This window comes from Osmerus mordax, chromosome 25, assembly GCF_038355195.1.
Source record: "Osmerus mordax isolate fOsmMor3 chromosome 25, fOsmMor3.pri, whole genome shotgun sequence".
Classification (NCBI taxonomy): Eukaryota; Metazoa; Chordata; class Actinopteri; order Osmeriformes; family Osmeridae; genus Osmerus; species Osmerus mordax.
The window spans coordinates 6012415-6084503 of NC_090074.1; the positions used below are offsets into that span (position 1 = coordinate 6012415).

At 46.9% G+C, this 72089-nt stretch overlaps 2 protein-coding genes across 2 annotated transcripts; both read right to left on the minus strand.

Moving 5' to 3' along the window:
* Positions 1–3570: 3570 nt before the first annotated feature.
* LOC136933675 (GTPase IMAP family member 9-like) lies at positions 3571–5436 on the minus strand. The gene is made up of 2 exons (XM_067229155.1): positions 5385–5436; positions 3571–5023 (listed from the first exon to the last, which is right to left on the minus strand). The coding sequence occupies exons 1-2, from the start codon at positions 5401–5403 to the stop codon at positions 3774–3776; spliced, it is 1269 nt and encodes a 422-aa protein (XP_067085256.1). The 5' UTR covers positions 5404–5436; the 3' UTR covers positions 3571–3773.
* A 4964-nt stretch (positions 5437–10400) lies between these two features.
* On the minus strand, positions 10401–10931 carry LOC136933335 (uncharacterized). Its single transcript, XM_067228651.1, has one exon. The coding sequence runs from the start codon at positions 10929–10931 to the stop codon at positions 10401–10403; it is 531 nt and encodes a 176-aa protein (XP_067084752.1).
* Between the last annotated feature and the right edge of the window lie 61158 nt (positions 10932–72089).

The following is a 72089-nucleotide window of genomic DNA, read 5'->3' on the forward strand; positions in this document are numbered from 1 at the left end:
TTGTTTGAAGTACTGGGGCAGTAGTTAGAATGAATGCCTTTAGAGTCATTGCATATAACAACGAAATTAAATTGCACTTCTCCTGGTGGTGACACATAGTACGACAGGACAGTATAGTAAAACATGAATTAAGACATAAAAAAGAGACCTAAGCAATATGTAAATAAATAAGTACAAATAAGTAAATGAATAAATAAGTAAATCCATTCTAAAAATGTATAAGTAGCTAAAAGAAGACATAGTCTATAAAGTGCAGTGCGGTCCCTATGGGTCATGAGTTCAGGTGTTTTATGGCACTTGGATAAAAAATATTCAAAAGCTTGGAAGTGCGACCCCAGGAAAGGTCTGTAACGCCTTCCAGATGGCAGCAGAGTGAAGAGGTTGTGACCTGGTTGGGAACAATCCTTAATTATATGTTTTGCCCGCTGCAGGCATCTGGTGTCATATATATCAGTAAGTGAGGGGAGATTTGTGTGAATTATGTATTGTGCTGATTTCCTGACTCTGTCCAGCGCCTTTTTGTCATCAGCGGTGCAGCAGCTAAACCAGAATGTCGTGCAAAATGATACTTTGGACAGAACAGTTGTAAAAGGATAAAAGCAGCTTCTGGGGGAGGTTGGTTTTGTTGAGTGACCTGAGAAAGTACAGCCGCTGCTGTGCTTTCTTCACAAGGGCTGTGGTGTTGGTTGTCCAGGTGATGTCCTGTGGTGTTGGTTGCCCAGGTGATGTCCTGTGGTGTTGGTTGCCCAGGTGATGTCCTGTGAGATGTGTGTCCCCAGGAATCTGAAGTCCTTAACCCTCTCCGCAGTGTCCCCATTGATGTAGACCTGGGCAAGGTCAGTCCTCTTCCTACGGAAGTCTACCACCACTTCTTTGGTCTTAAAAGTGAGAGACAGGTTGTTGGTGGAGCACCAGGTGGAGAGTTTGGGGATTTCATCCCTGTAGGCGGACTCATCATTGTTGTGAATAAGTCCTACCACAGTGGTGTCATCCGCAAACTTGATCCAAATATTGGACATGAACTGGGGTGCAGTCGTGAGAGTATAAGGTGTATAACAGGGGACTCAACACACAACCCTGGGGGGCCCCAGTGCTGAGTGTGAGGACAGAGGAAAGTTGGGAGCCCAGCCCAACTGACTGGGGACGGTTTGTTAAGAAGTCGTGGATCCATCTGCAGATGTTAGTGCTGATGCCCAGGCTGTGTAGCTTGGACACCAGTCTTTCGGGGATGATGCAGTTGAATGCAGAGCGCAAGTCCCCAAACGACAGTCTTGCGTAGGTGCCAGGATGTTCAAGGTGGGTCAGCACACAGTGCAGGGCTGAGTTGATGCCATCCGAGGTTGACCTGTTTGCTTTATAGGCGAACTGGTGCTGATCCAGTGTGGAGGGGAGGGAGGCTTTTATGTGATTTAGCAGCAGTCTTTCAAAGCACTTCATAACCGTGGAAGTGAGGGCCACTGGTCTATAGTCATTGAGGCTACTTACAGCGGATTGTTTTGGAATGGGCACAATGGTGGCTGATATGAGGCTCTTGGGGATGGAGCAAGTAGACAGAGAGAGGTTGAAGATGAAGGTAAATACCTCAGCCAGCTGGTCGGCACAGTCCCTCAACACTCTCTCAGGGCCGGCAGCCTTCCTGGGGTTCACATCCCAGAAATGCCCTCCTGGCCTTCTCTGTGTTCAGAGAGAATGTCAGGGCATCTGTGGGCAAGAGTGGTAATGGTGTGGCTGATGTTAACTCAGTCCTGGTCCCGTTTGCCTCAAAGCGCGCAAAGAAATGGTCGAGCGTTGAAGTGTCCCTCAATCTTCCTCCTCTACGCCGCTTTTGCTTCCTTGATGCCTGTCTTTAAGTTGGATCTGGCAGTGCTGTATACTTCCATGTCCCAGACCTGAAGGCTTTATCACGGTTTTTCAGCAGCAGCTTGACCGCTCTGTTCATCCATGGTTTGTTGTTGTGATAGCGTTTGACCTGTCTCTCAGCAGTGACATTGTCAATGCAGGTCTTAATGTAATGCAGAACAGTGCAAGTGTAGCCCTCAAGACTCTGCTGTGAAAAAAGGGCCCAGACAGTGCGTTTAAAACAGTCTTGCAGTTGTGGAATCGCAGTAGCACGCCACAGTTTTATTAGTTTCACTGTGTGCACAGATCTCTTAAACGCGGGTCTGTACGCTGGTGCGAGAAAGAGGGTCAGATGGTCAGACTGCCCTAGATGGGGGTAAGCAGTACTGGGGCAGGTGTAAGCAGTACTGGGGCAGGTGTTAGAAGCACTGGGGCAGGTGTAAGCAGTACTGGGGCAGGTGTAAGCAGTACTGGGGCAGGTGTTAGAAGCACTGGGGCAGGTGTTAGCAATACTGGGGCAGGTGTTAGCAGCAGTGGGGCAGGTGTTAGTAGCACTGGGGCAGGTGTTAGCAGTACTGGGGCAGGTGTTAGCAGCACTGGGGCAGGTGTTAGCAGCAGTGGGGCAGGTGTTAGCAGTACTGGGGCAGGTGTTAGCAGTACTGGGGCAGGTGTTAGCAGCACTGGGGCAGGTGTTAGCAGCAGTGGGGCAGGTGTTAGCAGTACTGGGGCAGGTGTTAGCAGCACTGGGGCAGGTGTTAGCAGCAGTGGGGCAGGTGTTAGCAGCACTGGGGCAGGTGTTAGCAGCAGTGGGGCAGGTGTTAGCAGTACTGGGGCAGGTGTTAGCAGTACTGGGGCAGGTGTTAGCAGCACTGGGGCAGGTGTTAGCAGTACTGGGGCAGGTGTTAGCAGTACTGGGGCAGGTGTTAGCAGCAGTGGGGCAGGTGTTAGCAGTACTGGGGCAGGTGATAGCAGTACTGGGGCAGGTGTTAGCAGTACTGGGGCAGGTGATAGCGGTACTGGGGCAGGTGTTAGCAGTACTGGGGCAGGTGATAGCAGCACTGGGGCAGGTGTTAGCAGTACTGGGGCAGGTGTTAGCAGTACTGGGGCAGGTGTTAGCAGTACTGGGGCAGGTGATAGCAGCACTGGGGCAGGTGTTAGCAGTACTGGGGCAGGTGTTAGTAGTACTGGGGCAGGTGATAGCAGTACTGGGGCAGGTGTTAGCAGTACTGAGGCAGGTGATAGCAGTACTGGGGCAGGTGTTAGCAGTAGTGTGAGGTTCAGGGTCCTTGGTGCTCCGTGGGGCCTGGTCTCCTGTCAGGTCAGAGACCCTGAAGCCCCCTATACGTCTGTCTGCACAGAGCCAAGCTTCACTGTCACCACCCATCTACAGTGGAGGAATCATCTGTGTGTCTGGATCCTGTCTGACGTACTTCCTGTACGTCTCATTAAATAAGGGTTTAATACATGAATGTACATAATATGTTAACAATATAGACAACTCTTGTTTAATTATGCTCTAGTTCCCTCTAGTGTTCAGAAGAGGAAACTACAGGACTAACGCTCTTTATGACTTGTTCTCCCCCAGAACATTAACCACCTTATTCTCCTCCGAAAACACTGTTCAACAAAAAGGACAAGAAATATTCCGTGGATCTTTTGTATTTATTTAATAGATTAGTATAAAATATAAATGCTTAATTTTTATTTATTTTCAGAATTCCCAAAGGACCATTTCTCCAGGATCTTAACAAGTTTAACAGCAGATACACAGAGTAAAAGGATATTTACAGACATCAACACAGTATGAATCAAGCTCAGCTCTCTGGCTATGTCAGTTGTTCAATCCCCCCTCTATAGAAAGGAGTTGTATCAGTAGCTTCTTCCTCCTCTTCCACTTCCTCCACCCCCTCCTCTGGTCCTAGGTAAGAGTTGTTCTATGCACTGACTTCATGGACTTCATCTAAAAACTTAGTACTGAGATCTATTATTTTATGCTGAAGTCTATTTATCTCTCTATTCTTCTCCTGCATCTCTCTATTCATCTCCTGCATCTGTCTGCTGAAGTCTCTCTGCATCTTAGTGTGTGAGATCATGATGCTCCTCTGTAGCTCAGGTAGGACCACCTTCATCAGGTTTCTCTCTGCTTCAACTCTGGCCTCTCCTTCATAGTTCTCCCTGAACTCCTCCATCTCCTGCCTGTGTCTCTCCTCCCTCTCCCTCCTCTCATTCTCTCCCTCCTCTCTAAATCTCTCCAGCTTTCTCTCCATCTCCTCTCTCCGGTCAGTCTCTCTCTTCAGCTCCCTCTCCAGCTCTCTCTTCTTCTCCTCATCCCTCTCTTCCTTCACCTGTCTCTCCAGTTCAGATGTTCGATGGCTGAGTGTTCTGATGTCTCCCTCGTGCTCCTGGATCACTCCCTCTATCTTCTTCAGAGAGTTCTGCAGCTCTGTCTCAAACTTCTCTTTCCTCTCTGTCTCCTCCCTCTGTATCTTCTCCTCTCTCTCCCTCTGAATCTTTCCCTCCATCTCTCTGACCTGGGCCTCTGCCTCCTGGTAGGTCTGACTGCTGTAGAAGCTCTCTCTGTTTCCTGCCACCATCTCCTCTACCTGGTGCAGCAGCTCTGGGACCTGAGTGCCATGGGCCCTGTCCTTCATGTTGAGGACGTGGTACCTGTTCCCACATTTCTCTACAAGCTGCTGGAGGTCCTGACTTCCTGTTTGGAGAAACTCCTCCATGCTCTGCTCTCTCAGACTGTCATCATGGGTGAACAGAATGACAGTGTGTCCCCAACAACCCTCTCCAAACATGTCCTCCATTCTCTCCATGGCTCCTCTCTCCTCCCCCTCAGAGGGCTCCACTGGTACGACCAGGAGGAAGGCGTGGGGTCCCGGGGCGGACAGACGGACACACAGCCCCACATCCTGTCTCATCTCCTCCAGAGAGAGTCCAGGGCAGAACCAGTCTGGAGTGTCCACCAGCACCAGCCGTCTCCCACACACGTCCCCCTCTCTCCTCCTGCTCCTCTGGGTGACTGCAGAGGGGCTGTCCTGGGCCCCAAACTCCTCTCTGCCCAGGATGGTGTTTCCTGCTGCCCTCATCCCAGCCCCAGTCCTCCCCAGCAGCACCAGTCTCAGCTCAGACACACTGGGAGACACTGGAGGGTCTGGACTGCTGCTCTCTCCCCCCACTGCAACACAACACGGGACATGGTCACACCACTGGTCTAGATGGTTTCTAGTTGAAGAGGAAAGTACATCTAGGCTGATATTAACTACTCAATTAGCTATGTTTTAAAACTGTGATTATTGTCTGAAAAAAAATAACATGAATAGAAATTTGTAATAATGAACATCTCTATCAGAATAAATCATAATAAAAGTTCCTCACTGCAGAGCAGTATACATAGCAGTATCAGGACGTTTGAGATTATAAACCTGAACTCTATAATCACTATGAAACACACAGTAGGATAGAAGATGTAAGGACAGTAGAGGATGGGTTAGAGGTTCAGGTGTTTGTAGGTGTCTGTAACAGAGTTGATGACTCACTGTGTGGAGGGTAATCCATGCTGCGTCTCCTCCTGACTACAGGGACCACAGTAGAACCTTCATCCTGTGGTAGTGGTGGGTCTGTATCTGGGATCTCTCCTCCCACTGCAACACAACACAGGACACAGCTCAAACTACTGACGGGAGGGTCACCCTGGACATTCATACCAGATGTTCACCTCAACAGAGTCATCTGACTATGATTCTGAACACAGCGTTAGACAGGTTCCTGTAGGTGCATGACCAGTGTATAGAGAATGGACTGGGTCAGATATTCAGGTGTTTTAACAGTGTTGAAGACTCACTCTTTGGAGGTAAATCCATGCTGCGGCTCCTCCTGATTGGTAGTTTGGGGCCTGCTTCTGAGATCTCTCCTCTCTCTAACACACAAGATGAAACAACCATTCAGTGGGCATCATATTTAGAGGGAAATATTCAAACTAAAACTTCACATTATAACACTCACCAGTGGTTTTAACCGATAACTCATTTCTCTGTCTCTGTACCTCAGTGTTTAGGTCACATATCTGCTGTGCTGAAATAATTGAAAATAAAAACCATAAACATACCATTTCCAAATACAAAACACTTCAAATGTATCACAGAAATGATATGAAATGCAAGTTACTCCATGAAATCTTACCAAGTTTAATGTTTTCATTTTTGACATCTTCCACATGTCTGTCTCTCTCCTTCAGCCGTTCATCTCTCTCTCTTAGTTGTTTGTCCTTCTCTTCCAGTCTCTTCTGTGTCTCTTTACCTTCACTCTCTAGTCTCTCCAGTCGTTGGTCTCTCTCTTCTAGTTGTTTGTTTGTCTCTCCCAGTTCCTCCTGCCTCCTCTTTAGTTCATCATCTCTCTCCTTCAGCTGCTTGTCTTTCTCATCACACACTTTATCTCTCTCCTTCAGCAGTTCATCTCTCTCTTCTAGTTGTTTGTCCTTCCCTTCCAGTCTCTTCTGTGTCTCTTTACCTTCACTCTCTAGTCTCTCCAGTCGTTGGTCTCTCTCTTCTAATTCTCCCTCCTTCTCTCTCAGTCTCTGGTTCCTCTCCTCCAGTTCAGAGTCTTTCTCCTGCACTTGGACTGTGAGCTTCTCTACTTGGATGTTCTTGTCCTGCAGGTCTTTTCTAAGCTCCTCCTGTTGTCTCTCCTTCTCTCTCACCTGCTGGCTCATGTCATCCAGTTGTGTCTCTTTCTCCTGAAGGTGTTGGTTCTTCTCCTTCAGTTGTGTTGTGGTTTCCTCCAGTCTGCTCTCTGTGTCCTCTAGTTGTTTATTCCTCTCCTCCAGGAGTGAATCCTTCTCTTCTATCCTCTTTTCACTCTCCCTCAGTGTCTTGCTCACCTCCTCCAGGTGTCGGTCCTTTTCCTCCAGCTTCTGGTTCCTGTCCTCTAGAAGTTCATCTCTCTCTCTTAGCTGTTTGTCCTTCTCTTGCAGTCTCTTCTGTGTCTCTTTACCTTCACTCTCTAGTATCTCCAGTCGTTGGTCTCTCTCTCCTAGTTGTTTGTTTTTCTCGTCTACTAGTTTACTGTACATCTGATTCTCTAGAGGGGATGAGAAGACTTTAGTAGTAGAGCAGTAGATCTACACATCACTGACTTAGCAGGCTGATCATTTGTAGACATTTTAAATTCAGCAATACTGTAAGTCTGACTACCTGACACATTAAACACAGTTCACAAAATGCCTGTTTTGATCAAATTAAACTTTAAATGTAAATTAATCTGTATTAAGAACATAAATATACTTGATAATGTATTTTCACTATAGAAATTGAAATCCTTTTTATACATTTTTCTATTATTGTAGTTTTATACTCACCAAGTAACCGGGCAGATTCCTCTCTTCTCCTCTTGTTCTCTGGACTCTCACTTTGTAAATACTCTTTAGCTGAAACAATGATGGAGAACTGACAGCTTAGATCTGCATGTATTACACTACAGGTGCACATTCTACACTACATGGATGAAAGTATTGGGACACCTGACCGTCACACCTACAGTGGGTTCCAACATTACTGGCACCCATTGGCAAAGATGAGTGAAAAGTGTTTTCACCTTTTTGTAATTCAACTTAATGTCACATTGGAAACAATTTGAACAATTCAACCTTCAATTGAAGTAAATTTATTTAGGTGCAAATACAGACGCAAATGGTTAACTGAACACAAAAACAGTCTTCTGCCATAGTCATCTCAGTCCCCTGATCTGAACCTCCTTTAAAACCTGTGGGCTGAGCTGAAGAGAAGAGTGCACAAGGGAGGACCTCGGACCCTGGATGATCTGGAGAGATTCTGTAAAGAGGAATGTTCTCAGACTCCTAGCTGTGTATTCTCCAACCTTAATAGACGTTAAGTGCTGTTTTATTGACGAAGAGAGGTTGTACAAAGCATTAAATGTCGGGGTGTCAATAATTGTGTCACACATGGTTTCACCAAAAATCATTATTTCTTGATGTCAGATTTTCTTTCTCTCAAAATGAATCTACTTCAATTAAAGGTTGGATTGCTTGCATTTCCCAATGTGAAATTAAGCTGTCACTTAAAAAAAAAACACCTACTGTACTGGAGTGTGGTCCAGAGACAGACATCTAAATCCTCCCTATTGGTCTGGTTTCTCTTAGAAAAGGACCAGTGAAGATCTCTCTCTGCTTGTACAATCCCACAACAAGGCCTCCACCGTCAGTCTTGTAATACCCTGAGCCCTCAGACTCACCTTTAACCTCTCCCTTTCCCTCCGTCCATATCAGGGCCTCAGCCTCTGCCTTACTGATAGACACCATCACCTCACCCCCCTCCTCCCTGAGGGCCTGCTTAGCCAGACTGTCTGCACTCTGGAACCCACATCAGTTTTACCCACACCCCCATCCTCCTCACACCATTGTGACCTCGGAGCACCTCATCCAGCAGGTCCTGTCTACTGTGGGATGTGAAGGACTGTACACTCATCAGAACTGCACTAGAGTCTGAGCATATAACCACTCCAACCTCCTCCATCCACTGTAAGGCCAGTCAAATCACCAACAGCTCCACTGTAAATACAGCCAGGTGATCTTAGAAGCACTTTCAGACCAGGACCTCCCTATCAGGTACAACAAAAGCTGCCCTGTTCAACCAGACTGTGGATCCTTAGACCCACCTGTGAATATTTGTAGCCATCCATTGTACACAGAAAGCACCCGACTACAGAACATCTCAACCAAGTTGGCTCCCACCCTGTCCTCATACTGCCCCACTGCACAGTGTTGGGACCTGGGCTTGCACTGTGTCTAGCTTGGTCAGAGCAGAGCTGCTGCTACATAGCTGCTGCACCAATAATATATTACTGCTCTAACCAGAACCACATACATCTTCATGGAGGCCCTGGTGGGTCCTCTGTCCACACCTTCCTGGAAACACACATCACTGATCACCTTCTTGCACGTGACAACCACTTAGACTCCAGAAACCTGAATGTCTGCTCCTTTTCCAAACCATCCCCATACAACATCAGGCAGACCTCCTCTCCTACCTTCCTCCTTGTGAAGAACACAGTCTTTACCTTTTCAACTGAGAACTCTGAACCTTGACTAATTAAAACTACGTGTTTGGGGGATATTTAAACAATGGCACCATGAAATATAAAAGAAAACAGGAGCAGTGTCATCTTTGAAGTCTAAAACAAACATGTTATATGACATGAAACAAGGAAAATTACTCACCTCCTAATCGAGCTGTGTTGAAGGATAGAGAATAAAAAGTTAAAACATCATCACAACAGAACATGGCAGTAAAGTATCAGTGTGTGTTGTTGTTAATCAATGATGATGAATAACATGATGATGTCAGTAACCAGATGGACAGAGAGTAAGGATATAATGCTGCTCTATGATCCAATTCGATTGGCCAACGCTAGCGTTTTCACGCTCCTCATTTACATAAAGTTGAGAAGATCCAACTTGCAACGCTCCGCTCGGCTTCCCACAATGCCCTACGCGAGCGTAAACGCCTGGTTTCTTTGAAAATGAATTGGAAGCCGACGCCCCGGCCGCTCCCCGAGCGGTGCTGCTCCGGGCTCCTCAGCTCCAGGGGCTCTCTGCTGCCTCCCCGCACCTGCCCCTGCGTGCTCCGGCCACGCCTAGTACGGGCCGCGCCCCCCTAACCTTGTCCTGTGCTTTTTTCCCTGAAGGTGGCTCCACTCCGGACGTCCCCCTGTCAGGCCCCTGCCCGCCCCTGCGTTCACGCTGGCCCCGGCGCCTCCCCGTCTGCCCCATGGCCCCCTCTGCTTCCGGGCCTTCCCCCGTGTCTCCCTCCCTCTGGGCCGCTTCCTGCTGGCCGGCTCCGCTCCGGACTTCACGCCCGTTCCGGCTGCTGCCCTTCTCATCGGCGACCTGCCCGCTCCTGCCTCCGCCTCCTGCTCCTGCCCTGCCTCTCCTGCTGTCAGGCGCTGGGCCGCGCCTGGCGGGTTCTTGCCTATTTCACACCCGCCCCCCGATCCCCTGCCTCCCGCCCTTCCTGCCCCTGCTCCGGCTCTTGTCCTCGCCGGCCTTCCTGCCCTGTTTGTGGCGTTCGTCGCCTCCGTGGGCTCTCCGCCGCCCCTCTGCTCTGCGCATGGCCCTGCCCCTGCTTGGCCTGGCCCTGCCCCTGCTTGGCCTGGCCCTGCCCCCTCCGGGCTGTGCCCCTCCCTCCGTCGGCGTCCTGCCCAATCCTGTCTCCGCTTCCCCCCCCCCCCTCTACTGCTGCCGGGCGCTGAGCCGCACCCTGCGGGTTCCCACACCCTGCCTCGCCCGCCTCCTCCTGCCCCGGCTTTGGCTCCTGCCCTCGCTGACCTTCCTGGCCTTTTCACTGCATCCTTCGCCTCCTTGGTAACTCCCTGCCCCGTCCCTGCCCCACCCCTGCGTGCTCTGTCCTGCCCTCGCCTGCTCTGGGCCACGCACCCCTGACCGTGTACTGCAGGTGGCTCCGCTCCAGATGATCCCCCCGCCCTGGCTGCTGCCCTTCTCATCGGGTCCCTGCCCCCTCCTGACTCCACCTTCATGCTGGCTACAGCGCCTCCCCCTGCCCGCTCCTGCCTCCTGGCCTTCCACTGTCTCTCTCCCTCCGGGCCGCTGTCCCCCTGGGTGTCCCCGCTCTGGCCATCCTGCCCGCCCCGGCTGCTGCCTTCCCTGTTGGGGCCCTGTCGCCCCTGCTTTCGCTCTGCCCACAGCACCTCCCGTTGCCCCCTCTGTGGCCCCCTCTGCCTCCGGGCCTCCCCCCCGTGTCTGCCTCCCTCCGGGCGGCCGTCCCCCGGGTCATTACGTGGACCTGGCCGTCCTTCTCCTCCCGTCCCGGGTTGCTGCCCCCCGCACCGTTGTCGTGGCCCTGTCCTCCTCTGTTGTCGGGTTTCGCTGTCCGCCCTGCCCGGTCCTGGGGTGTCCGGTCCTGGCTTCCACCTGGCCCCCTTTCGCCTCCTCCGGCCCTCCTTTCCCTGCCCCTCCCTGCAGCCCCTCCCGTCCGGCCCCCCGACCCTGGTGGTCCGTAACGATTTCGATGGCTGCTCCTTGTCTCTCCTTGCCTGCCGGAGCCTCCATGCATGCTCCTTCTGCGGCAGGACCCGCTCTCGCTCCCTCGACCCGGCCGGCCTGCGGGCCTTGGGACCGCGTTCGAGGCCCTCCCGTCCGCCCGCCTTGCTGGGTTTCCTTGGGGTTCACTGGCAGCACTCAAACTGCTTGCCGTCTGCCTGGCATTGGATGCAAAAGCAGACCGTGCATCTTCGACCGTTTCTTGAAGCACTCCGCTTGATCCTCCTCAACGAGTCCAGAAGTCCCCTCCTCCTTCATCTCCTGGACGACTTCCTCACTATGAGCCCCCCTTCATCTCCACTGGCGCAAGGCCCCCACACCGCATCAGGCTTGGCTCTGCTACCAGCCTCCACAAACCACAACAGGCTTGGCTCTGCTACCAGCCTCTACCACACTGCATCGGGCTTGGCTCTGCTACCAGCCTCTACCACACTGATTCCTGTACCATCTTCCCACGACGGCACCCCTCCACAACCTTCACTCCACACCCAGAGGCCATCCTCCAAGCTTCATTCCACGCACACATACACCTCTCCATCCGCACTTCCACTATCCTTGTGTACCTCAGTGGCATCAACTTCTTCTGCAAGTTGCTCTCCCTCTGCACGGCTCCCCCTCACTGCCGACCTGCTAGCCGCCTGCATACACACACTGCGCACTGGCTACTCCTCCCCTTCCACCGATTCCACCTTAGAGGCCATGTTCCTCCTGGCCTTCAGCTTCCTTAGGTGCTCACAATTGACTTCCACCTCCTCCACCTTTGACCCCTCTGTTCACCTCGCATCTCTCGTGCATTTGGGTCCTACCACACCTCTCAGCGTGACACTGGTCCCTTCCTGTCCATCTACCTGGCTGTCCTGTCATACTGTGCCAATCCCACACCCCCAGCCATGTGGCTACCATTGCTTAAACTGACATGCGCCAATTCAGAGAACTGTTGAACCCTGGATATGTGTTTCAACATCCATTTGCACATTTGTATTCTCTACTCCTAATGTATGACTGTTTAGCCTGAGGTCTGCACCTCTGTGTCATTGACCGTCTTTGGAGGAGGGAATCCCTCACTGAATTGCTCCTGCCAAGGTTTTTCTCAATGAGTTTTACTGGGAGTTTTTCCTTGCCTTCCTTGAAGGTTGGTTGAAGGGCATTGCTATGGGCATCTGTTAAGCCCTCTGTGACATTGCTTGTAAAAGGGACTACACAAATGAAATTGGATTTAGATTCGATGTTCCAGAGCAAAGGTTAAGGTGGACCTCAGGATCAATGCTTTTTATAGGATACAATCTGAATCATCCCATGGGTGTATCTCTGCTCTCAGGTTTGACCAATCAGGGAGGTATTAGAAGTGTTTTGTGGAAGAGGGTGGAGCTACACAAATTAAGTTATCAGATTTGTTTACAATCAGTATAACATAATTAAATATAAAGAAGTAAGACTTTATTTATATAGCACATTTCATACAAGAATTGTAGCTCAAGGTGCTTTACATAAAATCAATAAAAACAATAATACAAGTGATAAAAAATTCAAACAAAAATAAAAATCCCAATAAGATCTCTGTTCAAGAGAGAAAACAACTTTAAAAGTAGGAAAACCCTTTTGAGATCAAATTACTTAAATGCTTCGGTAAAAAGGTAGGTTTTAAGCTGTCTTTCAAAAATGTCTAGAGTGTTTGCTTCCCTAATATTTATGGGTAATTTGTTCCATAGTTTTGGGGCGTAATTGACAAAGGCCGAATCACCAATCTTCTTATGACTGCTTCTGGTGACCTCTAATAGGCCTGCATTTGATGATCGCAGTGTTCTAGCTGGTGTGTAGTTTATAAAGGAGTTAGCAATGTAGCTAGGTCCTTGTCCGTGTAGAGCTTTGTATGTGAGGAAAAGGACCTTAAAGTCAATTCTGAAGGTAACAGGGAGCCAGTGTAAAGTAGCTAGGACAGGGCTAATGTGTTCTCTCCTTTTAGTTTTGGTTAATAATCTAGCTGCAGAATTTTGAATGAGCTGTAGTCTTTCAGTGGTTTTCTTGGGAAGACCAGTGAAAAGTGCGTTACAGTAGTCCAGCCGGCTGGATATAAAAGCATGAATTAACTTCTCTGCATCATTTTGGTTTATGAATGGTCGTACCTTTGCTATATTCCTCAGGTGAAAGAAAGCTGTTTTGGTCACTTTATTAATGTGAGAGAAAAATTCTTATTAAGATTCTTAATAAGCATCTCTCTTTTGGATTTGGGGCCACATAGTAGGACTTCGGTTTTGTCTTCATTTAATTTAAGAAAGTTATCATTCATCCATTTGTTTATTGCCAACAGGCAGTTGGTAATGGAATTGATGGCCGTTGCATCGTTGGGTTCAGTGGATATATATAGTTGTGTGTCAAGAAAAACAACACATCCTAGACCACATCTCATCTCTCATGTCTGTGTTGTGAACTCGGGTTCACTCTGAACTTGAGACAACAGAAACATACTTTGGTGTAATGTTTACTATCTAAAACATAATGTAGTCCTGATATTTTGTTATGAAGAATAAGTTAGAAATTACTCACCCCATTCCTCTGTTTAAAAAGAAATGAAAAAGATCATTAAAACACCAATCATTTTATATATTACAAACACGTTATTAACAAATGTTTGTGAGTCAACATAATTAATGTTAACGAGCCTATGAAATGAATACATCATTATTATCATAAGCAGATGAACTAAGAGCAAGGATAAATGCTGCTCTATATCAGTAGTCCTACATCAACATACATCAGTGTAATCTATGGAGCTCCTGTGTTCTGTGTTCAGGCTCTTTCATGAAGAGGATGACTGTTTGGTAGTGTAGAAGAAATTGGGATTTCCTGTGTGCTTACATTATTCACTAATCAATAGAACTAGTCATTGGATACTAGTTAGTATGTTCTCATGTAAGCTTGCTATTAATAAGAGTAGATTGTGTCTATGTGTCAGGGTTAATAGATGTTCGGGGTCAGGAGAAAGTACTGGCTAAAAGTTCCTTGTCATGACTACAAGGAAAGCTCCAACTATGAACTCTCTAGTCTGAGTGGTCATGTGTTGGGAGCAGTGAATCTCTTTCTCTGAGACTGTTGTAACGTCATTACTGCATGACTGTCACAATCTATGTTTACATTCTTGTGGCCTATAAAAGATGGTCCTCCAGCTTTCAGAGCAGGGAGAGACATGATTGAGACCTAAGCCTGGTGTTGTGTTGTCATTTATTGTCAGAGGTCGGGTTTTCTCTCCCAATCTGCAGATTGATAAATACTCATTAAAATCCAGAACTCAACTTAATCACTCCGTTTATGAAGAGACGGACAAAACACTTTCTTCATCAGTAGCTACACATATAGACATTTATATTTTACTGAGAGAATATAAAAACTCCAGTAACAAAATCCAGTAAGAAAATGTAATTATTATATGAAGACTATAATTGTATCTGTGCAGACAGAGAGTCTGTGTCGTCATAGTTCATGTAGAGATGTTCATAGTCATGTTCTTTACTTTAAGAACTATGACCCTCCCTGGACCACAAACCCACACATAGATGACCTGACAAATGTCCCCTCCTCTATCTGACCTCCTGTAGTCTCTCAGCCTCAGAGACAAGTTGCCTCTCTCCAGCTCCTGGGTGACCAGACTCACTCTGCCCTCATAGCCCCTCCCCTCTATCACCTGGCCATTCTTATACAGGTTAATACACTCCGTTCATCAAACTACAGCTATATCAAAGTTCCCTCTAAACTGATCAGAACATGATTGTATGTGTTAATGGAGTTAGATTAACTGAAGTTCGGGAGGAAGATAGCGCACCAAGACTCCTCCTTCACTCCAATCAACTGATACGCATCAGCCCAGTTAAAGCACGGAGGAATGCGACCGAACCCAACTCCCCGTTTTCAATGACGAGTTCTGCATGAAGTCTTCTCCGTTCCTCTGGTCCTTGTGCTAGCATGTTATTGTTTGGCATGCGTACATCTCGCTGCCTCGCTGTCTTCGCTGCTGCGTGTTTGTGTGTCTGCTGCTCCCGTTGCTGTTTCAACTCGTCGGCTCTTCGCCTCGTCTCCTGGCTCCCGCAGATCGCCTCCCGGCCCTGACGTCTACGGAGGAATGGACGTTCTGGACCTGTTCCCGTCGGACGACGAGTTCCCCTCCCAGCTGGAAAGGCGGTCCCGTCCCCGGCGTTCTGGCTGCGTCCCCGAGACCCCCGGTCGCTCCCCGTGTGGTGCTGCTCCGGGCTCCTCCGCCTCCCTGGGTCCCACGGCTCCGCTTCCTGTTCCCGGGCGTCGGTTCTGCCGTCCTCCGAGGTCTCCGCCTCCGGGGCCTTCCGCTCGGGATCGCTCCTGGGCTCGGCGCTTGCTTCTTGCCCCCCATTATTCCCCTCCCTCCCTCCCTGCTCCTCCTGCCCTGGCTTCGGCTCCTGCCCTCGCCGACCTTCCTGCTCTGGCCGCAGCGTTCATCGCCTCCATGGGCTCTCCGACGGCTCTCTGCCCAGCGCCTGGCGCTGCCCCTGCTTGCTCTGGTCTGGCCCTGCCTCCTCCGGGCTGTGCCCCTCTAACCTTGCCTGTCCTGCTCTCCCCGTCTCCCGGCTCAGGCTGTTCGCTTCCCGGCCTCGTCTTCCACGGTGGGGATGGACCTCCTGGACCTCCGCCCGTCCCACGACGACTTCCCTTCCCGGCTGGAGAGGCGGTCCCGCCCGTGGCGTTCTGGCCGCGTCCTCGGGCCCCCGGCCGCTCCTCGAGCGGTGCTGCTCCGGGCTCCTCTGCTTCCCTGGGTCCGACGGCTCCGCCCTCCGGTCCCGTGCGTCGGCCTGGCCGTCCCCCGCAGTCTCCGCCCCCCGGGCCTTCTACCTGGGATCGCTCTGGGCATCGCTCCCGGGCTCGGCGGCCATCTGTGCTGGCCCCGGATTCTGCTCCTCGCCCCTGGCGGCCGCGGCCTCCATGGGCTCTCTGCTGCCTCCCTGCCCCGCACCTGCCCCTGCGTGCTCCGGCCCCGCCTAGTACGGGCTGCGCCCCCCTAACCTTGTCCTGTGCTTTTTCCCCTGAAGGTGGCTCCACTCCGGACGTCCCCCTGTCAGGTCCCTGCCCGCCCCTGCCTTAACGCTGGCACCCGGCGCCTCCCCCTGTCGGCCCCGTGGCCCTTTCTGCTTCCGGGCCTTTCCCCGTGTCTCCCTCCCTCTGGACCGCTTCCTGCTGGCCGGCTCCGCTCCGGACTTCCCGCCCCCTCCTGTCTCCACCTTCATGCTGGCTACGGCGGCTCCCCCTGCTCTCTCCTGCGTCCTGGCCTTCCACTGTCTCTCTCCCTCCGGGCCGCTGTCCTCCTGGGTGGCTCTGGTCCGGTCCGCCCGCCCGTTCTGGCTGCTGCCCTTTCCGTTGGTGCCCTGCCTGCTCCTGCCCCGCCTCCCGCTGCCGGGCACTGGGCCGCGCCTGGCGGGTTCCTGCCTCTTGCTTTGCCCACGCCCCCCGTTCTCCTGCCCCGGCTGCTGCCTTCGCCGACCTTCCTGCCGTTGGCGGCGTTCGTCGCCTTCAGCTCCGCCCCCGGCCCTGTTCCTGCCCCTGCTCGCTCCGGTCTGCCCCTGCCCCTCTGACCCTGCCCTGTGCCTCCTTCCTGCTGGCGGCTCTGGGCCGTCCGCCCGCTCCGGCTGCGCCCCGCCTCCGGCTCCCGCCCTGGGTGCTGGGCCATGCCTGGTGGATTGCTGCCTCGCCCCTGTTCCCCTGGTCCGGCTCTTGCCCTTGTTGACCTTCCTGCCCTGTTCACGGCGTTCATCGCCTCCATGGGCTCGCCGCCGCCCTGCGCCTGGCCCCGCCCCACTGCCTGGACCCTCCCTGTCGCCTGGTCCTGCCCCTGCTTGCTCTGGACTGGCCCTGCCTCCTCCGGGCTGCGCCCCTCTAACCTTGCCCTGTGCCTTCCCTCTGGCGGGTGTCCCCGCTCTGGCCATCCTGCCCGCCCCGGCTGCTACCTTCCCTGTTGGGGCCCTGTCGCCCCTGCTCCCGCCTGGCCTCCTCCGGCCCTCCTTTCCCTGCTGCCCCTCCCGTCCGGCCCCGGGTCATCCAGCTCCTGGGTCGCTGGTCCTCCCAGGCATACCGCTCGTACGTCAGGACCAACCTCCCTGACCTTCACCACACTCAGGCTGGCATCAGCCTCGCTGCAGCCTGCTAGGTGAGTCTGTTCCTTTTGGGGATCTGCTTGAGCTGCTGCTCGGCCGTGACCCACTAGGACTCTCTGCCACACCCCGAGTTCAATGCCTGGTAACTATGCATGCACCCTTCACATTCATCGTCATCATCATCATCATCATTCATTCTGCACATCCCAGTGAACCCTCTCGTCCTCTCAGGACCCCAGGCTTGGCTCTGCTACCAGCCTCCACCAACCTGCATCAGGCTCGGCTCCTCTACCAGCCTCCACCACAAATCGGGTATGTCTCTGCTACCATCCCTACTTCAATAAAAGCATGTCATTATTCAATCGCTGGTGATTTACTGAACTTGTGAAAAGAAAATTAACCCAACCAGATACAGATCAAAATATGGTAGCAGCACTTCAATGGATCAACTTCGAACACGACACCACGTGAATCCAAAAGTCTGCTCACAGTTATATTCCTTCGGCACCACAACGCACAACGTCGCCTACCGCGTGATGAAGAAAGTGTTTGTCCGTCTCTTCATAAACGGAGTGACTAAGTTCAGTTGAGTTCTGGATTTTAATACGTATTTATCAATCTGCAGATTGGGAGAGAAAACCAGTCTTCTGACCATAAATGACAACACAACACCAAGCTTAGGTCTCAACCAGGTCTCTCTCCGCTCCGAAAGCCGGAGGACCATCTTTTATAGGGCACAAGAATGTAAACATAGATTGTGACAGTCAGGCAGGAATGACGTTACAACAGTCTCAGAGAAAAAGATTCACTGCTCCCAACACATGACAACTCTCACACTAGAGAGTTCATAGTTGGAGCTCTCCTTGTAGTCATGACAAGGACCGTTTAGCCAGTACTTTCTCCTGACCCCGAACATCTATTAACCTGACACATAGACACAATATACTGTTATTAATAGCAAGCTTACATGATAAACGTACTAACTAGTATCCAATGACTAGTTCTATTGATTAGTGATTAATGTAAGCTCACAGGAAATCCCAATTTCTTCCACACGCGCCACATTCAGGGACTCGCCGATCTAACTTCCTGCTAGGAACTTACGTCTCTGCCTACATGACTCATTTAAAAGAGACAACAGCATTAACCGCTCTCCCTAACTACTTCCCCAGATCCACCTGGTAACACTCTCCCCTCCTTAAGTCACTGTCCTCAGATACTGCAAGAGAGTTCTTCATCTCTTTCAAAACCTCTCAAAGAAAACTGTCCCTAAACTGGCTAGTATTTGAGAAACTGCCGCTGGACTAATTGACACTGCATCCAAATCAGACCTAGGCTCATGATAAGGATTTGAATGTTGCCCTGCATGTCACCTGGTACTCCTGCATGGAGCAGGGACAGGCCTTGGACTCGGTTCATCCACTGGTTCAGGCTCAAGATCGTCAGGATCATATTCCGTTACAATTGACACAGGAACCTCACCAATAGGAACTGCTACTGTTTCATTGTCTGAGGTTTGACTGGGCCTAGGAGTAATCTCCTCCAACAACACTTCATCTTCTGAATCCTCAACATCTGACTCTGAATCCTGTGATGTTACTGACACTGAAACAGAGCCTTTGCTTCTCCTCCGTGGAGTAGGAACAGGGAGACTCACACAAGGTCTAATATCAACTCTGTTTACGTTCTGGACAGGTCCTCCATCTACAGGTTCCACTGTATATGTTGTACCCTGTATCTCAATCACTCGCTCAGGAGTCGACACCCAAGCATCTTGGATTTTATTTCTTCCCATTGGTCTGTTTTTGTGATACAAGATGATACACATTCTGGCCTTTCTCAATTGGTTGGATACTTCAACAGAGCATCCAAGGGGAGATACGGCTCACTGGAGAATGTCCTGTTTTTTTGTGTGTGGTGTCACATTGTACGCATGTACCAACTCAGGCAAATGTTCTGGCCATCTGTGTTTCTTGTCTGGAGGGAGGGTGCATAGCAGCTCATGTAGGGTTCTGGTGAACCTTTCACACTGGGCATTTCCAGTTGGGTGGTAGGGCGTAGTGCAGCTTTTCTTGAACCCATATATTTTGCATAGTTCTGCTATGACACCACTCTCAAAATGTCGACCTTGATCTGAATGTAACCGTTCTGGCACACCATATTTCATAAACCGCTCCCTGATGAGGAACTTTGCCGTAGTGTCTGCAGGGCCTCAGCGGCCGCATTATGTCCACCTGGCCGATACTGGACATCCACATCAAACACAGCCAACTGTGCCACCCATCTGTGTTCAATGGCTCCTAGTTTGGCAGTGTTGAGATGACACAAAGGGTTGTTGTTTGTAATTACTGTACATTTTGAACCAAGCAAGTATCCACGAAACGTCTCTACTATTGCCCGTTTTAGTGCAAGGAGTTCTAATTTCATACTACTCTAGTTCTTATCATTCTTGTCCACATTTCTCTTTCTCATGAAATCACTCTTTTTGTCACCTTGTTGCTGATAAAGAATAGCTCCCAAACCATGACTGCTGGCATCGGTCTCCACATTAAAGGGTTTAGTGAAATCAGTAAATCCTAGAATGGGTGCACTGGTAAGCTTATACTTTAAGGCATCGAAAGAGACCTGACATTCCCCACAAACTACTTAGCATCTGATTTGCTTTGGAATGTGCAGCACTTAGACAAGAAAAGATCTGAGTTATTTTACTGTGGACGGGACTGGCTATGGTGTGACAGTTGAGATCTTGTAAGCATCAGTAGCTATGCCATTTGCTGAAACGGTGTGCCCCAGGAACTTGACTTCTTTCTGTAAGAAATTTAACTTTGAGACCTGTCTCTTGTAGGCGTTCAAGCATTGTGTCCAACTGCTGTACGTGATATCCACCATGATATCACATGATATCCACCATGATATCATCCAAATACATTAACATTATCTAGAAAATGAGATCACTCATGGTAGCTTGCATCAACCTTTAAAAGGTTGCAGGTCCATTACAGACACCCATTATCATCCACAGATGTTCATATAGCTCAAACAGAGTGGTGAATGATGCTTTAAGCCGGTCCCACTTCTCTACAAGGGAGTCAGGTGGCTGAGCGGTGAGGGAATCGGGCTAGTAATCCGAAGGTTGCCAGTTCGATTCCCGGTCAAGCCAACTGACGTTCTGTCCTTGGGCAAGGCACTTCACCCTACTTGCCTCGGGGGAATGTCCCTGTACTCACTGTAAGTCGCTCTGGATAAGAGCGTCTGCTAAAAATGACTAAATGTACTGCTGCCTGTATACCCGAGGTCTTCATCCTCAAGGGCAAAAACATTTGTATATTTTGCTAAGACTGCACTTAACTCCACCTGCTGATCTTTAATACTAACAATGTCTAGCCGGTCTAAGATAAACTGAAAGTTATGTGGGTCCTGTACATCCTTTACATCAATGATAACTTGTTCAATACTCACAGAAATACGTTAAAAATTTACTTGACAGGACCGCTATGAATTCTGGTACTCCACTACAGACAAGACACCTAGTCAGGTTCTGGGATGGAGCCACATATCCTCCTGTGACAAATGTGCTACTTGTATGGAAAACCCATGACAGTGAGGGTCAACAAGCATAGGGAGAACTATGAGCCCATCAGGTAGAGAGGTATTAACAGATTATACCAACATCTGTGCCCCTTGCTTTGCACCTTTGACATGCCCCTGGGCCCTCACTGTTACCACGGACGCTGCATTTATGTATACTTTCTCTTTACCAGCTAATCTAGCCATGGCCTTCTTGTCAACTTTAAATGTTTGCACTTGCTGGATAACATTTCTCCAATCCATATCTTACTCCCCTCCTAAAGTAGTCTAAAATTCGGCATGTACTAACTATCGGCACCTGTTGATAATGTTCATACCTATAATTCCAGGCACTGACATCTGGAGACTCTGAGGATCTTTCACCACCATGAACCCACAGTCTGGAACTGTCATGCCCATTGTCTCAACCACTAACTCTAGACACCCCAGATAGGGTATGTCTAAACCGTTGGCTGCTGTTAACTTGAGCCAACCAGATGTAGAGAGCATATCTCCATCCTCCCTGCCCAAAAGAAGAACCCTTCTGAAATAATGCTTACTTGACTGCCTGTATCCAATAGACAAGATGCTACAACCCCCCCAATCTTGATGTCCACTACAGGACATGTTCCCACAGCACGCTCTAATAACTGGTCATGAGATGGGCTGACTTTAGATGAGTCTGAGGTGCACCCCCAAACTGCTCGACTCAACACAACCGGGGGTCTCGTTTCCCTGCACACCAGGACACAGTGCTATCTTTTCCGGTTACATTTCGCTTTGTGGGGCAACTCCTAGTGATATGTCCCTCTGACTAACACTGAAACATATGGGTATGCCATCCTCTGTGAATTGTGGTTGTGTCTGCAGGTTACTGCTAGTCCTTCTACTAGTGCCTACCTCAGGAGTAACGAGATTCTTTACAGCCTGTGTTAACTCACTCATGGCTTTACCTTGCTCTGCAACTACCCTCAAAACATCCTCCAAAGTAACTGACTTCTGCTCCCAGCCTGTCCACAACATTCACCATCACTCCTCAACTCCTACCATCATCTACAAGAAACCTTCCTAGACCTCACCTCATCTCCCATGTCTGTGTTGTGAACTCGGGTTCACTCTGAACTTTCGACAACACTAACATACTTTAGTGTAATGTTTACTATCTAACAGATAAAGGTTTTTTTTTTACTTTGTGTTGTAATAATGCAGAAGTTAGAAATTACTCACGCCATTGCTCTGTTTAAAAATAAATGAAAAAGATCATTAAAACATCAATCATATTACAATATAGTACCAACATGTTATTTACAAATTTGTGAGTCAACAGAATTAACGTTAACGAGCCTATGAAATGAATACATCATTATTATCATAAGCAGATGAACTAAGAGCAAGGATAAAATGCTGCTCTATGTGATACCGCTGCTCTATGTCAGTAGTCCTACATCAACATACATCAGTGTAATCTATGGAGCTCCTGTGTTCTGTGTTCAGGCTCTTTCATGAAGAGGATGACTGTTCTTCATCTCCACATATAGACTACAGCATTTCATGTTTTACTGAGAGAATATAACATCTCAGAATAATCATCTTCAATCCAGTAAGATAATTAAATGTTGTCATGTGCATTGTTTGTTCAACATATTCTTCACTAATTTGCATCACTACTAAGTGATTTGAGCCTGTCTCTTCCAATACTGTACATCTCTACAAGCTTAGAGTATAGAGGGGTTAGAATGGGCAGCATTACCAGATAAGTCAGAACACCTCTAATGCTCTAACTCATACTTACATGGGAAAGTATAATTGTATATGTACAGACAGAGAGACTGTGTTGTCATAGTTCATGTAGAGATGTTCATAATCATGTTCTTTAGCTGTAGAACACTTACCCCTGTCCAATAGATACACAGCCTCCTCCTCCTTCTGTCCTCCATAGGTGACCTGACAGATGTACACTCCATCATCTGACTCCTTGTAGTCTCTCAGCCTCAGAGACACGTTGCCTCTCTCCAGCTCCTGGGTGACCAGACTCACTCTGCCCTCATAGCCCCTCCCCTCTATCACCTGGCCATTCTTATACAGGTAAATACACTCTGTCCCCTTAAACCACCTGATTGTCATGGCAACAGCGCTGGTCTCAGGAGAGAGGTGACATGAGAGGGTAACATCCTTTCCCCTATCAGCCACCACAGCCCTCTCTGGTACCATGAGTTTAAACTCATCTGTTGGGGAGAAGAGAAACAGTACTGACATCTCTGCAGGTGCATGACAAGTATACAGTCTGCATCTATGAAGTAACAATCACACACAGACTCTATATGCTCTATACACACTCAACCTAGAGAGACATGTAGGAAGAATCTAAACTCACATCACTAGCAAACATGAAGGACAGCATGGATGATAATGTAACCAGTAAGGAGAGGTTATATACAACACAGCAGCATGGATGGTTGTAGAGAGGGTTACACACAACACAGCAGAATGATAGCATACAAACAAACATAATGTTGGTATACTGCATATGTTCATTTAGTATTGAATCTAGTTACATATTAACTATGTTCTCCTTCTTCTGAGGCTGGCTGGAGGCAGCAGTCAGAAAGTCAACCCCTGCAGGAGAGGTTGAGGCCAGCAGAGAGCAGCACAGTTCTACTGAGGAAGTTCTAGAAGGAGCAGAAGTTGTCATGAGACCAGTGACTCTGGGAGGTCAAACAAAGGAGGAACAGTCACTGCTGTCTGTTACTGAATCATGGTATTAATGAAGAAAGTGTTTTGTACGTCTCTTCATTAACGGAGTGACTCAGTTCAGTTGAGTTCTGGATTTTGTAAGCATTTTCAATCTGCAGATTGGGAGAGAAAACCAGACCGCTGACAATAAATGACAACACAACACCAGGCTTAGGTCTCAATCATGTCTTTCTCCGCTCTGAAGGCCGGAGGACCATCTTCTATAGGGCACAAGAAAGTAAACATAAGATAGTGACAATCAGTCAGTAATGGTGTTACAACAGTCACAGAGAAAGAGATTCCCAGCTCCCAGCTCATGACCACTCTCAGGGCAGAGAGAGATCATAGGTGGAGCCCGTCGTCATCACAAGGGACGTTTACCCAGTACTTTCTCCTGACCCTGAACATCTATTTAACCTGACAAATAGACACAATCCACTCTCATCATAGCAAACTCACATGAAAACATATTAAGTACTATTCAATGACTAGTTCTATTGATTAGTGAAGAACATAAGTACACTGGAAATCCAATGTTCCTCCACAGTATCAAGTTCAGAGAGGTGATTGGTCAACAGCAGAGCTGTGAAGTAGAAGCAGAAAGACACCATCAACATTTGGCTCAGTTGTGCCACACATGACAGAACATTAAATACTGTTGGTAATGGAGGCTGTGATCAAATAATGAACTCTGACAGTGTCCACTACAGTAAGTATACCAGCACCTCTTCTGGTGGTATGCCAACTCCTCTGCTCCATAACGCCTCTTCTCCCCTCTCTTCTATTCTTCCAATCTACTTCCTCCACACACACACACACGCACACAGACACACACACACGCACGCACACAGACACACACACACACACACACACAGACTTTCTCCAAGCAGGACGAGTGCTTGATCCCTGACCGAGGACCCATACAGACACGTATGAAATGTTGTGGAGACATCTCCCTTTTATTCTGTAACAACCTTCCCCTCCTGCCTGTCCTGTAGCCCTCTCCTCTTGGCCCTGCTCTTGAACCTGTGTCTCTTTGTCAAACATCTACATAGAGAAATGGACAGAGCGGTACTATTGGTTCATGAAGTCAAGCATGTGATGTTGTGAAGATAGTTTGATCTACATACACACAGGCCTTCCCAAATCGATCACCACGGCTTGAAAACGTGGCCAAGGATCAACAGGGTTAAAGTGGTGCATAACAGAATCCCATCTAAAAACAGGAGAGGAGGGGAGAGGACTAGAAGGGAGGTAAAGGAAAGGAGAGATGGAGAGGAGAGGAGGCATCCTCACAGTATTGAGTGAGCTGCTGCTGCAGAGATAAACCGTCACAGATGCAGTCCCCAAACACACCACCAGGGGGAACACTCTTCACTGCTGCTCACAGGAATGTAGACCAGCACTGTCCAGAGAGAGATTAGATAGAGGGAGGGACGGATGGCAACAGAGGAAACTCACCCAACATCCCCCCTGGCCTCCCCCCAACCTCACCCAACCTCCTCTTAACCTCAACCCAGGCTCCCCAACCCCCTGCCTCCCCCCAACCTCATTTAGCCTCCCACCTCCCCCTGCCTCCCCCTGCCTCCTCCTGCCTCCACCTGCCTCCAGGGTAGAATGGGGAGACAGCAGCTGTCTGGTGATGGAGGATCTGGATGAAATATTGAAACACAGACAGTTCTGTTTGCTCATCTATACTACCCCTCATTCCTCTCTCTTTCTCTGTGTCTCTTCCCCCATCCTTTTCTTTCTGCCCTGCCCTCTCTCTTTCTCCATACTTCTATGAGTATAGCAGATGAGTGTTCACTGGGAGCAGCAGTAGCAGTGTGGACAATACATGAAGGAGACCCCAGACTCATACACATTGTGGCAGGGAGAACAATAAGGATGTTGCACAGGTGGTTGGTAAGCCCCCAAAGGACGTTTGTTTAAGGTTTTGCGGGGAAAAGACAAGGAATGGCGGTTTTGATTGTTTCTCCCGTTGGCCTGGCTGCAGCCTTCAGGTCCTGACTGGAACAGGATTGGTCAGGTGGTCAGATGGTCAGGTCGTGGGTTTGTACGTAGCTGCAGGCTGTGGTAGGTAGAGCACGTGTGTTACCTTCCTACTCCTTGGCTTACCTCTCCTCTGCCAGTATCTCCAGCCTCTCTCATCATGGCCCTGGTCGAGCGACCCAGCTGGGGAGCTCGTTGGAGGCTGATTGGGGAAGGAGCTGGGAGTGCTTGTGCTGGAATGCAGCAGGGCTGCACTGTGAGGTGCCGCAGACTGGGCGCTGACAGCCTGACCGGCCCCGCCCGGCCACAACTCCCTCCCCCAAGCGCCAAGCTGCAGCCCGTAGGAGGCGTTGTGACATGGAGGGGAGCCCCCCTGAGGGAGAGCATCCTGGAGAGCCCATCCACGTTACCGTGCTGAGGCCCGGACGGGTGATGGAGCTCAAAAGAGAAATCCTGGAGAGCGAGGAACCATCGAGTGACACGGGTCTTGCTGTCCTTGGCCTTCACCACTGCAGAGGCGAGTGGTTGGTGACCAAAGTGAAGTGGGGGCCCAGTAATTAGTACCTGAGGTCCTGGACCGCCCACCTGACCTCCAGGGCTTCCCTCTCCACCACGGCGTAGCGACTCTCGGCAGGGGTCATCTTCTTTCTGATGAAGACCACTGGATGCTCCTCTCCCCACGACCTCCTGGGAGAGGACCTCCGAGGCCTGTCTGGAGGATGAAGGGTTGGGAGAAGTCAGGATTCAGCAAGACCGGCTCTCTGGTCAGGACTCTCTTCAGCTCTCAGGAGGCATGGTCGGCCTCAGGAGTCCACAGACCCCCCTCCTGCTAACTGGCGCTAGTATCCAGCCAAGCTGAGGAAGGCACATACCTGAGTCCTGGTGGTGGGTTGTGGGGAAGCCTGTACTGCCTCCACCTTCTACTTTTGGGGCTTTAGTCCGCCTCGTCCATTTTGGTAGCCCAGGTAACGGCTAGCACCCTCCGGAGTCTGCACTGGTGGTCCTCCCAGGTCTCAGTGTGGATGAGCACATCATCAAGGTAGGCAGCAGCATACTCACATCCATGAGGAGCAGCCTCAGAGACACGTTGCCTCTCTCCAGCTCCTGGGTGACCAGACTCACTCTGCCCTCATAGCCCCTCCCCTCTATCACCTGGCCATTCTTATACAGGTAAATACACTCTGGGCCTCATGTACGCTTTTGCGCCCATTTCAGGCGTATTTGTTTCGCAATTTGCGCGTAAAAGCATGGCGAGGTATGTACAAACATGCCGCACTGAGGTAAAAGCGCAGACTGCCTGTCGCGGGAACTGAAAATGGCAAATTGCGCTTTTCCGTGTCATGCATATGCATTCATGGGAGGGTCAAGGGGAAAGTGGGAGTTTCCCATAAAGAGATGGGAGGGGATGCGTAAAGTGCGCCTAATTATGTATTCCGCGGTATGTACAAAAACCGCCTGTGAAAGCGCACCTCTATTTTGCGGTGAAAAAACGCCTGATAAAAGCAGGCGTAAACCAGGATGCGCATATGCCTCCTGTTGAAATGGCAACCGTAACCCGAGCAAGACGAAGGAGACGTTAAGTAGACATGAAGTATTTTTTGCCACAAGGATTACACTTTTTGAGTTGAGTGAACAATAAATCATTACGCGTTACAGATTAAGCAGCCATGCAATATTACAGTTACTGGAAGAAATCAAAGATTACATCGAATCTCCGACTCAGCGTTCACATTCCATTCTAGCAGTTGTTTAACTCCTCACTCACTCCATTACAAATATTGGCATCGGGATAATTTCAAACAGTCATCGCTGTTTTGACTTTGGTGGCTGATCCATGATAGAAAGAGAGAAGAGGGCCCATTCAATTGCGCGTTTAAATGCTCGCAATGTACGGTATAGTGGGCGGAGAAAGGCGCTGATTACCCGATGACCTGCAGGTTTCGTAAATACGCCGTAAACTGAAGTATCACAGCGTGCGCATCTGCGGGTTGGCCATGGCGCTAATAACGCTACGTTTGCGAATGTACGTAAATGAGGCCCTCTGTCTGCTTAAACCACCTGATTGTCATGGTAACAGTGCTGGTCTCAGGAGAGAGGCGACATGAGAGGGTGATGTCCTCTCCCCCATCAGACCACACAGCCCGCTCTGGTACCCTGAGTTTAAACTCACCTGTTGAGGAGAAGAGAAACAGTATTGACCATTCCACCCTCTGTCGTGGCCCAGTTTGACTTCTAATGTTTTTCCCTGCCCAATGTTTGACTCTAAACTGACTCTACAGTCAAACTGTTTCTTACAGAGGCAATGATTACTAGACCCTGCAGTTTCATACAAATCAACAACAATCTCAAGTATATATGGACACCTATGGATGAATTGAGGGATAGTCATAACAGTAATCAGAAGGTGAAGACGTACTGTGAACTGCAGACTCAAGTCAAGAAACGTGTGGGCTGGGTGACACCACTGTCCCCACCTCTCATGCTAAAGACTGGAGTTACTGGACCGAGTCTCTTGATGGGTCTCACACCTCATTGTGTGACCTACTGTTGCATTGCTGATCATATGTTGATAAGTAAGAGTCAAAATGTGGCCTGATTTCTTCTTACATGCTCTAGTCTTCATGCCCACCACTCCTCAGAACTACTAATTACATGTTGTCTTGTTTCTTCAAAACCTCACATAATTTATAAAACAAACTCCAGTAACACTATAACAACTTGATGCAGAGGCAGAGCCACTTCCATGTTCTGGAGGAGTTCACCTGTATCTCTCCTTCAGACTCCCTCTCTCTCTCCACTCCTTTAAGGGCAGAGTTCACCTGTATCTCTCCTTCAGACTCCCTCTTTCTCTCTCCACTCCTTTAAGGGCAGAGTTCACCTGTATCTCTCCTTCAGACTCCCTCTCTCTCTCTCCACTCCTTTAAGGGCAGAGTTCACCTGTATCTCTCCTTCAGACTCCCTCTCTCTCTCTCCACTCCTTTAAGGGCAGAGTTCACCTGTATCTCTCCTTCAGACTCCCTCTCTCTCTCTCCACTCCTTTAAGGGCATTAACATCATCAGAAGTAGTTACATATTAACTATGTTCTCCTTCTTCTGAGGCTGGCTGGAGGCAGCAGTCAGAAAGTCAACCCCTGCAGGAGAGGTTGAGGCCAGCATAGAGCAGCACAGTTCTACTGAGGAAGTTCTAGAAGGAGCAGAAGTTCTCATGAGACCAGTGACACTGGGAGGCAAACTCAGGAAGAACAGTCACTGCTGTCTGTTACTGAATCATGGTATCAAGATCAGTGATTGGTGATTGGTCAATAAAAGTGCATTCTCGTTCGCTATCCCTCCATTCCTCCTCCTACACCTCTCCTTTCTACCCAAACCCTCCATTTCTCAACCTCCTCACCTCCCCTATCCCCTCATTAACATAACACCTCCTCTGTCCACCCTCATCCCTCCATCTAATCTCATCATAATGGCAGAATCTCTGTCTGAGGGACTGTGGCACAATTATTTCGAGAATCAGGCACTTAGAAATAAATATAGGCTATTTATGTAGGCGTTTTAACAGAGTTGATGAACTCACTGTCTGGTGGTGCGTCCTTGCTGTCTCTCCTCCTGCCTGGGAAGCCTGCATGTATTTACTGGAGTTAACATGAGAGCATTTAGACACATCTTAAACTGTGACGCCTTCAAATACAATATATAACATATGTTTATAACAGTGATGACTAGACAGATGACATATCGGCTCTGTGCAGAGGAAAAGTGAGATCAGAATGCTCAACCGTTATATTCACTTCATTGATCCAGATGGAAATCTAAGTCTTCAATTAACAGAATGAGAGGCGAGGCGCATGTTCCTGAGGGGGCACCAAGCCGTCCTTGGCCTGTGAGGAGACGAGACACGTGAACAATGTCCGGGACGTCCCCTGCCACTTCCAAGACGGCCCTGTGCCCCGCCCCCTTTTTTATACTCCCTCATCGACAACGTAGCTGCAGAGTGGAGTTCCACAGGAGAGAGGGCTCTTCCCTGGGGAGAGCACAAACAGAAACACCTGATAGGGTCTGAAGAGGAGTCCCCATAAGGGGCCAGCCCGAGGTGACACACCCACTCCACCGCTCCACCAGCTGTGCTGAGGACAGAGTGACCAAAGGAGGAAGAGGACACATCCATCAGACAGTCTGGTATAAAGGGTGAGGGGGACCACCCAGACTCCGCCTCCCAGATCCCCTCCACTCCCACGCCACGGAGGATGGCCACTTTGGTAGGTGGAATGAGCCGGAATTCCAGGAGGAACGGGACATCCCATTGACTTAGACTGATACTGAAAGCGCCCAAGAGCCAGTGAGAGAGTCTTTGTGTAGACAAAGGCATCCCAGTTCCTCATCCACCATAGCTTCCCAACAACTGGGGGGGGAGAGCTGATAGATGCCGTTCATATCAAGTAGCATGAGAGAGAGCCTACTGGAACATGAGCAATGCAAACGCTTTTCTTGGTCTCTGCTGTGGGGAGGGAGGAAGAAGGATCTCAGCTCACAGCTCTGTGCCCTGAACATCCCACTGGTGACCTTGGGCCCAAAAGCAGGGTTAGGGTGCAACGCCGCTCGTCTGGTCACCTGAGATGATCACACAATCCGCATTGGTGGACAAGGTGCACGAGTCACTCGCTCTCTTAGCCGTAGTCAGAGTGAGGAGTGAGCTTGTCTTGAGAGAAACAAAGCACAGGGGTTTGCTGTCAATGTGCTCAAACGGAGGCTTCCATAGAGTCTCCAGCACCATGGACAGGTCCCACCTGGATGCTGATGCTCTCTGACGGGGTCTGAGTCTACATGTACCAGAGTCGTTCTATAGCAAAACCTTCATGACAAGCCCAGACGACTGCTCCATATACCTTACAGTATCAGTGTCGGTCTCTTGTCAAACTGTTTTTATAAACAAATATTTAAAAAAAAACGTTTCTACCCGGCACAAGACCGGGTCAATGTTTTGTCCTTCACACCACTGAAAGAAAGTTTGCCAGCGCATCGTGTATCTGTGTCCTTGTCCATATTGTGGTAACCAGGGGAACTCACTTGGGCTTTGACCTCGTATGACCCAAGAATAGCACAACCAGGGACAGGTGCAGCCCAGGTTGGGCATTTATTCAGCAAAAAAAACACCAAACCAAAGTTGAAACCAAACCAGATCCTGTCTTGGTGGAGGGAAAGGTCCACAGCCAGGCCCAGTCTGGCTGGTGTCTCTCTAGGCCTGATGAAAGAAGAGAAGGTGGGTTAGTCGTCCACTGCAGCTCTCACCATGGTTACTCTCCCCTCTGCTCCCCTGTACCAGCATGTGAATCTGGGAACCTTCCCCTGGATCACCTGACCCCGAGCTCCAGGGTTGCCACGGTATCCATAGCTCTGGGAACCACGGGGATCCAGGGTGGTCAGGATCCATCAGAATCAATTACAGTCCCTCCTATCTCACCCGGGCCAGTAGTGGGTGGATGACAGTTAAAGAGGGCAGGCATGAAGCAGGACCCTCGGCCAAGGGTTATGCACAAACGCATCGACCCCCAACGGTGGTTTGTCCCGTGCACTCAGAGAAAACATCAATAGCACTGCGTGCTGTCCCAGGACGTAAACAGGTCCACCTCTGCCCTGCCGCATCGACCAGAGAGACGATGGAAAAATGTTGCCTATTGTGGTTATCAAACATATATCAAATAAAATAAAACATATTCAGAAATAACCACTGTGCTAACAGCAATGGACCACTCAACGCACCAATAAGATGTTTGCTTGGATGTTGGTGTAGTCAAGGTTTGGGCATCCGATGACTCAAAGTTGATGTGGGTATATGTGTGTATAAGCGCATATGTTTGCGTGGTTGAAAAACTGTATGCTAGCTGCTCCCTTCAGAACTCCTACAAATTGAGCTGTCTAAAACAAATCACTAGCTCACCTATGAGCGCTCTTCTGCTGGGCGGGGCTACAGTTATCGATCAAAGCCAAGCCAAATTATTTTCCATGGTCTGGGGTCAGCACCAAAAAGCTAAAGATATTGAAAACCTCTTCACCTCTATATTTTCAAATGATAACAGATACAACACAAACCCAACCCAGTGGACCCAGTAGAGTAACGTACAATATGGCTTCAACACCTTCCCTCGTCCTCTTATGGGCTGCCTCATGACAACAGGTCCGCTCTGTTGTTGAGCAGGACTGGAATATGAAGGGCTCTCAGGGAGCGCAGCTGCATGAAGGCCCCAGTCCAAATCTCTGTCACTAAGCGGTGGAGGCTGATAGTATGACACGTCTCTGATGGGTCCCACTCTCCTCCTATTGGACCCTCTTGGCATTCCCCTCCCCACCTGCTCTGGGACGTATCCGGGAAAACTGGGTATTGGGACACCACTCTGCCCATGTCGACTCCGCACCCGATGCTCAAACTTCCCTCCAACGGGTGGATCAGATCACACACTGCGGTATCGCCAGCGATTGCGACGGTGCCGTACAGGGTCTAGTCCCAGCCAGGCAAACCACCTCTGCAGCAAGCGCATGTGTGTAAAAGGCCTAGGGGCACTGCTTCATGGGCTGCAGCCATCATCCCCAGCAGGGACATCACTGAAGAGCGGTGACTTTGTGAGACTCTGAAAGCACAGAGTGCTGAGACTGGTGCCTCTCTCCGTGGTGCTGAAACACTGCTCCCATCTCTACACTGTTCACTCGTATGCCTCGGTAGACAAACTGCAGAGACGACCAGGGTGAGCTCTGAGAGGAGAGAGGAGAGGCGCATATTCCCGAGGGCACCAAGCCGTCCTTGGCCTGTTAGGAGACGAGGCACATGAACGATTTCGCGGAAGTCCCCTGCCACTTCTAAGACGGCACTTGCACTTAGCTCTGAAATCAGCTGTCAGTAGCAGGGGCGGGGGATATCTGTTCTTAGGGGAATAAGAAGCATCCTCCTCAGCTGAGACGTCTCTATTGGAGACCTCAGAAGGACACCACTTCTCACAAGTGTTTCATTGTTTATAGTTACAATGAGTACGGGCATTAAGCAACAACTGCATGCTGTGCATTCTCAGATTCCCCCTTCCAGCAAGAAAAATACATCCTAAAGACCTTCACCCTACATCCACCTACACTAAGAACTGCACTGGGAACTTCACAACAGAGGATGTCAGAAGCATGCAGGCCTTCTATAACGCCATGTGTGTTGAAACAAATGCCATGCTAGGTTTTGATTTTAATTTAATTGAAAAATCAAAATTCACTGTAATTGTGATGGTAATAATTGACTTGATGGTACTGAGTAGAGTTTACAGGTACTGACCATTACAGACACCAAATCCTTGCCTCCTGTCTCTGTTGGGCCCAGGTCAGGTGATGTCAGCCCTTCGGGACTCAGGACTGCAGGACGGCACTGTGCTGATGGTCACAGCCGACCATGGGGACCTGGTCATGGAGCACCGGCAGTTCTACAAGATGTCCATGCTGGAGGGCAGCTCCCATGTTCCTCTGCTGCTCATGGGTCCAGGGGTGAGGTCTGGCCAGCAGCTCAACTTGCCTGGATCTCTGGTTGACCTGTATCCCACCCTGTTAGGTGAGGACTGGGGAGCTGGACTCCATAGCCCAGAATGTGGTTTGGGGAAAATGTGGTGGACTGGAACTCAGTTGCACGTTCAGTTTTCAACGGAAAGGCCTTGAGTAAGACTTCTACGACAGTTAACATCCACTTAATTAAACACGTGATAGTGTGAATAAATTCTCATGATAAGAGATGCTCATCAGATTCTTATCAGAAAAACATTTGAATGAAATGTGGGGATCAGATTGCTGAGCGGTTAAGGAGTCGGGCTAGTAATCAGAAGGTCGCTGGTTCGATTCCCGGCTGTGTCAAATGACGTTGTGTCCTTGGGCAAGGCACTTCACCCTACTTGCCTCGGGGGGAATGTCCCTGTACTTACTGTAAGTCGCTCTGGATAAGAGCGTCTGCTAAATAACTAAATGTAAATGTAAATGTAAATGTTTGAATTCCGTGCTGTGTTTATTTGTCTGAGATAGCTAGCATCCCTGCTCCAGGTAGTCTGAGTGGCCACTCCCTCGTTCCCCTGGTGACTAGGTCAGGTGGCCGGCCTGGCCCTAGCCCTCCAGGCTGGGTACTGACTGAGTACCACGGCTGCAATGCCAACGCCTCCACCTCCATGCTGAGGTTAGGCTGTTGGAAATACATGGCCTACGCTGACGGCCTGAGTGTCCCTCCACAGCTGTTTGGTGACTTCCTGCATGCTAGTGAAATAAGAGGCCTTTTTTGCTTGTGTGAAAGAATTTTAGGACATAGACAGATACATTACATGTTACATGTATGTGTTTTATAAGTGGTTATCTGTAAGCTCCTCTGTTCATTGATAATGGACAGACAGTGACTAGTTTAAGTAAGGTCAATATGGGTGTAGAATCTTATATCTTGTAGGAAATAAAGTCTGATTGTCCTAAGATATCTTATGATCTTAGAGCTCTGGTCACCTGGGGGGAGAAGTTCTGGAAGGGTCAATTGAAGCAGCTGCTCTGAACTTTTGGCTATAGAGATTGTGTCCTGTTTCATTGTTTGTGTTTAATTAATTCTTGTTTGAAGATGACCATATGTTATCTTTATTATCTCCTGTACTGGAGATAGATGCAACATCAAAGAACTTTGGGACACTAGGCCCTGAGGCTTTATTGTTTCAACTGTCACTGATTAGTGTTAGCCAATCACAGAGACAGCTACATTGATTGATTGACCATACAGAATGACCATTTGTTATACGTTTATATAAGGCAGTGTGTATGTGATGTTCTTTACCACCCTTCCAAACGACTTGTAGTATACATGTCCTTCGTTATGACGGGTCCAGAGTACTCTGTTTGGTAATGTACTGTACTAACTAAATAAATTGTATTAAGACGGCATGAGGTAATGTGAGTGAGGCAAGGGTGGGGCAGAATTCCCTCCTGAGTGAGGTCTTTAGAACGGTACATTCATAACATTCCCAATTCACACTTGATGAATGTGCCTATAATATACCTATAATGTCCCGAAAAGACGACATTCAGCACCAGAAACACCTTAGAGTGTATTACATGTATTCCCCACAACAATACATGTAACCTTTGCTCCTTTCACCAGGAGACAGAAGCTGTTGGAAAAATTGAAGATGTAACTGTTATCCTGTATAAGAATGATTCTGAGTTCAGTATTCCTTGGGTGCAAAGAGAGGCCTAACCCCAAATCTGAACTCTGGGTAAACATACAAGACCCTTATCTTGGGGCTGAGGACTAAGAAGAGTTTTTTTTTGGTTGTTTTAAGGAGATACTGTGTGACAAAGACTATAGGTGGAGACGCAAGGGGTCTGTTGACCATTTGCTTGACACCTATGTGAAGGAGCTTTTACGACCCCAGGACCGGAGATCCTGTTGTTGTGTTTCAATCTGGGTGGATGTCGTAAAAACGCATGCACACATGCGCGCCAGGTCTATGCAAGGGAGCAAATGAGGAAGAGCCATGGGACATTTGCATGCCTTTGTTTTAACCAATGACTGTCAAGAGTGGTTCTGTTTAAATAGGTAGCTAGCAAAAAATGCTAGCAGACAAACTTTGTAGCACAATGGCGTGTGATGTTTTGTCTCCTTGTGGGCCGGCCGCAAGCAATAAAGCTTTCTTAAACTTGTTCACCGACTGACTGTGCAATGCGTGATAGATTAATATTCCTGACAGAGGCGGACACCAATTGAAGCCCAAAAAAAACTCTCCGAAAGAACAGTTATGATAGTACGTATCCACTTTTACTGAAATCAGCATATGGAGAACTGATTCAGTTTCCTTACTGACTTGGGAAAAGCCACTCGCTTTAAGTTCAATTCAAGTTACAATGGATAATAGATTGATGGGGTGGGGGTGTGCCTAACAATTGTATTACTCTTGTGTGTCTTTGTCCTTTCTATCACATGACGATAAAAGAGACTTTGGCCTCAACTGAACTTGCAGTATTGACAGCGGGTAAATAAAAACTGCCATCAGATATTCTTTCAATAATTACAAATGCATTACAAATTACAAACTCAAGCAGCACGCCTTCCCCTGCTGACGACCCCCTGATCGGCTCTGCCCGTCGATCCGGCTTCTGGGTTGCCCTCCTGGCCTGTACTGGTCACCCTCTGGACCTGCCCCAACACTCAGCCCTGCCTCCCCAGTCCCCTTCCGGACCCCCCGGCCACCCTGCCTTGATTTCCTGCTGGGACGTCCGGTGCCGTCCCTTGTGGGGGGGGGGGGGGGGGGGGGGGGGGGTAGTGACATGGCCACGACCGTACGCCAGCGGTCCTGTTTTTCCTCCTGATTCCCTGTGTTCTGTGCTTTTGTCTTCTTCTGTGTCTTGTTCATTGGTGTGTCATTTTCTGTTTGCTCATTAGTTGTGGTTTGGTTCACCTGTGTGTAGTTTGGTCTTGTGTGTATTTATGGTTCCTCCCCTGATCAGTTCTTGTCGGTTCTGTGTCATGTTGTGAGTGTTCATGTGAGTACCCTAGCTGTTCCCAATTTTTGTTACAAAAAATACGTTGTTTAAAAAAAATGGTCTGCCTTTCTCCCTGTGTTTGGCTCCTCCCTCTTGCCCACATACCGTGACACCTTTATCTAGTGTGCAGTTAAAACACTTTCACGTTCATCTGGGTTGGGAACAGAAATATCGGTAACACTTTATAATAAGTCAACGCTTTTTGGCATTTACAAAGTGTTAACTAATAGTTAGTTAATCCTTTATAAAACATTTTGAAACATTAACAATACATTATTAAATAGTTAATAAGCTTATTATTAAACACTATGTTGATCATTAATAAACACTGTTAAAAATATGTATTTTATTCATAATACAATTCATAAGGTGTTTGATAACTGCATTATGATACTTTATAGACAGCTTGTTAATATAGTTGCAAACCAGTAGTTTAAAAGGTGTTAATGGTACATGAGCTGGTATAGAAAGCATTAGCAAATGGTGAACAAACCATTTACATTACCTTTATAAAGCATGAGTAAATAATCTAACAACATATTTACTTATGTCTTTAAATTATGTATGCCAAGTCGAATACAGGATGTACACTATGCTTTGCAGATATCTTAACAACTATTTTATAAAGACTTACTAATGATGCAACTTCTGATTAGTAATGCAAGTTATAAAGCATTTACTAACTGTTAGTTAAGGCTGTTGCGTGACCTAATCTAAAGTGTGAACTATTTATGCCTTATTAAGCATTTATAGAAAGACTATAGGCCTATAGATGTTGTGTTTTTGTTTTTTTAGAAGAAATAGCTGTTAATTTATTTACCTGGGTAATAAAATAGTATTTTATTTCCATTAAGAAGCGATACAGTAGAATTGGTATAAAAGTTGGTTACCCAAAGCTGTATTTTATTTTCAAAAAATGGCTGTAATAAACTGCAAATGTTTAGCTACTCCTCGACAGGTCTGCAAACGCCTTTGAAAGCAGAGATTTGTTAAAACGTTTGTTAACCGAGACCGTAGGTCGAGGGTTACAAACAAACAAATCGTTTTAACAAATTGAGGCGACAAAGCGTTTGCTGACCTGTCGAAGAGTAAACATTTGGTTTCTTATATACTACAACAATATGTGGGAAGATCCCAAATCAAACACGCCGAATCTGGAGCAGACGCCATCTTGTCAGAGCAATCAGCGGCCCTTGTACTGGTGACGTCACTACATCTCCAAGGCAACATATCAACAACTCTTTTGAGAACGTCTTCTGAACCAATAAGAACAGCATATTGGTTCAATTGCAACAACAGTACGAGCGTTCTGATTGGCTAATGGGTAGTCATGCCAGCCGCGTATTAAGTCTTTATATTCTATGCGCGTATTTACCTGCGGTCTGATACGTATTCTTATTGCCCTCCGCTGATGTCATCTTCACAATGAGCGAGATCGAGGAGTTTTACTATCCAGATGACAATGAAGACATCAACAGCGACGAGGAAATTCTTAACTTTCTAAAAGAGCAGAAAAGTGTGAACACAGAGAGATAAACGACAAGCGCTAGGCAGATTGCTAGGTTTGGTTGCTCAGATTTCAGATTGGTTGCTAGGTACTGTAGGTGCTAACACCTGAAACACACTGTGTGAAGACTTGAGTAGAGCTGAACAAAACGACATGTTTTAAATGAAAAGAGCTAAAAATGCCATATAATAAACAACTTACTAACCTCGACCGTTCGGTTATGCCGGGAAATATCAAACTGAGGTTATAAGTATCGACCGCTGTCACTCTCGGCTAGTAGAGCTAAGTAATGTAGTTAGTAAGACACATGCCTGTCATTACTTCAATAAAATAGTAATTTTGTGTATCACATTGTGTTGTGTCTGTTTCCTTTTGAGAAACGTATGTTCAGCCTTTGTGAATGTGAGGTTTGAGAATGGACAAGAATACCTTAATAAATAACTTATAAATGTTTAATAAGGCATAGATAGTTCACACTTTAGATTAGGTCATGCAAAAGCCTTAACTAACAGTTAGTAAATGTTTTATAACTTGCATTACTAATCACAAGTTGCATCATTAGTAAGTGTTTATAAAATAGTTGTTACGATACCTTTGTGAATGTGAGGTTTGAGAATGGACAAGAACACCTTAATAAATAACACAAAAGCCTTAACTAACAGTTAGTAAATGCTTTATAACTTGCATTACTAATCACAAGTTGCATCATTATTAAGTGTTTATAAAATAGTTGTTAAGACATCTGCTAAGTATTAGTGTACATCATGTATTCGACTTGGCGTACATTAATTAAAGACGTAATTAAATATGTTGTTAGTTATTTACTCATGCTTTGTAAAGGTAATGTAAATGGTTTGTTCACCATTTGCTAATGCTTTCTATACCAGCGCATGTACCATTAACAGATTATAAACTACTGGTTTGCAATTATATTAACAAGCTGTCTATAAAGTATGGTAATGCAGTTATCAAACACCTTATGAATTGAATTATGAATCAAATCCATAATGTTTAACAGTGTTTATTAATGATTAACATAGCATTTAATAATAAGCTTATTAACTATTTAATAATGTATTGTTAATGTTTCAAAATGTTTTATAAAGGATTAACTAACTATTAGTTAACACTTTGTAAATGCCAAAAAGCGTTGACTTATTATAAAGTGTTACCGAAATATCTAACCTCTCCCTTCTCATTTCTGCCCTCTAGAGACCAGTGCAGAACTACAGATTATACAATTTAGTTACTCTTCACACTTGCAGACAATTCTCTTCTGCTGTCTTTTACTGAATCCTGGTATCAAGATCAGGGATGTGATTGGTCAACAGCAGAGCTTTTCTAAAACTAGAAAGACATCGTCAACATATGAGACATGACGTATCAACAGAGGCTTCAGTGTTAGGTGTTTTGATAAAGAAACACAAAAACAGATATCACACGACAGAACATCATAGACACTTTTTCTTTTTTACTTTATTTATCCCCATAGGAGTTAGTCAAATACTTGATCTAGGTCTGCTGTACAACAGCATCTCAATCAACAATAAAGTATCACAAGGAAGTCAGGAAATTTCAGGGCTTGTTATGTTTCAGCTACTGGTCTACTTTGTAAATGTACTGTATGACACCTTGGTAGTGGATGCTGTGATCAAACAGTAAATACTGCTAGTTTCCACTTCAGTAAGTATACCAGCACCTCTCGAACTCCTCTCTCCTGTATCTCCTCCCCCTTTCTAATCTTCTCCTCTTCCCTTCTCTTGTTCACTTCCAATCTCCTGTCCCCTACTCTTCTAATCTCCATTGCTTTCCTCTCTGCAGTTCAAAACTCACTCAGGGCTGCTAACAGACCAGGGTCTGCAGTATGTCTGAGGTTGTAAAGAAGCCAACCTGAAGAGTTTCTCCTGAGCCAAGACAACACTCCTACCAGAACTTTCTGATCTCTCCTGCCTCTGACTTGTCTCTCCTCCAGTAAGATGTGTGCTTCCCTGAGCTCTCTAACGTCCTGTCTGAGTCTCTCCATCTCTCTATCCTTCACCTCTAGCTCTCTATCCTTTCCCTGAATCTGTCTGCTGAAGTCTCTCTGCATCTTAGTGTGTGAGATCATGATGCTCCTCTGTAGCTCAGGTAGGACCACCTTCATCAGGTTTCTCTCTGCTTCAACTCTGGCCTCTCCTTCATAGTTCTCCCTGAACTCCTCCATCTCCTGCCTGTGTCTCTGCTCCCTCTCCCTCCTCTCATTCTCTCCCTCCTCTCTAAATCTCTTCAGCTTTCTCTCCATCTCCTCTCTCCGGTCAGTCTCTCTCTTCAGCTCCCTCTCCAGCTCTCTCTTCTTCTCCTCATCCCTCTCTTCCTTCACCTGTCTCTCCAGTTCAGATGTTCGATGGCTGAGTGTTCTGATGTCTCCCTCGTGCTCCTGGATCACTCCCTCTATCTTCTTCAGAGAGTTCTGCAGCTCTGTCTCAAACTTATCTTTCCTCTCTGTCTCCTCCCTCTGTATCTTCTCCTCTCTCTCCCTCTGAATCTTTCCCTCCATCTCTCTGACCTGGGCCTCTGCCCCCTGGTAGGTCTGACTGCTGTAGAAGCTCTCTCTGTTTCCTGCCACCATCTCCTCTACCTGGTGCAGCAGCTCTGGGACCTGAGTGCCATGGGCCCTGTCCTTCATGTTGAGGACGTGGTACCTGTTCCCACATTTCTCTACAAGCTGCTGGAGGTCCTGACTTCCTGTTTGGAGAAACTCCATGCTCTGCTCTCTCAGACTGTCATCATGGGTGAACAGAATGACAGTGTGTCCCCAACAACCCTCTCCAAACATGTCCTCCATTCTCTCCATGGCTCCTCTCTCCTCCCCCTCAGAGGGCTCCACTGGTACGACCAGGAGGAAGGCATGGGGTCCCGGGGCGGACAGACGGACACACAGCCCCACATCCTGTCTCATCTCCTCCAGAGAGAGTCCAGGGCAGAACCAGTCTGGAGTGTCCACCAGCACCAGCCGTCTCCCACACACGTCCCCCTCTCTCCTCCTACTCCTCTGGGTGACTGCATAGGGGCTGTCCTGGGCCCCAAACTCCTCTCTGTCCAGGATGGTGTTTCCTGCTGCCCTCCTCCCAGCCCCAGTCCTCCCCAGCAGCACCAGTCTCAGCTCAGACACACTGGGAGACACTGGAGGGTCTGGACTGCTGCTCTCTCCCCCCACTGCAACACAACACAGGGACATGGTCACACCACTGGTCTAGTTAGAGAGGAAAGTGCTGATATTAACTACTCAGTTAGCTGTGTTTTAAAACTGTAATTGATATCTGACAAATACAGACAACATAGAATAACATGAATTAAACTGTAATTGATATCTGAAAAATACATAGAATAAAATGAATTCAAATATGTAATAATGAACATCTCTATCCGAATAAATCATAATAAAAGTTCCTCACTGCAGAGCAGTATCAGGACGTTTGAGATTATAAATCTGAACTCTATAATCACTATGAAACACACAGTAGGATAGAAGATGTAAGGACAGTAGAGGATGGGTTAGATGTTCAGGTGTTTGTAGGTGTCTGTAACAGAGTTGATGACTCACTCTCTGGAGGGGAATCTATGCTGCGTCTCCTCCTGACTACAGGGACCACAGTAGAACCTTCATCCTGTGGTAGTGGTGGGTCTGTATCTGGGGTCTCTCCTCCCACTGCAACACAACACAGGACACAGCTCAAACTACTGACGTGAGGGTCACCCTGGACATTCATACCAGATGTTCACCTCAACAGAGTCATCTGACTATGATACTGAACCCAGCGTTAGACAGGTTCCTGTAGGTGCATGGCCAGTGTATAGAGAATGGACTGGGTCAGTGTGGTGGAAATTTAGAATATAGTTACAATGTACGTGTTTTATATAGATAGGTAATGTAATGAATGGGGGCTTTATAGGATGCAAGCTTTGTAGAATGGATGTAGCAGTTGGTCTTAAGGTATTTATGGTGTTGTTTTATGATGCCTAATTAAGAAGCCAGAGGCACGGAGGTTGGGGGATTCTTGAGTCCCGTGGCCTAAAGGGAGAAGTGTAGATGGATCAGTTGATCTAGCAGCTCTGACCTTTTGGCCAAGGAGATTGTGTCCTGTGTCCTGTTTGTGTTTCATTAAAGGTATCTTTACTATCCTCATTTAGAGAAGGAGCTGGGACATCAAAGAACTGTGGGACACTTGATGTGGAGTCAAACTGTCACTGAGTAGTGCTGGCCAATCACAGACACTGCTATATTGATTGATTGAACATCTTAAAGATCCTTTGTTCTAAGTTTATATAAGGCAGGGCTTTATGGTTGTTCTTCATCACTCTACTGAACGACCTGTAGCACGTCTTTCGGTCATGACTGATCACAGAGTACTCTGTTCATTCTTAAGTTATACAAATTAAATAAATTGTATAGTAACTGCATTTTTTGACTATTCAGATCTACACAGTGGCACTTGAATTCTTCCATTACAGTCAGATATTCAGGTGTTTTAACAGAGTTGAGGACTCACTAGATGGAGGTGGATCCATGCTGTGTCTCCTCCTGATTGGTAGTTTGGGTTCTGCTTCTGAGATCTCTCCTCTCTCTAACACACAAGATGAAACATTCAGTGGGCATCATATTTAGAGGGAAATAGTGAAAATAAAACTTCACATTATAACACTCACCAGTGGTTTTAACTGATAACTCATTTCTCTGTCTCTGTACCTCAGTGTTCAGGTCACATATCTGCTGTGCTGAAATAATTGAAAATAAAATCCATAAACATACTATTTCCAAATACAAAACACTTCAAATGTATCACAGAAATGATATGAAATACACGTTACGCCATGAAATCTTACCAAGTTTAATGTTTTCATTTTTGACATCTTCCACATGTCTGTCCCTCTCCTTCAGCAGTTCATCTCTCTCTCCTAGTTGTTTGTCCTTCTCTTGCAGTCCCTTCTGTGTCTCTTTACCTTCACTCTCTAGTCTCTCCAGTCGTTGGTCTCTCTCTTCTAGTTGTTTGTTTTTCTCTCCCAGTTCCTCCTGCCTCCTCTTTAGTTCATCATCTTTCTCCTCCAGCTGCTTGTCTTTCTTTTTAGTTGTTTTTCATTCTCTTCCAGACTCTTCTCTCTCTCTTTACCTTTACTCTCTAGTCTCTCCAGTCGTCGATCTCTTTCTTCTAGTAGTCTCTTGTCTATCTGTACCTCTGGAAGTGAATAATAACAGTCTGGTGTTAGACTAATAGACCAATAGTATTAGACATTACTGAGACAGCAGGCTGGTCATTTGCAGGTATTTTAAATGCAGCAATAAGTTTGGCTGCCTGACACAATGAACAGACAGTTTACAAAAACGGCCTCTGTGTTGGAAATGTTTCAATCAATTATTTAAATATAATCTATATTACTGTAAGAACGTAAATAGACTTGAGAATGTACCTTCACTGTAGAAATGGAAATCAGTTGTTTTATTTTATCTGTAGTATTTGACTTTTATACTCACCAAGAAAACAAGCAGATTCCTCTCTTCTCCTCTTGTCCTCTGGGCTCTCACTTTGTAAATACTGTTCAGCTGAATGAATGATGGAGAACTGACATGTTAGATATATTACAGTGCAGTAATACAATCTCTGTCAAGCTACTTGGAAAATATACATTTCAACTTCTAATACCAGCAGCACAGCAAATTGTGTTGAAATACTTTTATTAAAAAATCATTGTATGAATTATAAATGATTTAATGTTCCATTTCTAAACTAAATACAACAAACATGTATTGAATGTATATTCCTGACAGTTTATCCTGTGTTGATGTTTTACAACAAGAATGTTTCTTCTGTTTCACAGGTAAGGCAGTGAAGTGCATTATTTCAGACATGTTGTAGTTTGAACAACATATTCTTCTTAAGTTTTAAGCAGATTTTTGTTGTAGGTCTACTAGCACCACCTACTGTACTGGAGTGTGGTCCAGAGACAGACCTCTAAATCCTCCCTATTGGTCTGGTTTCTCTTAGAAAAGGACCAGTGAAGATCTCTCTCTGCTTGTACAATCCCACAACAAGGCCTCCACTGTCAGTCTTCTAATGCCCTGAGCCCTCAGACTCACCTTTAACCTCTCCCTTTCCCTCTGTCCATATCAGGGCCTCAGCCTCTGCCTTACTGATAGACACCATCACCTCACCCCCCTCCTCCCTGAGGGCCTGCTTAGCCAGACTGTCTGCACTCTGGAACCCACATCAGTTTTACCCACACCCCCATCCTCCTCACACCATTGTGACCTCGGAGCACCTCATCCAGCAGGTCCTGTCTACTGTGGGATGTGAAGGACTGTACACTCATCAGAACTGCACTAGAGTCTGAGCATATAACCACTCCAACCTCCTCCATCCACTGTAAGGCCAGTCAAATCACCAACAGCTCCACTGTAAATACAGCCAGGTGATCTTAGAAGCACTTTCAGACCATGACCTCTCTATTGGGTTTAACAAACGCTGCCCACTTGTGAATATTTGTAGTCATCCATTGTACACAAAAAGCACCCGACTACAGAACATCTCAGCCAAGTTGGCTCCCACCCTGTCCTCATACTGCCCCACTGCACAGTGTTAGGACCTGGGCTTGCACTGTGTCTAGCTTGGTCAGAGAAGAGCTGCTGACCCATAGACAATACACCCATAATCTATAACTGCTCTAACCAGAACCACATACGTGTTCACATACACTTTTTCAATATGATCAGCCCAGGTCAACCTCTCATCAAAATAGACCCCAGAAACCTGAGTACCTGCTCCCTCTCCAAATCATTCCCATACAACATCAGGCAGACCTCCTCCACTACCTTCCTCCTGGTGAAGAACACAGTCTTCTACTTCTTAACCGAGAAGTTTGACTAACATCAGACCTGGACCCAGGCTCACGTGGATGTCAGGAGCAAAGCTTATTATGGGATACATCTGAATAATACTGTGAGTGTATCTCTGCTCACAGGTTTGACCATGAAGGGAGAGTTTTCAGATATTTAAATAATGGCACCATGGAACTTAAAATAAAACAATAGCAGTTTCATCTTTGAAGTCTGAAATGTATTGGAACATTCTTAACCCATGATGTTGTATGTCATGAAACAAAATTACTCACCATAATCTGAAGTTTTGTAGAAGGATATGAAATAGAAAGTTAAAACATCATCATTAAAACAGAACACATCAGTATACTGTGCGAGTTCATCTTAAAAATTGATGATGAATAAAATGTTAGTGTCAGTAACCAGATTTGTTGAAAGCAAGGATTTACATTTACATTTAGTCATTTAGCAGACGCTCTTATCCAGAGCGACTTACAGTAAGTACAGGGACATTCCCCCGAGGCAAGTAGGGTGAAGTGCCTTGCCCAAGGACACAACGTCAGTTGGCATGACCGGGAATCGGACTGGCAACCTTCGGATTACTAGCCCGATTCCCTAACCGCTCAGCCACCTGACTCCCGGATGCTCTATGAGATGCAGCTGCTGTATGTTAATGGTCCTACATCAACATACATCCATGTAATCTATGGTGCATGCATTAGAGTTCCATGTTTTTTCAACGTGTTCTTCACTATGCACCACTGCTAAGTGCTGTGAGTCTGTGTCATCAAACACTGTAGATATATACAAGCTCAGAGTATGGAGTGGTTACAATGGGCAAAATAACCAGTTAAACACCACTAATGCTCCAACTCCTACTTACATGTGAAAGTATAATTGTATCTGTGCAGACAGCGACATTGTTGCCATAGTTAATGTAGAGATGTTCATAATCATGTTCAATATCTGCAGAACAATGACCCTCCCTGGGTCATAAACCCACACATAGATGACCTGACAGATGTCCCCTCCTCTAGCTGACCTCCTGTAGTCTCTCAGCCTCAGAGACACATTGCCTCTCTCCAGCTCCTGGGTGACCAGACTCACTCTGCCCTCATAGCCCCTCACCTCTATCACCTGGCCATTCTTATACAGGTTAATACACTCTGTTCATCAAACTACAGCTACATCAAAGTTCCCTCTAAACTGATCAAAACATGATAGTATGTTTTAATACATGTTAGAGGACAGCCTAGATGCATCCTTTCTTTGCCAAAATATCTTAAATGTGAGAGTTTATAACACATTGTATTCATCCTCTCCTTATTAAGGTCCTTCTCTATGTGGTGTTGTACCAGGGAGCAGGTTCAAGTGCAGCTTAGCAGCACAACGTATTATGGGATACATCAGAATAATACTGTGAGTGTATCTCTGCTCACAGGTTTGACCATGACGGGAGAGTTTTCAGATATTGAAATAATGGTACCATGAAACTTAAAAGAAAACAATAGCAGTTTCATCTTTGAAGTCTGAAATGTATTGGTACATTCTTAACCCATGATGTTGTATGTCATGAAACAGATATATGAAATTACTCACCTAGTCCTGAAGTTGTGTAGAAGGATATGAAATAGAAAGTTAAAACATCATTAAAACAGAACACATCAGTATACTGTGCGAGTTAATCTTAAACATTGATGATGAATAACATGGTAGTGTCAGTAACCAGATTTGTTGAAAACAAGAATGCTCTGAGATGCAGCTGCTGTATGTTAATGGTCCTACATCAACATACATCCGTGTAATCTATGGCGCTACGAGTTGCATGTTTTTTTCAACATGTTCTTCACTATGCACCACTGCTAAGTGAGCCTGTCTTATCAAACACTGTAGATATATACAAGCTTAGAGTATAGAGTGGTTAGAATGGGCATTATAACCAGCTAACCACCTCTAATGCTCCAACTCCTACTTACATTTGAAAGTATAATTGTATTTGTACATGCAGAGACTGTCGTCATAGTTAATGTAAAGATGTTCATAATTATGTTCTTTACCTATAGAACAATGACCCTCCCTGGACCACAAACCCACACTACGATGACCTGACAGATGTCCAATCCTCTATCTGACCTCCTGTAGTCTCTCAGCCTCAGAAACAAGTTGCCTCTCTCCAGCTCCTGGGTGACCAGACTCACTCTGCCCTCATAGCCCCTCCCCTCTATCACCTGGCCATTCTTATACAGGTTAATACACTCTGTTCATCAAACCACAGCTAGATAAAAGTTTTGTCTAAACTGATCAGAACATGATAGTATGCTTTAATGAAATTAGATTAACTGAAGTTTGGGAGGAAGATAGCGCACCAAGACTCATCCTTCACTCCAATCAACTGATACGCATCAGCCCAGTTAAAGCACGGAGGAATGCGACCGAACCCAACTCCCCGTTTTCAATGACGAAGTCTCTTCCGTTCCTCTGGTCCTTGTGCTAGCATGTTATTGTTTGGCGTGCGTACATCTCGTTGCCTCACTGTCTTCGCTGCTGCGTGTTTGCGTGTCTGCTGCTCACGTTGCTGTTTCAACTCGTCGGCTCTTCGCCTCGTCTCCTGGCTTCCGCAGATCGCCTCCTGGCCCTGACGTCTACAGAGGAATGGACGTTCTGGACCTGTTCTCGTCGGACGAAGAGTTCCCCTCCCGGCTGGAAAGGCGGTCCCGTCCCCGGCGTTCTGGCTGGGTCCCCAAGACCCCCGGTCGCTCCCCGTGTGGTGCTGCTCCGGGCTCCTGCGCCTCCCTGGGTCCCACGGCTCCACTTCCTGTTCCCGGGCGTCGCCTCGTCTCGCCCCCCTCCGTTCCCCTGCGTCCCTCCCTCCCTGCTCCTCCTGCTTGGCTTCGGCTCCTGCCCTCGCCGACCTTCCTGCCCTGTCCGCAGTGTTCATCGCCTCCATGGGCTCTCTGCCGGCTCTCTGCCCTGCGCCTGGCCCCGCCCCTGCTTGCTCTGGTCTGGCCCTGCCTCCTCCGGGCTGCGCCCCTCTAACCTTGCCCTGTGCCTTCCCTCCTGCAGGTGTCTCCGCTCCGGACATAATGCCCGCCCCGGCTGCTGCCCTTCCCGTCAGGACCCTGCCCGCCCCTGCCTCCACCTTCACGCTGGCCACGGCGCCTCCCCCTGCCCGCCCCGCGGCCCCCTCTGCCTCCAGACCTCCCCCCGTGTCTCCCTCCCTCCAGCCATCCTCCAGGGTGATTACGTGGACCTGGTCGACCTTCTCCTCCCGTCCCAGGTCTCTGCCCCCCGCACCATCGTCGGGTCCTGTGGCCCCATCCTGCTCCGCCACCCTGAACTCGCCCGGCGACGGGAGCTCACGGCAGCCGAGTTCTCTTACTGCTCTGGGCATCGCTCCGGCGGCTCATCTGTGCTGGCCCCGGATTCTGCTCCTCACCCCTGGTGGCCGCGGCCTCCATGGGCTCTCTGCTGCCTCCCTGTCCCGCACCTGCCCCTGCGTGCTCCGGCCCCGCCTAGTACGGGCTGCGCCCCCCTAACCTTGTCCTGTGCTTTTTCCCCTGAAGGTGGCTCCACTCCGGACGTCCCCCTGTCAGGTCCCTGCCCGCCCCTGCCTTCACGCTGGCCCCGGCACCTCCCCCTGTCCGCCCCGTGGCCCTTTCTGCTTCCGGGCCTTCCCCCGTGTCTCCCCGCTTCCTGCTGGCCGGCTCCGCTCCGGACTTCCCGCCCCCTCCTGTCTCCGCCTTCATGCTGGCTACGGCGCCTCCCCCTGCTCCCTCCTGCCTCCTGGCCTTCCACTGTCTCTCTCCCTCCGGGCCGCTGTCCTCTGGGTGGCTCAGCTCCGGTCTGCCCGCCCGTTCCGGCCGCTGCCCTTTCCGTTGGTGCCCTGCCCGCTCCTGCCCCGCCTCCCGCTGCCGGGCACTGGGCCGCGCCTGGCGGGTTCGTGCCTCATGCTTTGCCCACGCCCCCCGTTCTCCTGCCCCGGCTGTTGCCTTCGCCGACCTACCTGCCGTTGGCGGCGTTCAACGCCTCCAGCTCCGCCCCCGGCCCTGTTCCTGCCCCTGCTCGCTCTGGACTGGCCCTGCCTCCTCCGGGCTGCGCCCCTCTCCCCCTGCCCTGTGCCTTCCCTCCTGCGGGTATTGGATGCAAAAGCAGACCGTGCATCTTCGACCGTTTCTTGAAGCACTCCACTTGATCCTCCTCAACGAGTCCAGAAGTCCCCTCCTCCTTCATCTCCTGGACGACTTCCTCACTATCAGCCCCCCTTCATCTCCACTGGCGCAAGGCCCCCACACCGCATCAGGCTTGGCTCTGCTACCAGCCTCCACAAACCACAACAGGCTTGGCTCTGCTACCAGCCTCTACCACACTGCATCGGGCTTGGCTCTGCTACCAGCCTCTACCACACTGCATCAGGCTTGGCTCTACTTCCAGCCTCTACCACACTGATTCCTGTACCATCTTCCCACGACGGCACCCCTCCACAACCTTCACTCCACACCCAGAGGCCATCCTCCAAGCTTCATTCCACGCACACATACACCTCTCCATCCGCACTTCCACTATCCTTGTGTACCTCAGTGGCATCAACTTCTTCTGCAAGTTGCTCTCCCTCTGCACGGCTCCCCCTCACTGCCGACCTGCTAGCCGCCTGCATACACACACTGCGCACTGGCTACTCCTCCCCTTCCACCGATTCCACCCTAGAGGCCATGTTCCTCCTGGCCTTCAGCTTCCTTAGGTGCTCACAATTTACTTATTTACTTCCACCTCCTCCACCTTTGACCCCTCTGCTCACCCATGCATCTCCGACATCATGCTACACTCCCCAGACACGCTCATCTTCACCCTGAAACGCAGCAAAACAAATCAAAGTGGGCCAGCTGTTCCCATCTTCCTTCTCAACTCTCCCCTCAGCCCCTATGAGTCTCTGCATAACCTGCTTCTTTCCAAATCAGGAAGTCATGCCCTCCCCTCCAGCCCACTATTCAACACGGAATCAGGTTGCCTCCCGTTTCTGGTTCCACCATCATCTCCTCCTCATCCTCGCCAAATCAGGTAACGACCCTTCGCTTTACTCAGCACATTCTTTCAGGATCGGTGCGGCCTCCTCGGCTTCCAGCCAAAGCGTGGCCGACCACACCATCCAGCTCCTGGGTCGCTGGTCCTCCCAGGCATACCGCTCGTACGTCAGGACCAACCTCCCTGACCTTCACCACACTCAGGCTGGCATCAGCCTCGCTGCAGCCCGCTAGGTGAGTCTGTTCCTTTTGGGGATCTGCCTGAGCTGCTGCTCGGCCGTGACCCACTAGGACTCTCTGCCACACCCCGAGTTCAATGCCTGGTAACTATGCATGCACCCTTCACATCATCATCATCATCATCATTCATTCTGCACATCCCAGTGAACCCTCTCGTCCTCTCAGGACCCCAGGCTTGGCTCTGCTACCAGCCTCCACCAACCTGCATCAGGCTCAGCTCTGCTACCAGCCTCCACCACAAATCTGGCATGTCTCTGCTACCATCCCTACTTCAATAAAAGCATGTCATTATTCAATCGCTTCGTGATTTACTGAACTTGTGAAAAGAAAATTAACCCAACCAGATACAGATCAAAATATGGTAGCAGCACTTCAATGGATCAACTTCGAACACGACACCATGTGAATCCAAAAGTCTGCTCACAGTTATATTCCTTTGGCACCACAACGCACAACGTCGCCTACCGCGCCACATTCAGGGACTCGCCGATCTAACTTCCTGCTAGGAACTTACGTCTCTGCCTACATGACTCATTTAAAAGAGACAACAGCATTAACCGCTCTACCTAACTACTTCCCCAGATCCACCTGGTAACACTCTCCCCTCCTTAAGTCACTGTCCTCAGATACTGCAAGAGAGTTCTTCATCTCCTTCAAAACCTCTCAAAAGAAAACTGTCCCAAAACTGTCTAGTGGACTCGGTTCATCCACAGGTTCAGGCTCAAGATCGTCAGGATCATATTCAGTAGTTGGATACTTCAACAGAGCATCCAAGGGGAGATACGGCTCACTGGAGAATGTCCTGTTTTTTTGTGTGTGGTGTCACATTGTACGCATGTACCAACTCAGGCAAATGTTCTGGCCATCTGTGTTTCTTTTCTGGAGGGAGGGTGCATAGCAGCTCATGTAGGGTTCTGGTGAACCTAGGCTCCTAGTTTGGCAGTGTTGAGATGACACAAAGGGTTGTTGTTTGTAATTACTGTACATTTTGAACCAAGCAAGTATCCACGAAACGTCTCTACTATTGCCCATTTTAGTGCAAGGAGTTCTAATTTCATACTACTCTAGTTCTTATCATTCTTGTCCACATTTCTCTTTCTCATGAAATCACTCTTTTTGTCACCTTGTTGCTGATAAAGAATAGCTCCCAAACCATGACTGCTGGCATCGGTCTCCACATTAAAGGGTTTAGTGAAATCAGTAAATCCTAGAATGGGTGCACTCGTAAGCTTATACTTTAAGGCATCGAAAGAGACCTGACTTTCCCCACAAACTACTTAGCATCTGATTTGCTTTGGAATGTGCAGCACTTAGACAAGAAAAGATCTGAGTTATTTTACGGTGGACGGGACTGGCTATGGTGTGACAGTTGAGATCTTGTCAGCATCAGTAGCTATGCCATTTGCTGAAACGGTGTGCCCCAGGAACTTGACTTCTTTCTGTAAGAAATGTAACTTTGAAACCTGTCTCTTGTAGGCGTTCAAGCATTGTGTCCAACTGCTGTACGTGATATCCACCATGATATCATCCAAATACATTAACATTATCTAGAAAATTAGATCACTCATGGTAGCTTGCATCAACCTTTTAAAGGTTGCAGGTCCATTACAGACACCCATTATCATCCACAGATGTTCATATAGCTCAAACAGAGTGGTGAATGCTGCTTTAAGCCGGTCCCACTTCTCTACTGCTGCCTGTATACCCGAGGTCTTCATCCTCAAGGGCAAAAACATTTGTATATTTTGCTAAGACTGCACTTAACTCCACCTGCTGATCTTTAGTACTAACAATGTCTAGCCGGTCTAAGATAAACTGAAAGTTATGTGGGTCCTGTACATCCTTTACATCAACAGTAACTTGTTCAATACTCAAAGAAAGACGCTGAAACTTAACTTCACACACTCACTCAGAATTCTGGTACTCCACTACATACAAGACACCTAGTCGGGTTCTGGGATGGAGCCACATATCCTCCTGTGACAAATGTGCTACTTGTATGGAAAACCCATGACAGTGAGGGTCAACAAGCATAGGGAGAACTATGAGCCCATCAGGTAGAGAGGTATTAACAGATTCTACCAGCATCTGTGCCCCTTGCTTTGCACCTTTGACATGCCCCTGGGCCCTCACTGTTACCACGGACGCTGCATTTATGTATACTTTCTCTTTGCCAGCTAATCTAGCCATGGCCTTCTTGTCAACTTTACATTTTTGCACTTGCTGGATAACATTTCTCCAATCCATATCTAACTCCCCTCCTAAAGTAGTCTAAAATTCAGCATGTCGGCACCTGTCGGCACCTGTTGATAATGTTCATACCTATAATTCCAGGCACTGACATCTGGAGACTCTGAGGATCTTTCACCACCAAGAACCCACAGTCTGGAACTGTCATGCCCATTGTCTCAACCACTAACTCTAGACACCCCAGAAAGGGTATGTCTAAACCGTTGGCTGCTGTTAACTTGAGCCAACCAGATGTAGAGAGCATATCTCCATCCTCCCTGCCCAAAAGAAGAACCCTTCTGAAATAATACTTACTCGACTGCCTGTATCCAATAGACAAGAGGCTCCAACCCCCCCAATCTTGATCTCCACTACAGGACATGTTCTCACAGCACGCTCTAATAACTGGTCATGAGATGGGCTGACTTTAGATGAGTCTGAGGTGCACCCCCGAACTGCTCGACTCAACACAACCGGGGGTCTCGTTTCCCTGCACACCAGACACAGTGCTATCTTTTCCAGGTACATTTCCCTTTGTGGGGAAATTCCTAGTGATATGTCCCTCTGACTGACACTGAAACATATGGGTTTGCCTTCCTCTGTGAATTGTGGTTGTGTCTGCAGGTTACTGCTAGTCCTTCTACTAGTGCCTACCTCTGGAGTAACGAGATTCTTTACAGCCTGTGTTAACTCACTCATGGCTTTACCTTGCTCTGCAACTACCCTCAAAACATCCTCCAAAGTAACTGACTTCTGCTCCCAGCCTGTCCACAACATTCACCATCACTCCTCAACTCCTACCATCATCTACAAGAAACCTTCCTAGACCTCACCTCATCTCCCATGTCTGTGTTGTGAACTCGGGTTCACTCTGAACTTTTGACAATGCTAACATACTTTAGTGTAATGTTTACTATCTAACAGATAAAGGTAATTTTTTTTACTTAGTGTTGTTATAATGCAGAAGTTAAAAATTACTCACCCCAGCCCACTGTTTCAAAAGAAATGAAAAAGATCATTAAAACATCAATCATATTACAATATAGTACCAACATGTTATTTACAAATTTTTGAGTCAACAGAATTAACGTTAACGAGCCTATGAAATGAATACATCATTATTATCATAAGCAGATGAACTATGAGCAACAATAAAATGCTGCTCTATGAGATACCGCTGCTCTATGTCAGTAGTCCTACATCAACATACATCAGTGTAATCTATGGAGCTCCTGTGTTCTGTGTTCAGGCTCTTTCATGAAGAGGATGACTGTTCTTCATCTCCACATATAGACTACAGCATTTCATGTTTTACTGAGAGAATATAACATCTCAGAATAATCATCTTCAATCCAGTAAGATAATTAAATGTTGTCATGTGCATTGTTTGTTCAACATATTCTTCACTAATTTGCATCACTAGTAAGTGATTTGAGCGTTTCTCTTCCAATACTGTACATCTCTACAAGCTTAGAGTATAGAGGGGTTAGAATGGGCAGCATTACCAGATAAGTCAGAACACCTCTAATAATCTAACTCATACTTACATGTTAAAGTATAATTGTATCTGTACAGACAGAGAGACGGTGTTGTCATAGTTCATGTAGAGATGTGCATAATCATGTTCTGTAGCTGTAGAACACTTACCCCTGTCCAACAGATACACAGCTTCCTCCTCCTTCTGTCCTCCATAGGTGACCTGACAGATGTACACTCCATCATCTGACCCCTTGTAATCTCTCAGCCTCAGAGACACGTTGCCTCTCTCCAGATCCTGGGTGACCAGACCCACTCTTCCCTCATAGCCCCTCCCCTCTATCACCTGGCCATTCTTATACAGGTAAATACACTCTGTCTTCTTAAACCACCTGATTGTCATGGCAGCAGCGCTGGTCTCAGTAGAGAGGTGACATGAGAGGGTAACATCTTTTCCCCCATCAGCCCCCACAACCCTCTCTGGTACCCTGAGTTTAAACTCATCTGTTGGGGAGAAGAGAAACAGTACTGACATCTCTGCAGGTGCATGACAAGTATACAGTCTGCATCTATGAAGTAACAATCACACACAGACTCTATATGCTCTATACACACTCAACCTAGAGAGACGTGTAGGAAGAATCTAAACTCACATCACTAGCAAACATGAAGGACAGCTTGGATGATAATGTAACCAGTAAGGAGAGGTTATATACAACACAGCAGCATGGATGGTTGTAGAGAGGGTCACACACAACACAGCAGAACTAGAGAGGATACAATTTCTGGGGAAATTGTAGGGTGTGCTTGCTTGCGTCGGTTGCACAGGGGTCTGTATATTTTATATAAAAAAAATCTCATTTACAACTCAAAATACGAGTGAAGTGTAGAATGAAATATGATGTCTTCTCATTTCCCCTGCAAGAGGCAGCTGACAGGCTGAATCCAAACAAATACATTTGGCAGACCGGTGTAAAAATTGACCTAATCTCTATGACTTAAACGTCCTTTTAAGTTGTCCCTTCTCGTGATATTTTCAGGCATTTAGCCTACTCATATAGCATTCATTCATTAATAAAGAACCCCCTTTGAAGATTATTCTACGACTTTACCGGCAGAAGATAGAATCGCGATTCAAACAGTACCATCTGCTAACTGAAAATATGCCCCCAAAAACGTAAATAAGCTTGACATTTATTTAGTGGAAAATCGCTCATTCATAAAAAGCTCACTGGTAGCGATCATTGTCAGTAACAACGCAAAATGCGATATAGCCCTGTGTGGAGAAGCTGCCCCGGTAAATTGTACTACTACAGTACAGTACTAGACTACTGCTGTGTTCGTCTTGGTAGCGATTGCGTTGGTTGAATTCGATTTAACGTTCCGTTGTACGGTTTAGGCTGAAATTAATTATTTTCATGAACAGATTGACAAAGTTTAGGCTGTGGCAATGAAGTTCAGGTTAGTAGTCAGATTGTTTCAACTATTGAAAGACTTTTGAGTAAGGGGAGTGCCGAACATGTTCTGTCACCGTTTGACTTGAACAGCTGAGGAGTTTTTGTTAGCTACTCACACTAGTGTCTCAGGTAGGCTACAGCGTTGCAGTGAGCTACACTGGTTTGAAACCACAGGTAATGGTAATTTCACCAACAAATCGTTTACTAATGTCAGAATAAATCATATAACGAAAATGTATATGTGAGGAATGTTTATTTTAACGATTGAAAACAGATACATCATAGACCACTGTAGTATGTGTTGCCCGGGCAACACAGGCTAATGTCATGATGCTAATACTTCAGTGAAATAGTAGACTACCGTTTCCGAAAGTAGATGTACTTCCTTAATAATATCAGCTTATATTGTACATTACACATCACAATTGTGTGTCATATCACAAAGTAAAATGAGTAAATAGTTATCACCCTGGCCTCTTTTCTTGTGGCGTTTCTGCAGCTGCCTTGCAGTAAAGCTATAGTTAGCCTAGCTATCCCCCAAGTTAACAGATGCGAAACTAATGTTCTGCCAAAGGTAGTCACGCGTGTTTTCGTGATATTATTGCAGACCGGTGTAAAAATTGACCTAATCTCTATGATTTAAACGTCATTTTAAGTTTTTCTCTTTTCATGATATTTTCAGGCATTTAGCCTACTCATATTGCATTCATTCATGAATAAACAACCCCTTTGAAGATTATTCTACGACGTTACCCGGCAGTAGAAGATGGAATCGCGATTCAAACGGTACCATCTGCTAACTGAAAATATGCCCCCCAAAACGTAAATAAGCTTGACATTTATTTTGTGGAAAATTGCTCATTCATAAAAAGCTCACTGGTAGCGATCATGGTCAGTAACAACGCAAAATGCGATATAGCCCTGTGTGGAGAAGCTGCCCCGGTAAATTGTACTACTACGGTACAGTACTAGACTACTGCTGTGTTCGTCTTGGTAGCGATTGCGTTGGTTGAATTGGATTTAACGTTCCGTTGTACGGTTTAGGCTGAAATTAATTATTTTCATGAACAGATTGACAACGTTTAGGCTGTGGCAATGAAGTTCAGGTTAGTAGTTAGATAGACTTTTGATTTAAGTAAGGGGAGTGCCGAACATTTTCTGTCGCCGTTTGACTTCCTAAACAGCTGTGTACTGTAGCTAGATGTTTTTGTAGTGTGTCTCGCGTAAGCTACAGCGTTGCAGTGAGCTACACTGGTTTGAAACCACAGGTAATGGTAATTTCACCAACAAATCGTTTTCTAATGTCATAATAAATCCTACAACGAAAATGTATATGTGAGGAATGTTTATTTTAACGATTGAAAACAGATAACGCTACATCATAGACCACTGTAGTATGTGTTGCCCGGGCAACACAGGCTAATGTCATGATGCTAATACTTCAGTGAAATAGTAGACTACTGTTTCCGAAAGTAGATGTACTTCCTTAATAATATCAGCTTATATTGTACATTACACATCACAATTGTGTGTCATATCACAAAGTAAAATGAGTAAATAGTTATCACCCTGGGCTCTTTTCTTGTGGCGTTTCTGCAGCTGCCTTGCAGTAAAGCTATAGTTAGCCTAGCTATCCCCCAAGTTAACAGATGCTAAACGAATGTTCTGGCAAAGGTAGTCACGCGTGTTTTCGTGACGTTAGTGACGCAGTGACGTTAGTAACGTCAGTGACTGTGGCTAGCAAATTAGCCACCGTTAGCTTCACTTTTCGCCACAAAAACTTAACTTACGCTTAAACCATGCAACGGAACGTAAATTCCAATAGAAGCAACTCAATCGCTACCAAGACGAAACTTTTGACACCTACGTTGTCTATGTAGGCCAAATATTGACTGAGTTTTAGGGGGGCAAAAAGAAATAAAAAAAAAAATAATATATATGTGAGAGAACAAAGGTTGTGCTCTCGCCGAAGGCTTGAGCACACCCAATAATATATATGTGAGAGAACAAAGGTTGTGCTCTCGCCAAAGGCTTGAGCACACCCAATAATAATATATATGTGAGAGAACAAAGGTTGTGCTCTCGCCGAAGGCTTGAGCACACCCAATGATAGCATACAAACAAGCATAATGTTTGTATACTGCATATGTTCATTTAGTATTGAATTTGTTCATTTAATGACTAGAGGGATGCAGACATCCCAACCTGCAGAGACTCATTTCCCCCCCATAACTCCCCCCCCCCCCCCCCCCCGGGACGCAATCCGGACGCATGATGTACCCCCTCAACCTGCACATACCCCCCCCCCCCCCCATCCCCTCCCCAGACGCAATCACGACGCGCAATATGCTGCTCCTATCTCTACAAGAAATGCCCATTAGACAGTCTCTCGCTCGCTCGAAATACAAAATCCCTGATTTCCGGGAGATTGTACAGCATTTGCGGGCGTCAGGGAGACGCTATTGAAATGCGGGAGACTCCCGGACCTTCCGGGAGACTTGGGATGTCTGGGGATGTCAGATTGTGAACATGTTTGTACATTTATATTTAATGTTTCAATGCAAACAAAGACTACTTGTGTCCACTTACTGTGTTGTCCGGCCTCTGCCATGTGTCCTTCCTGTATAGAGACAGTTACAACACTTGATCATGCTAAAACATTACAAAACATGACCGTTTCATTATTGTTCCATTTGACATGGCAAACCACAAGGACTTTATTCTTCTGACCTTTGAGTCACACAGAAACATGTTTTTGCTGCTGTTTCCTCAATACGGACATGAACACATCAAGATCTTTTCTTACCTTTTCTGAACTTGAATTCCAATACTTTATCAGACAGATGTTTAATATAAATCTCTAGCTATCTGTAATTCATACCTTTCCATGGTTGTACATATGATCTAAACGTATTTTCTTAATTCGTCAGCTGTACTGTAAAAACACTTGTACTTTAACCTGGGTGGGGAACAGGTGTGTATAACCCCTCCTCCATCCCTAGAGGTCAGATGAGGAACTGCAGATGAAACACCAAAGTTACTCTTCACACATGCAGACATTTCCCTTCTTCTGAGGCTGGCTGGAGGCAGCAGTCAGAAAGTCAGCCCCCTGCAGGAGAGGTTGAGGCCAGCAGAGGGCAGCACAGTTCTACTGAGGAAGTTCTAGAAGGAGCAAACTCAGGAGGAACATTTACCTTATCATGTTATCAAGATCAGAGGTTATTGGTCAAAGGAAGTTTGAGACTATTATATATTTGACGTGTCAGGTCGTGTGTGCGTGTCTGTTTACATAATGTGTATCTATGTGAGTGGATGTGCATGTATGTTTGTGTACATGTGTGTATGTTGTGGCAACCTGTGGGTCTGCAGTGTTTGTGGGCAAGAAACAGGACAGGGTCTCGTTCTTTAGTACCTCACAGCATTTATAAAACGTAACACTATTACAACGTAGTGCATAGGCAGTCTGGAAGAGTTCACCTGAAACTCTCCTTCAGACTCCCTCTCTCTCTCTTCACTCCTTTAAGGGCAGAGTTCACCTGAAACTCTCCTTCAGACTCCCTCTCTCTCTCCACTCCTTTAAGGGCAGAGTTCACCTGTATCTCTCCTTCAGACTCTCTCTCTCTTCACTCCTTTAAGGGCAGAGTTCATTAAGAAGTTTAAACATTAGAAGTAGTTACATATTAACTATGTTCTCCTTCTTCTGAGGCTGGCTGGAGGCAGCAGTCAGAAAGTCAACCCCTGCAGGAGAGGTTGAGGCCAGCAGAGAGCAGCACAGTTCTACTGAGGAAGTTCTAAAAGGAGCAGAAGTTGTCATGAGACCAGTGACTCTGGGAGGCAAACTCAGGAAGAACAGTCACTGCTGTAAGTTACTGTATCATGATATTAAGATCAGAGATGTGATTGGTCAAAGAAAGTTTGAGAGAATGATATAGTTTACATGTCAGGCATGTGTGTCAGTGTATCTCTGTGTGTTTGCATATGTGTGTGTATGTGAGTGGGGGTCTGTTTGTGTTTATGTGTGTGTACACGTGTGTGTTTCTGTGTTTGTGTGTACATGTGTGTGTATGATGGTCCTGTGTCTGTCGAAGGCCAGAATGTGACTCTGCCGTGCAGATACGATGCCTCGTATCACAGAGTTCTGCACATGTTCTGGGGGAGAAGAGCGCTGATGCTGCATTACTGCAGCTGGGTCATAGTGATGATGGCTCTCAAACAAACTATAAAAATGTAATTAGTACAAATCTATTGTTACGACCCTCTCTGAACCTGCACGTTTAAGGTCGATGTCTATGGGGTAATGAGGGCCTAACGGAACAGGGGTTAGGTTAGGTGTCGCAGCCACAACGAACACAAACCAGACAGCGTGTAAATAACCAAGGGTTTTATTTCTTAACAAAAAGTCGTCACAGGAGGACAAGGGAACCATGAACGGTGCCAAAGAAAAGAAAACAACCAAAATGCTAACCCCTCAGGGGCTGCCGAGACGTCTATAGAGAGGTTGGATGGTACGACAGAAGAGCATTTGTGGGACGCTTTAAACCCAGTAAGAAGCACAAAGCTGAGTTATGTTCCCGCCTGAAGTTCACCAACGTCTTCATGAAGAACTCTGGACAGGATGTGGATGAGCAGAAGCAGACGGGGGTGTTCTGCATTGATGGAGAGATCACCAGCGTCTGTGTCATGAAGGAGGAGAATGGCAAGTCCCGGCTTCCTAAACTTTGAGAGGCACGATGACGCGCAAGAAGCTTTGGATGACATGAAAGGAATGGAAATGAGCAGCAAGCTGATCTGTGTTGGTCGTGTCCAGAAGAGGTTAGAGCGTCAGTCCAAGCTGATCTGTGTCGGTCGTGTCCAGAAGAGGTTAGAGCGTCAGTCCAAGCTGATCTGTGTCGGTCGTGTCCAGAAGAGGTTAGAGCGTCAGTCCAAGCTGATCTGTGTCGGTCGTGTCCAGAAGAGGTTATAGCGTCAGTCCAAGCTGATCTGTGTTGGTCGTGTCTAGAAGAGGTTAGAGCGTCAGTCCAAGCTGATCTGTGTTGGTCGTGTCCAGAAGAGGTTAGAGCGTCATTCCAAGCTGATCTGTGTTGGTCGTGTCCAGAAGAGGTTAGGGCGTCAGTCCAAGCTGATCTGTGTTGGTCGTGCCCAGAAGAGGTTAGGGCGTCAGTCCAAGCTCAAGCGTGGGTTCCAGCAGAAGCAGCTCCATGACCTAACCCTTCTAAGGAGCAGGTGAGCAGACTTCAGTCGCTCAGTAAAAAGACAGTGCTGTCTCTAGTGCGGTCTATTTCTATGTTTAGACAATATTCAAGAATTAATTCCACATTGTACTAACCCTCAGCAGCACATGAGTGCCCAGATCCAGGCCAAGGACCAGACTCAGCCTCAGGCCCAGGTCCAGTCTAAGATTCAGGTCTTGACCCAGGCTAATGCTCTGATCCAGACCCAGCCTCAGGTCCTAACCCAGCCTCAGGTCCAGACCCAGGCAATGCTCTGATCCAGACACAGCCTCAGGTCCAGACCCAGGCCCACATCCTTGCCTTTGTGTCTACACAGAAGGTATATACAGTATGTGAACGGCAAGTGATTTGACTATGTCACTTAAGTTTAAAGGTACACAGGAACTCTAAGCTTCAAGAAAGGTTTGTATTGGGAGGGAGGAGCAGTTTGTGGGACACCCAGACAAAACAAACTTAAAACAATTGAGCAGTAAAATACAGTTTTAATGAAAGTATTAGTTCCAAGAGAGGCGGGCATGGATCCAGTCTTTGTGGAGTGCCGTCCTCTGCCCGCGCTCCTCGGTCCTGCTGGTCGCTGCAGTCCTTCTCCTCTTTAGTCTCTTGCAGCAGTAAACAGAGAAACACTGGCCAGTAGTGCGTCCAGCACAGACAGTGATTCACCCTGCCCTTCCGCTGGACTATCCAGCTGACCCTAACCCGCTCCACAACCCACCAGAGACCCACCGCACCCAATACTTCTACTCTCAGTACACCCACAGCAACACGCAACCCTAAGTAAGGAAACTTAAGGGTGAACAGTTGTCCTGGAGTAAGCAGTGGCTTACCTCCCAGGTGTGTGTTGAGCAGCCTTGTGGGTGTGCGTTCATGCTACTCTCTAGTGTCCCCTGTGGCGTTTAGATGTCATGGTCAGCGTCTACATGGCGGCTTCCCTGTCTTTCTCCTCTCCCAGCATGTTTCTCTGCAGCTGCTCGCTCCTTGTTGTCTCTTGTTGTCTCTTGCTCTCCCGTACAGAGTCTTCACCTATTTTGGTGAGGGGCAAAGTGTCCTGAATGTCCAGCCTGTGACATATACCGTACAGACATTTATAACTTGAATGTGTCATACACAAGGTGGCAGCAATAGCCTTGTGTGTCTAGTGTATCTATCTAACTGTGTGTATTTAACTATGATATGTGCCCTGCCTCTCTCCAGCCTGCTGTCTACACATGGGGCAAGGAGCCTCTGACAGCCTCCACGCTGGCCTCCACTCCTCCGCACTACCAGAAACTGATGCTGGGAGAGTGTCTCATCACCCTCATCCACAAGGTGCAACCACGCCTGGCTCACAGCTCACCGGAATGTTCCTGGAGATGGACAACGATGAGCTGATCCACCTGCTGGAGTCTCCACAGGCTCTGCTCTCTAAGATCCATCAGGCAGTGGCTGTCCTCCGTGCCTCCCAGATGAATGTGTCCACCACTGCTGGTGTGTGTGGAGTTCCTGGGTGTCGCAGCACCCAGCAGCACATCAGTGCCCAGCCCTAGGTGGCTACGATGCAGGAATGTACAAGCACATTCAAACCCACTTTCCCCTCTGTTACTGTCGTGTTCCACACAGCCTACCTAACTGTCACCCCGTCCTCAACAAGGACTTTGATGATAATAAAAACCCATGATTTATTTTATTCACAGTTAAGTTACACAGTTTTTAAAGGAATACAATTATGAACATACCCGTCTGGAATTTTAGTCCTTTTAATTGAATGAAATGCACATATTTTTTTTTTGCTTACAGTAAATAAAACTGATTATAATGGTGTGTTACTGTGTAACACACATTGTGAATCACTTACACCATCATAGTTTCAGGGCTGACTGTAACACCTACACGTTCCTATGTACTTTCACCTGTTCACCACCAGAGGGCATCATCTCCTGAATTCTAGCCAGACCCCTTGTTCACTTCTGACACACCTATTTTGATTTGCAATCCCCACCTGTAAGTAGATCCCCTCTCACCACAGTCACTTTGCAAAGTCTTGTCTAGTGTTGCTACCTGTGTATACCCTGCCACCCTGACAGAGCCTGTTAGGATGTACCCTGACCCAGTCTCTGGGATCAACCTTCTGCTCTCATTTGCTCCTGTCTGACCCATCCCCAGCCCTTGACCCTGCTCCTGTGGATTTGATCCTCTACACCAGGTTTTCCTGTACTGATACTTGCTCGTTTTGGATTACTCCTTTGGACCCTGCTTATTGAAGTTCTGTTCTGCATTTGGATCCAACTCCTGGTCCCCTTCCCACGTTACAATGACAGATATTAATGGTGTGTGCTGGAAAAAGCTGGTGGATCTGAGTGAAGGTTTCTGTGGTCATGTCAAGGTCCTTAGAATATCACTAAGTCACATATTACCTCCAATAAATAAATAAAAAATCGTATTTTTGTAACGTTGTACACACTATAAATTGTGGTACAAAGTTATGAATAGTATACAAAAACCTTTGTCAATATTGTGTGAAGAAAAGCTACTTATGTGTAGTGTTAACTTCCGATAGACACATACATTTACCAGTAATTGGGCTCACTATTTCTGAGAACCGACGAGCCAGGCCAGTCAGACTTCTCAAAGGCTGTGGAGAATGTTGAGAGCGAAGCAGAACACACACAGGACACACAGGACACACACACACACACACACAGGACACACAGGACACACACACAGGACACACAGGACACACACACAGGACACACACACGACACACACACAGGACACACAGGACACACACACAGGACACACACAGGACATACAGGACACACACACAGGACACACACACAGGACACACAGGACACACACACGACACACAGGACACACACACAGGACACACACAGGACATACAGGACACACACACAGGACACACACACAGGACACACACAGGACACACAGGACACACACACAGGACACACACAGGACATACAGGACACACACAGGACACACACACAGGACACACACAGGACACACAGGACACACACACAGGACACACACACAGGACACACACACAGGACACACAGGACACACACACACAGGACACACAGGACACACACACAGGACACACACACACAGGACACACACAGGACACACACACAGGACACACACACAGGACACACACACAGGACACACACACAGGACACACACACACAGGACACACAGGACACACACACAGGACACACACACAGGACACACACACACAGGACACACACACAGGACACACACACAGGACACACACAGGACACACACACAGGACACACACACAGGACACACACACAGGACACACCGGACACACACACAGGACACACACACAGGACACACACAGGACACACACAGGACACATACACAGGACACACACAGGACACACACACAGGACACACACACAGGACACACACACAGGACACACACACAGGACACACACAGGACACATACACAGGGACTAGCTGGTATGAGGAAACAGGGATGTCAGGTGCTCTCAAACAAGGTTAGAAGCCTGGACTGTCAACACTAGTATCATTAAACAACATTCCAACTCTTAAATGATGTGAAGTTGTATCTTTTTGGTCTATTTGATCCAGACATACACACATAAGTTATGGAGTTACACAAACTGTTCCTTGGCATCTACTACAGTAAAACTGTTACAACCAGGCACTTCTGGTCCTTGATTATCTGAAGCACTTTATAACTGCACTTTTGTGTCTCTATGTTGCTTTGGAGTGTGCTAAAGTAAATGTTAATAACACTTTTTAATTATAAAACACTTTAACAAACACACATTCTAACATTTTACCAAGGAAATACCACAGCTAGTTGTTAAGTTGCTCATTATTGGACACGCTTGTTGAATTATGATCTATTCCTCTTGAGTGTTCAGAAGAGAGAATTGCAGGACAAATGCTTTTTTTTAACCACCTTGTTCTCCCGATAGAACATTAACCACCAGGTCCTCCCCCAGGAGATCAACCACCTGGTTCTTCTCTCAGAACACCTACCACCTCGTTCTCCCCCAAGAACACTAACCACCTGCTTCTAGTCTCAAAACATTAAACATCTTGTTCTCCTGTGAGAAAACTGTTCAAGCGAAATAACCAGATAGAGTCTGTGCATCTTCTATATTATTTATTCAGAAAATATAAATGCTTCAGAATCTTTACAAGGTGGTTGATGTTTTGCAGAATTCACCAATGACCATTTCTCCAGGACCTTAACAAGTTAGGGTTAACAGCAGAGATACACAGAGTAGAAATATATTTACAGAAACCATCTGTATGAATCAAGGTCAGAGGTCTCTGGTTATGTCTCTAGTTCCATCTCTCCTCTATAGAGAGGTTGTGTAAGTAGCCTCCTCTTCCAGATCCTCCTCTGGTCCTAGGACTTGTCCAAAGCACTGACTTCATTGACTATTTTAAAAACTCAGTACTGAGATCTATTACTTTGTGCTGAATTCTATCCATCTTTCTATCCTTTTCCTGCATCTCCCTAACCATCTCCTCCACCTGTCTCCTGAGCTGCATCTCTCTCTCTGATATCAAGACACTAACATGTTTCTGTAATGCAGGAAGGACAATCTTCATCAGTTTTCTCTCTGCTTCAACTCTGGCCTCTTCTTCAAACTTCACCCTCATCTTCTCCATGTCTTTCTGGTGTTTCTCTTCCAGCTCTCTCCTCTCTTCCTCTGACTTTTCTCTGACACTCTCCAAATGTTTCTCTAACTCCTCTCTTTGATGCATCTCTCTCTTTAGCTCACTCTCTAGCTCTCTTATCTTCTGGTCATCCCTCTCTTCCTCCAGCTGTTTCTTTAGATCTGTTATTTTCTCATTGAGTGTTCTGATGTCTAAGCTCAACTTCTGGATCTCTCTCTCCTTTCTTTCCAGACAGTGTTGAATCTCTTCATCAACCCTCTCTTTCATTTCTTTTTCTTCTCTCTGTCTCTTCTCTTCTATACCTTTCTGAATCTTTCCCTCCATCTCTCTGACCTGGGCCTCTGCCTCCTGGTAGGTCTGACTGCTGTAGAAGCTCTCTCTGTTTCCTGCCACCATCTCCTCTACCTGGTGCAGCAGCTCTGGGACCTGAGTGCCATGGGCCCTGTCCTTCATGTTGAGGACGTGGTACCTGTTCCCACATTTCTCTACAAGCTGCTGGAGGTCCTGACTTCCTGTTTGGAGAAACTCCTCCATGCTCTGCTCTCTCAGACTGTCATCATGGGTGAACAGAATGACAGTGTGTCCCCAACAACCCTCTCCAAACATGTCCTCCATTCTCTCCATGGCTCCTCTCTCCTCCCCCTCAGAGGGCTCCACTGGTACGACCAGGAGGAAGGCGTGGGGTCCCGGGGCGGACAGACGGACACACAGCCCCACGTCCTGTCTCATCTCCTCCAGAGAGAGTCCAGGGCAGAACCAGTCTGGAGTGTCAACCAGCACCAGCCGTCTCCCACACACGTCCCCCTCTCTCCTCCTACTCCTCTGGGTGACTGCAGAGGGGCTGTCCTGGGCCCCAAACTCCTCTCTGCCCAGGATGGTGTTTCCTGCTGCCCTCCTCCCAGCCCCAGTCCTCCCCAGCAGCACCAGTCTCAGCTCAGACACACTGGGAGACACTGGAGGGTCTGGACTGCTGCTCTCTCCCAACACTGCAACACAACACAGGGACATGGTCACACCACTGGTCTAGTTAGAGAGGAAAGTGCATCGGCACATCAAGGCTGATATTAACTACTCAGTTAGCTGTGTTTTAAAACTGTAATTGATATCTGACAAATACAGACAACATAGAATAACATGAATTAAACTGTAATTGATATCTGAAAAATACATAGAATAAAATGAATTCAAATATGTAATAATGAACATCTCTATCCGAATAAATCATAATAAAAGTTCCTCACTGCAGAGCAGTATCAGCATGTTTGAGATTATAAACCTGAACTCTATAATCACTATGAGACACACAGTAGGATAGAAGATGTAAGGACAGTAGAGGATGGGTTAGATGTTCAGGTGTTTGTAGGTGTCTGTAACAGAGTTGATGACTCACTGTTTGGAGGGGAATCCATGCTGCGTCTCCTCCTGACTCCAGGGACCACAGTAGAACCTTCATCCTGTGGTAGTGGTGGGTCTGTATCTGGGGTCTCTCCTCCCACTGCAACACAACACAGGACACAGCTCAAACTACTGACGTGAGGGTCACCCTGGACATTCATACCAGATGTTCACCTCAACAGAGTCATCTGACTATGATACTGAACCCAGCGTTAGACAGGTTCCTGTAGGTGCATGGCCAGTGTATAGAGAATGGACTGGGTCAGATATTCAGGTGTTTTAACAGAGTTGAAGACTCACTCTTAGGAGGTGGATCCCTGCTGCGTCTCCTCCTGATTGGTAGTTTGGGTTCTGCTTCTGAGATCTCTCCTCTCTCTAACACACAAGAAGAAACAACCATTCAGTGGGGATAACATTTAGAGTGAAATGTTCAAACTAAAACTTCACATTATAACACTCACCAGTGGTTTTAACTGATAACTCATTTCTCTGTCTCTGTACCTCAGTGTTCAGGTCACATATCTGCTGTGCTGAAATAATAGAAAATAAAACCATAAACATACCATATCCAAACACAAAACACTTCAAATGTATCACAGAAATGATATGAAATTCAAGTTACGCCATGAAATCTTACCAAGTTTAATGTTTTCATTTTTGACATCTTCCACATGTCTGTCTCTCTCCTTCAGCAGTTCATCTCTCTCTCCTAGTTGTTTGTCCTTCTCTTGCAGTCCCTTCTGTGTCTCTTTACCTTCACTCTCTAGTCTCTCCAGTCGTTGGTCTCTCTCTTCTAGTTGTTTGTTTTTCTCTCCCAGCTCCTCCTGCCTCCTCTTTAGTTCATCATCTTTCTCCTTCAGCTGTTTGTCTTTCTCATCACACACTTTATCTCTCTCCTTCAGCAGTTCATCTCTCTCTCCTAGTTGTTTGTCCTTCTCTTCCAGACTCTTCTCTCTCTCTTTACCTTCACCATCTAGTCTCTCCAGTCGTTGGTCTCTCTCTTCTAATTCTCCCTCCTTCTCTCTCAGTCTCTGGTTCCTCTCCTCCAGTTCAGAGTCTTTCTCCTGCAGTTGGACTGTGAGCTTCTCTACTTGGTTGTTCTTGTCCTGCAGGTCTTTTCTAAGCTCCTCCTGTTGTCTCTCCTTCTCTCTCACCTGCTGGGTCATGTCATCCAGTTGTGTCTCTTTCTCCTGAAGGTGTTGGTTCTTCTCCTTCAGTTGTGTTGTGGTTTCCTCCAGTCTGCTCTCTGTGTTCTCTAGTTGTTTATTCCTCTCCTCCAGGAGTGAATCCTTCTCTTCTATCCTCTTTTCACTCTCCCTCAGTGTCTTGTTCACCTCCTCCAGGTGTCGGTCCTTTTCCTCCAGCTTCTGGTTCCTGTCCTCTAGAAGTTCATCTCTCTCTCTTAGTTGTTTGTCCTTCCCTTCCAAACTCTTCTCTCTCTCTTTACATTCACTCTCTAGTCTCTCCAGTCGTTGGTCTCTCTCTTCTAGTTGTTTGTTTGTCTCTCCCAGTTCCTCCTGCCTCCTCTTTAGTTCATCATCTTTCTCCTCCAGCTGCTTGTCTTTCTTTTTTAGTTGTTTTTCATTCTCTTCCAGACTCTTCTCTCTCTCTTTACCTTCACTCTCTAGTCTCTCCAGTCGTCGATTTCTTTCTTCTAGTAGTCTCTTGTCTATCTGTATCTCTGGAAGTGAATAATAACAGTCTGGTGTTAGACTAATAGACCAATAGTATTAGACATTACTGAGACAGCAGGCTGGTCATTTGCAGGTATTTTAAATGCAGCAATAAGTTTGGCTGCCTGACACAATGAACAGACAGTTTACAAAAACGGCCTCTGTGTTGGAAATGTTTCAATCAATTATTTAAATATAATCTATATTACTGTAAGAACGTAAATAGACTTGAGAATGTACCTTCACTGTAGAAATGGAAATCAGTTGTTTTATTTTATCTGTAGTATTTGACTTTTATACTCACCAAGAAAACAAGCAGATTCCTCTCTTCTCCTCTTGTCCTCTGGGCTCTCACTTTGTAAATACTGTTCAACTGAATGAATGATGGAGAACTGACATGTTAGATATATTACAGTGCAGTTATACAATCTCTGTCAAGTTACTTGGAAAATATACATTTCAACTTCTAATACCAGCAGCACAGCAAATTGTGTTGAAATACTTTTATTAATAAATCATTGTATAAATTATAAATGATTTAATGTTCCATTTCTAAACTAAATACAACAAACATGTATTGAATGTATATTCCTGACAGTTTATCCTGTGTTGATGTTTTACAACAAGAATGTTTCTTCTGTTTCACAGGTAAGGCAGTGAAGTGCATTATTTCAGACATGTTGTAGTTTGAACAACATATTCTTCTTAAGTTTTAAGCAGATTTTTGTTGTAGGTCTACTAGCACCACCTACTGTACTGGAGTGTGGTCCAGAGACAGACCTCTAAATCCTCCCTATTGGTCTGGTTTCTCTTAGAAAAGGACCAGTGAAGATCTCTCTCTGCTTGTACAATCCCACAACAAGGCCTCCACTGTCAGTCTTCTAATGCCCTGAGCCCTCAGACTCACCTTTAACCTCTCCCTTTCCCTCTGTCCATATCAGGGCCTCAGCCTCTGCCTTACTGATAGACACCACCACCTCACCCCCCTCCTCCCTGAGGGCCTGCTTAGTCAGACTGTCTGCACTCTGGAACCCACATCAGTTTTACCCACACCCCCCATCCTCCTCACACCATTGTGACCTCGGAGCACATCATCCAGCAGGTCCTGTCTACTGTGGGATGTGAAGGACTGTACACTCATCAGAACTGCACTAGAGTCTGAGCTTATAACCACTCCAACCTCCTCCATCCACTGTAAGGCCAGTCAAATCACCAACAGCTCCACTGTAAATACAGCCAGGTGATCTTAGAAGCACTTTCAGACCATGACCTCCTTATCAGGTACAACAAAAGCTGCCCTGTTCAACCAGACTGTGGATCCTTTGACCCAGCTTTGAATATTTGTTGCCATCCATTGTACACAGAAAGCACCCGACTACAGAACATCTCAGCCAAGTCAGCTCCCACCCTGTCCTCATACTGCCCCACTGCACAGTGTTAGGACCTGGGCTTGCACTAGTTTGGTCAGAGCAGAGCTGCTGCAACATAGCTGCTGCACCCATAATATATTACTGCTCTAACCAGAACCACATACATCTTCATGGAAGCCCTGGTGGGTCTTCTGTCCACACCTTCCTGGAAACACACATCACTGATCACCTTCTTGCACGTGACAACCACTTAGACTCCAGAAACCTGAATGTCTGCTCCTTTTCCAAACCATTCCCATACAACATCAGGCAGACCTCCTCCCCTACCTTCCTCCTTGTGAAGAACACAGTCTTTACCTTTTCAACTGACAACTCTGAACCTTGACTAACTAAAACTACGTGTTTGGGGGATATTTAAACAATGGCACCATGAAATATAAAAGAAAACATTAGCAGTGTCATCTTTGAAGTCTAAAACAAACATGATGTCATATGACATGAAACAAGGAAAATTACTCACCATCATGTTGAGCTGTGTTGAAGGATAGAGAATAAAAAGTTAAAACATCATCGCAACAGAACACATCAGTAAACTATCAGTGTGTGTTGTTAATCAATGATGATGAATAACATGATGATGTCAGTAACCAGATGGACAGAGAGTAAGGATATAATGCTGCTCTATGATATGCAAATGCTCTATGTTAACAGTCATCAGCATCAACATGTATCCGTGTTACGGTCTCCTCTCCCTGTCTGCTGTTTCTGTGTGTTTGTTTCAGTTGCAGGATGGCAGGCAGGGAGAGGAGCCATGATCACTGATGGGGAACATCTGTGCTGCACCTATATAAGCTGGACCTCTCCAGGAGATCTCTCTCCTTCATCACAACATTGATCATTGTTTGTGGCAACCCTTAATCCTGGTTCAGACCTTACACCACCCTACACATGCAAACATTCACAAATCCACTCCATACAGTACTGATTCCCTTAATTACCACAATAAACATTGCTTTTTAAGTTCCTTTAGTTTAATAAATAATTTTGACGCCCTCATTCCCACAACTTGTCTGACTCTTTGTCACCTCCCACTGGCATGGTTGTGACATCAGTGTAAGCTATGGAGTGGCATGTTATTTTAACATATTCTTCACTAAATGTTAAAGAATAATTGTATCTGTGCAGACAGCGAGACTGTTGTCATAATTGTTGTCATAATTAATGTAGAGATGTTAATAATGAAGTTCTGTAGATGCAGAACAATGACCTTCCCTGGATCATAAACTCACACGTAGATGACCTGACAGATGTCCCCTCCTCTATCTGACCTCTTGTAGTCTCTCAGCCTCAGAAACAAGTTGCCTCTCTCCAGCTCCTGGGTGAACAGACTCACTCTGCCCTCATAGCCCCTCCCCTCTATCACCTGGCCATTCTTATACAGGTTAATACTCTGTCCATAAAACTACAGCTAGATAAATGTTCCCTCTAAACTGATCAGAAATTATAGTATGTTTTGATACATGTTAGAGGTCAACCTAAATGCATACTTTCTTTGCCAAATATCTTAAATTTGAGAGTATATACGTAACACGTTATTCATCCTCACTTTATTAGAGTCCTTCTCTATGTGGTGTTGAACTTGGGCGCAGGTTCAAGTGCAGTTTAGGAGCAAAGCTTATACTGTGAGTGTATCTCTGCTCACAGGTTTGACCATGAAGGGAGAGTTTTCAGATATTGAAATAATGGTACCATGAAACTTAAAATAAAACAATAGCAGTTTCATCTTTGAAGTCTGAAATATATTGGTACATTCTTAACCCATGATGTTGTATGTCATGAAACAGATGTATGAAATTACTCACATAGTCCTGAAGTTGTGTAGAAGGATATGAAGGATATAGAAAGTTAAAACATAATTAAAACAGAACACATCAGTATACTGTGCGAGTTCATCTTAAACATTGATGATGATTAACATGTGAGTGTCAGTAACCAGATTTGTTGAAAACAAGGATGCTCTATGAGATGCAGCTGCTGTATGTTAATGGTCCTACATCAACATACATCCGTGTAATCTATGGCGATATGAGTTGCATGTTTTTTCAACATGTTCTTCACTATGCACACTGCTAAGTGATGTGAGTCTGTCTTATCAAACACTGTAGATATATACAAGCTTAGAGTATGGAGTGGTTAGAATGGGCAGCATAACCAGCTAACCACCACTAATGCTCCAACTCCTACTTACATTTGAAAGTATAATTGTATTTGTACATGCAGAGAGACTGTGTCGTCATAGTTAATGTAAAGATGTTCATAATTATGTTCTTTACCTATAGAACAATGACCCTCCCTGGACCACAAACCCACACTACGATGACCTGACAGATGTCCACTCCTCTATCTGACCTCCTGTAATCTCTCAGCCTCAGAGACAAGTTGCCTCTCTCCAGCTCCTGGGTGACCAGACTCACTCTGCCCTCATAGCCCCTGCCCTCATAGCCCCTCCCCTCTATCACCTGGCCATTCTTATACAGGTTAAAACACTCTGTCCATCAAACTACAGCTAGATTAAAGTTCCCTCTAAACTGATCAGAACATGATAGTATGTTTTAATGAAATTAGATTAACTGAAGTTCGGGAGGAATATAGCGCACCAAGACTCCTCCTTCAGTCCAATCAACTGATACGCATCAGCCCAGTTAAAGCGCGGAGGAATGCGACCAAACACAACTCCCTGTTTTCAATTACAAGTTCTGCATGAAGTCTTCTCCGTTCCTCTGGTCCTTGTGCTAGCATGTTATTGTTTGGCGTGCGTACATCTCGTTGCCTCACTGTCTTCGCTGCTGCGTGTTTGCGTGTCTGCTGCTCCCGTTGCTGTTTCAACTCGTCGGCTCTTCACCTCGTCTCCTGGCTCCCGCAGATCGCCTCCCGGCCCTGACGTCTACGGAGGAATGGACGTTCTGGACCTGTTCCCGTCGGACGACGAGTTCCCCTCCCAGCTGGAAAGGCGGTCCCGTCCCCGGCGTTCTGGCTGCGTCCCCGAGACCCCCGGTCGCTCCCCGTGTGGTGCTGCTCCGGGCTCCTCCGCCTCCCTGGGTCCCACGGCTCCGCTTCCTGTTCCCGGGCGTC

Coding starts and splice junctions, on each gene's coding strand:
- LOC136933335 (XM_067228651.1), bottom strand. CDS start 10,931: ATGCATGGAGGCTCCGGCAGGCAAGGAGAGACAAGGAGCAGCCATCGA.